At 40.5% G+C, this 72089-nt stretch overlaps 1 protein-coding gene and 2 long non-coding RNA genes across 4 annotated transcripts; 1 reads left to right on the top strand and 2 right to left on the bottom strand.

Moving 5' to 3' along the window:
• Positions 1-14514: 14514 nt before the first annotated feature.
• On the bottom strand, positions 14515-51677 carry SP3 (Sp3 transcription factor). Of its 2 annotated transcripts, XM_074873194.1 has the most exons (8): positions 51350-51677; positions 50901-51025; positions 50606-50722; positions 40198-40288; positions 38926-40092; positions 25553-25745; positions 18502-18698; positions 14515-16274 (listed from the first exon to the last, which is right to left on the bottom strand). In XM_074873194.1, the coding sequence occupies exons 1-8, from the start codon at positions 51354-51356 to the stop codon at positions 15958-15960; spliced, it is 2214 nt and encodes a 737-aa protein (XP_074729295.1). In that variant the 5' UTR covers positions 51357-51677; the 3' UTR covers positions 14515-15957. The 2 variants fall into 2 exon arrangements, with proteins under 2 accessions (XP_074729295.1, XP_074729294.1); XM_074873193.1 differs by having other exon boundaries at positions 38926-40288; positions 51350-51674.
• On the top strand, positions 51045-58028 carry LOC141945264 (uncharacterized). Its single transcript, XR_012629470.1, has 2 exons — positions 51045-51337; positions 52570-58028. It is a non-coding gene; the product is annotated as an uncharacterized LOC141945264 (long non-coding RNA).
• A 4-nt stretch (positions 58029-58032) lies between these two features.
• LOC141945265 (uncharacterized) lies at positions 58033-66645 on the bottom strand. The gene is made up of 3 exons (XR_012629471.1): positions 66271-66645; positions 59577-59676; positions 58033-58502 (listed from the first exon to the last, which is right to left on the bottom strand). It is a non-coding gene; the product is annotated as an uncharacterized LOC141945265 (long non-coding RNA).
• Positions 66646-72089: the final 5444 nt, after the last annotated feature.

The following is a 72089-nucleotide window of genomic DNA, read 5'->3' as shown; positions in this document are numbered from 1 at the left end:
CTGTTCTGTGGTCCCAGGCCTTAACCCTTGCCTCCCCTTACTAAGTTCTTACTGTCTTCCTCCGCATCTTCCCTTTTCCCAAGCAACTTCGTGTCATGCTCTTTATGCAACTATGATGAGGCCTAAGAGAAAGGTGACCCGTTTAGATTGCAGAGTAAAACAAACAAACAAGACCTAAATTGAGATCTTCCTTTGAATTCAAGCATGGGAATTCTGGAGGGATAAGATAAAAACAATTATCTGTTCTGGATCTGAGTATTTTGCAACCACTTGGTATTTCCATACTAATGAGAACATAAAAATAAACAGGTCTTCAGCATTGCCATTTCAAATTTATATCTTGGGAAACAAAATTAGTCCTTGCCACCCAAGTTTTAGGTATATTCTATATATACTTTTAATATATATGTGGATACACACTTCCTTATTTTAGTTCTATAGGAAAATTGCTGCCTTGGTATTTTTATAATATGAGATTATGGCAGATACATCCTTAGTACTGTTGCCATGTGTTACTGGTCATCGTGAGAAGAAAGTCAAGGAAAAAAGCCTCCAGTTTCTTTATGACAAGCAAAAAAAAGTCTTATTTTGATTTAACTAGACTGAACAAAAAAAGTATTATGAGAATTTCATATGTGTCTTCTTGTCATCCACTTCTGTTCCCAGACACTGTGGTTTATACTGATAATCAGATACAGCACACAGAATGACTACTTATTCTTCAGGTCCATCCATGGTTCCCACCTGTTAGGGGAATGGTAAATAAGTTCATGCTGCCATTATTTCTTCAAGAAGATTACTTTACTTTGCCACATTTCAAAATACATTTTTACATCCTCAGGCACTGTGTGTGGCCAGCCATCGTAACTGTTTCAGTTGGAAGGAACATCAAGTAGAATCTGTCAATAAGTCAAACACAGGGAAATAATTGAGGTTCTAAAATGTGAATCAGGGAGATGGTGGGGGGAGAATACTTACACTTCTGAAAGAAACCTCTCAGCAATAAGAGGTCCACAATGACTGTACAGAGATATGGCAGTATACATTTAACCCCCTCCTCACATTCACATATGCAGAGTCAACGTTCTGTCTGTTTTGCGACAGGACATACACAGTTCATGTTACAAAGTCATTAGCTGATATACCTTATTGCAGAACTAATGTACTCTGTCAAATTCCTACACGTGGAAGCACTTGGGGCTGAAAGCAAAATATCCATGAGTGATAACACTGACTTGCACCTTCTTGGAGGTATTTACATATGGCAAGCCAGCTGTTAAAAGGAGAAAGCTGATTTAATGTTCTCTGTAAAGACTTAAGGCAGTTCGAGAAACAGCCTCAGCTATTAGGGACAAGGTTTTGGTGATCATCAAACATACTAACAGGGGGCTAAAGTGCACCTGGGCCTACATCTGAACTTTCATGTAGTCGAGACTCCTTATCAATAAAGGAAAGGGGATCTATATATCTATAGAGATATAGAGCAACAAATAAAATTCATTCTAATTTTGAAATTTTTACTTGTATACAGTGATATATATCTACATGCTCAATCTTTAAAACTAGTTTTTAAATTATGTATTACTTCTAAGGGTATCAGGAACTGTACAGCATGGAAAATAATTAGACCATTGTATATCCATAGCAAGTACTTCAACAGATAGATGTAGAACAACAGAGATAGGATGGATTACCAGAATCATGCAGGAATTCATTCAGAGATGTTTCAAAAATTTGCAGTTGAATTCTGAAAGAAACAATGAGAAAATGTGGGAAATCCTATGCAAACCACAAAAAAGTCTGTGGATGAGGATTCATCTTCTCTCCTGAGCCCATATCCAGAGGCTTTACCCTGCCCTTAGGAAGATATTCAACAAGATATGGAATCTAATTTGGATATTTATTTCTAGATCAAGTATAAATTATTCCTCAGTTCCTTTCACCTTTTGTAACTTGGGGCTCTTAGATCCTGCCTCTTAAGCTTTCTAAACTCAGAGTCCATTTGAAACTTTTCACTATGATACAAGTACCTCGTGAAAGAAGCGCTAGTGTCTACCAACCTAGACTACAACTGACTTTCAAGACAGCTAAGATAGCAGTCACACGGGTTTTGGTATATGCTTCATTTGAAAATGCTAATATTGTATGTCTGAAAATGGACAATCAGGGGATCAGGCCTAGTCAGCATGGGTTTATGAAAGGCAGGTCCTGCCTGACAAAGCTGATCTCCCTCTATGACAAGATGACCCAACTATTGGATGAGGGAAAGGCTGTGGATATTGTCTACCTGGATTTTGAAATGCATTCGACACAGTTCCCCATAGGATTCTCATAGAAAAACTGGCTGCCCATGGCCTGGATGAGCGAACGGTCTGCTGGGTCAAGCACTGGCTGGAGGGACTGTCCCAGAGAGTGGTGGCCAATGGAGCTAAATCCAGCTGGTGGCCGGTCACAGGTGGTGTTCCTCAGGGCTTGGTGTTGGGACCATTTCGGTTCAACATCTTTATTGATGATCTTGATGAGGACATAGAGTGTATCATCAGTAAGTTCACAGATGACACCAAGTTAAGCGGAAGTGTCAATCTGCATGAGGATAGGGAGGCACAACAGAGGGACTTGGATAGATTGGATTGGTGGGCCAACGTTAACGGGATGAGCTTCAACAAGGCCAAGTGCCAGGTCCTGCACTTGGGCCACAACAACCCCATGCATCGCTACAGGCTTGGGGAGGTGTGGCTGGAGAGCTGTCTGGAAGAGAAGGATCTGGGGGTTCTAATTGACAAGCAGCTGAACATGAGCCAGCAGTGTGCCCAGGTGGCCAAGAAAGCCAACGGCATCCTGGCTTGTATTAGAAATAGTGTGACCAGCAGAAGTAGGGAGGTGATAGTCCCCCTGTACTCTGCACTGGTGAGGCCACACCTGAAGTATTGTGTCCAGTTTTGGGCACCTCAACACCAGAGAGATATCGAGGTGCTGGAGCGAGTGCAGAGGAGGGCAACGAAGCTGGTGAAGGACCTGGAGAATAAATGCTATGAGGAGAGATTGAAGGAGCTGGGACTGTTCAGTTTGAGGAAGAGAAGGCTGAGGGGAGACCTCATCACTCTCTACACCTACCTGAAAGGACATTGTAGAGAGGTTGGTGCTGGTCTCTTCTCACAGGTCATTAGTGACAGAACAAGAGGGAATGGCTTTAAACTGCAACAGGGGAGGTTTAGACTGGACATTATGAAAAAAATTTTCACAGAAAGAGTGGTCAGACAGTGGAATAGGCTGTCCAGGGAGGTGGTGGAGTCACCATCCCTCGATGGGTTTAAGAGTCATTTGGATGAGATGTTGGGGGATATGGTGTAGGGGAGAACTTTGTAGAGTAGGGCTGATGGTTGGACTCGATGATCCCAAGGGTCTTTTCCAACCTGAATGATTTTGTGACTCTGTGAAAAGTGGGAATTTGAGAAGTATTGATTTTCTCTCTGAGTTACAAATCTCTTCAATTTATTTTTCTATTTATCTCTTTAGGGAGATATACAGGGAAACCGAAAACATGAATTTCCTACTCAAACTTCTTCTTTTTATGGAAGTTGGTATGCTAGTAAAATAGCCTTCAATTGCCACATGCTTAAAATGGCTGCAGGAAGTCCAAGGTACATGGACACAGGGCAAGAGGCATAACTTTATCTTCTCTTTACCATTTTGAGTAACTGGTGCCCTCACTATAAGGTAGGTTTATAGTGATGATTATATCCTTCTAACATACTGTACAACAATGAAGTTTAACAGAGATGCTTTAGCAAGCTCTTGCAAAGCAATGTATCAACTTCCAAAAGCAAAAGCTGACCAGTCTTTAAAAGCATAATGATTGCTATTACAAGTTGCTAAGTAAGGTGTTAAGAAGCATTTAAAAGATCTGATCTCTGGGCTAGCTGGCGTTTTTTCTGAAGATATTTTCCAATTTTTTTCTTTCTCAGATGGCTTCAAATGGTGATTTGGGCAGCTGGAACCTGAGGGCATATTTGCTTCATTACATACATTATTTTGTCAGCTGGAGCTGATTTTTTGTTAATATACAGATGGACATAGAAAACCTTCAAAGACCTTACAAATATATTTTGTTTTAAATGTAAATACCACCCTGGTATCATTAATAGCCAAGCTAGCTTGTTTCTCTTAGCATTCTATGCCTTATATGCCAGTAATCTCAGGGCTTTACTTTGCCTGATATAAATTTTCATTAAGCCTGAGGAGGGCTCTTTCTGTCTTTCCTGACTGATTCAGGTTTAATTGGCCTCTAAGGATAGTAAGCTGCTTGAGGGTTCTTTCAGGATCTGTGTTCCTCTGCTTCTTTGCCAAATATTTTTTTTATTTCATCTAGCAATTTGTTTCTATCAGCTTCTTTTCCCCATTTTCCCTGCCAGAGACAAAAGCTGCTACATTTTTTCTCTCATTATATTTTATAAGCATTCCCCTCCAGCAGTGTTCTCAGAAGAAACACTGTTTTTCAGGTAGCTCCACCTTTTCTTTTAAAGTCGGTCTGATATGTCCTAAAAAAAGGTTTAGTCAGAATATTTTTTGTTATTTGTCTCTACTCCAGTCTAACTGAATCTCCATAATAGATGTGTGGGCTGACCATGCCATTTAACCTCTTTCCAGCAAGGCCAAACCAAGTGTAAGGAAGTCAGAGCATAATTGAACCCAAGATAGAGGCAGCATGGAAAAAAAAGAAAACCAAAAAAACCCCTCTTATATAAGGAATTCAAAATTATACAGAAAAGTACTTTCCTTTCACCTTTCTTTTTCTTTCTTAATAATAATATAGAATTCTTGGAGCTTTTTTCCCTTCTTTCTATCAGGGAAGACTAGGATTCTTATATTATTATATTTCCTTTAGACTGAATTAAGAGTTTTGCTATCATTGTGCATTTTCCTGATTTCTTCATTCTCTTCTGTGTGGGTACAGAAGCCTCCATTTCAGCAATATATTATTTCCATAAACAGTACCGAATCTATTATTTGCTTGCCGTACCTCTAATTGTGCTTTCACGGTTTCAGAAATAGTCCCATTCTGCAACAGTAATTAGCATATTTCTAAGCTGGTAGCTCACAGTTTGCTTTTTCAGGCTGCCTTTGTAGCCAGCACTCCTCTGTTCCTCTCTGCAGTTTTATTTATTTAACAAATTTCCAACCATAAAGTTTGTGGCAGCCAAAGCCATCTCTCTTTTCATAGATGATCACAACATTCAAATTAATGGCCATTTCATATGGCTGAGTACTGAGAGAGCCAAGCTTAGCCTGAGATGGATTCTGATCTTACAGATGATACTTGGGTTTTCAGTAGTGTATACTAGAAATTTTGAACCATGACATACTCAAATATGCTCTCATGTTCATGTCATATTCTGACATTCAAGAGCCTTTAAAAATGGAAGAGACCACTATTCCAGAATTTGGTGAAGTTCTGGATAGTAACTGCAGAAATTGTATCAAGAGGAGTCTAGCAAAAGTCAATAATTTACTGTACAACATTTTTTATGTCTAAGAACTAAAAATGGCACAGAAAGGCTTAAAATGTATACTTTGTACTTGCTATAACAGGAAGAGGACAGAGGAAAGACTCCAGAGAGATAAAAAGAGTGTGAGAGAAATAATAGGGAGGGGATAGAGAAATAAAATGTAAAGACAGAGAGATGACTGACAGCAGTAGTCTGCTTCTGACCAAAATGTGGCGGATGTTTCCCATTAAAGCAGCTGTCTCAAATTAACACCTTGAATGAAATTCTGCATCCACTGAACATCAAGGGGGGTAAGATTCGATCACAATCTTTGAGATAAAACCAAGTAACTGGATAGATGTTTAAGACTGCTGTTAGACTGCTTTTTGTAGTCTATCTTGAAATTAAAATAATGAGAGAAAAGAGCAGGGAAGTAAATAGTTAAACAGTCACATGCAAGTATTTATGCTTACCTGGCTGAAGAGAAGTAGGAAAGCGTGTTCTCCTAGCTCAGGTGCTTGTTTGTAACTAGTCTTGGACTCTTTCACTAGTGTTGTCTTCCTCAGAACATGCAAAATTTTCATGCTCCAAAAAATAGGAATCTAAGATAACAAGCAATAACATTCCTCTGCCTTAATAAGTTTACATATACAAATGATACATACTGAAGGATACAAGATCTCTTTTATAAACAGTGAAGCACCACATTACCTGATGAGCATCAAATATTGTACCTGTATCTCAGCCTGTTTTTGAAGTCTTGGGATTGCAGGGCTACATTTCACTTGTCTGCTATGCACAAATCTTCTGCACACACTAAATTGACAGATCACAAACTGTGCTGCCAAACATGGAAACTAAACAAGAAAAGAGTAGGAAACTTTTGGCCTCTGTGGTCTTTTCCGGTTATTGCTACTTCAAGAGTTCCTTAGATTAAGCACAAGTTAAAATATACTCAAAGAGAAATGTCAGTTTAAATTGCAGGCATCACTAATACGTACTGAACAGTGCACTTGAAAAACAAATCACATTTTGCATGCGCACACCAGTCTTTAAACATTCAGGTTGCAAACTCTTTATATTTGACATGTCAAATGTGCGGGGATTTTCATGGTGTTATTTTTTAACTTACATAACTTCATTAATTTTTAAAAAAATTTTGTTGTAATCTTTTACAGCTGTTTACATGCTCTGGTCCTGAAATCTGCAATTTTCTTACAGTATCTGGTGCTGAATTTCAAAACTAGCCTGTTTTTAGAGTATGACAAAAGTCGTGAATATTGGGAGAAAATTTATAGTCCTTACTCAAAATAATAAGTGTTTCACTTGACTCATTTTTTGTAGCGTAACACTGAACTGAGCTTTACTGTGGCAATAAAAACTTTTGTCATAAAAGTAGATAGTTGTGAGCTTTATCAAAACAAAAGCATAAAATGTGTTTGTAAGCAATAAATTATTTATGAATTGGCATATTTTTTTTTTTTTATAAAAGTGAGAATGAGGGCTTTTTTTCTAACTGTAGAGTTTATTGTATGAAATCATATAGATGGGATAATACAATCTTATACAGATTTTAAAACCTACACAATGACTGGGCAAGAGACATTCAGGAATAGCTCTTTTACCTTACTTAACATTCACAGACATAAAGGTCCCTCGAAGTGACATTAGGCCACAGTTAACTCTTTGCCCCCCTTTTACGTGTTCAACATTGAAGAGCAGGGTCCGCTGTTTTTTCACACTGTCTCTCTCATAAGCAGGACAGAGCAAAATTTTGACCATTTGTACGCTGAAGTTTTTTGCCTCCCACAAATAGACAGGAAACATCTGTTGCTCTTGTTCCAAGAGGCAGGAGGAGCAAAGGGGCTTCTAAGAAATTTGGAGAGCTGCTGAAGAGGCATGTATTAAGTGAGGCTGAAAACGAAGGCAGTGAGAGGATTAACACTGGGAGGTGACAGTTCACCTCCCTTATTCTGCTCCTGAAGTTGGAGCTCATCCACGATTGCACTGTGTTCCCATTCACTAGTGTTTGGTATTGTAAACATACCAAGTTTGGTATTGTACACCTACCAAGAGGGAAGATCCTCCAATTCTCCCGCATTTGAAATACTTCTCATAGCTATTCCTTCCTCTGAGGACTGTTAAGACTTCCAGGGAAGCTAGAAAATAGCTCCCGCTCCAAATCTCAGACGAGCAAATACATGATTTGCCATATAGAAAAGCTAATTAGGACAACTGAAAATGTTTTTTTTTTTAATTTAATTTTAATTCTTCAGGTAAAGACTGATTGGGGGAGTAATCTTTTTTTTAAGGAAATGTAAGAGAAGTCCCAAAACGACATTAAGTATTGATATAATTTTAAAAGGCATGCTATTTACAGAAAAGAATAGGTCCTTTGGAAGCATTTCAAGCTGTTAAATAATTATGTATTTAGGACACATTACATTTAGTAAAAACATCTACAAATGTACACAGAAGAATTACAACTAAATCCCGTTATCTCAGACGGCAGCTTTGGCACAAATAACCCCAGACGGAATTATGGATTTAAGCCAAGAACATAAGGCACTGGCCTGCATATGACACCTCCTCACAGCTGCAGTGACCTTCCTCACGTCTCACTGGCATGGCAGCATGCTGACCAAACATCGCTTAAAAATGAAGCTCAACACTGACCAAAGGTTGCTTAAAGACGAAGCCCAACACCAAATGGTCCCACCCTTGGCCCACACCCCTGCCAGACCCACACCACCCTCAGCACCTGCTCGCCCTGTCCCCCCTCAGCCCCACATGCCACTTGTACTGCTGGTAATGGCAAAGGGGCAGGAGGGAGCTTGGGGCTGTAATGCCCACCCTACCGCTAGGCCAGGGATCCCCCGCTGCAAGTAGGACCAGGGCCAGCCCTTTGGACTGGTCTCCAAAATAAATAATGTCACTCAAATTGTGCTCTCTCTGTGTGTGCATGCCTGTGGAGGCAGACGCAGCAGAGTCGTGGCCGGGGAGCAGCAGGGCTGTGGAGGTCTGTGGGCCCTCTGCCTGACATGAGCGTCCCCAAGGGGCCTGAACCTATGCTGCTGTCACAGGCTGCCTACGGCTTTGTTATATGGCAAGTGAGTCCTAACCACAGCAGGCAAAGCTTGCATGGCTGGGGAACTGAGAAATAACCTTTTTCTCAGACAATAAACAGCCAACATGCAAAAGAGCGATGAAAGCGAAGAGGCAAACAAGCTTGATTTTGCCACAGGACCAAGCCCCTCTCTTGTATTTAGTTTCCAATCCAGTTCCTAAACCTTGGTATCCCTGTATTTAAAATAAAAGGATGAGATTCAGCCAAGACACCACTCAAGCAGCAGTCCACAGTTCAATCTTTAATGCACATCTATTTTTCTCCATTGTAAATCACCTTCAATAGTGTATATTGCCAGATACAGGCTTTATTAAGTCTTCAAGCAATAATGTATATCTATGACAAACCTCAGTCTAGCATGTGCTGTCTTCCTCTATTTACATATCTGGTGACCTGGCACGAGAATTACAACAGGAAAAAGAGGTGCACAAAGCAGTAAAGAATCAAAAGGCAGTAAAGACTGCTATGAAAGCATCATGAATGCCAGAAAGCTTTATGCAGCACTCAAATTTTGCCTTCTGGCCCCCTTTCCTCCCTTTATTGCATCTCGTCTGATCCATCTCCAGGCCCTGAATGGCTGCATTCACACTTATCTGGAACCTGGAACCCAGAAGGTTTCAGTGAGGGAACCAGGAATTAGGATCCATAAATTACGTCAACTCTTACTGTGTGTCTCCACAGCCTCCTGCAGCCCTGCTCCGAGTCACTTGTCCAACCCATCTGTTCCTACCTCTTTCCCACCACCCTCGCTTTGTTCTCATGTTCACCAGTTTTCCTACCAGCCCATAAGCTGTGCCACAAGATCACTCTTCTATTAACTGCTTGTTCAGTGTCTGGTACTAACAAGCTGCTTGTTACCAGCTCACTTACCTCAGCTGTTCTTACCCACTCCGCAGTGCTGCTCTTGAAAAATATGGCAAAGTGCTGCCATACAGCCTTGTATCTGTTCCAACCACACTTGAACATTAAACGTTTTTTATGTAAGGCTGTACAGAGCTCACAACAGGGATCCAAGGCTTGCATGGTAAGGAATACAGCTGTGCCCAATTAGCTTGTGCTCAACACCTCCAAAACAGGCAAAGAATCATAGAGTGGTTTGGGTTGGAAGGGACCTTAAAAATCATCTATTTCCAACCCCCCTGACACAGGCAGGGACACTTTCCACTAGATCAGGTTGCTCAAAGCCTCAAGAATATGACCAGAAATAGCAGGATCTCAGAGAAGTGGAAGGGCTGGTGGAAGGTCCCAGAGCAGGCCTCAGCCAAGCTAACAATACCAGACATGGCTTCTTTCCTTTCAGGAGCCATTGGCTTCACGACTAAACCTTCCAACAGTACCTTCTGTAGTACTAGAAACAGACTTTAGTACCAGGGAAAAGAATGGTTCACAGAATACAAAAGAAGTCTCTAAAACCCCCAGTAAGCAGAAGCAGTAGGATTTGTTTGTATTCAGCTACCTTCCCTATATACTGATAATGATTCACGCAATGACCTAGACAGAGGTTAGAACTCAGGAATCTATTTAACCAGTAAACATAGATCCATCCCATCAGAAACATCATCATGATGACTCCACCATAGGGTGAACACGTACAGAATCCCAGTGATTTTTCCTGCAAACCTCTACAATGGTGTCATTTCTTAACACAGCAGCAAAGGTTGCTTGCAACATAATGGAGTAGACTGTTATTTTCCTAAGTGTTTGTCTGTCAAATCAAAACACAACCTGATGCAATAAAAAGTCCAGTTAGGAAGCATCTGTGATGAAGCAGCCATTTGTGGGTTTTGTGCATAAATTATGACTAAAATTCTGTGAATACCTTGCATAGGGAAGTAAGTTCTATAGAAACAGAAGGGAGAACTTAAGAACATGGGCAGGTGGGTGGCCCAGCGTATGAGAAAGTCAGGGACTCCTTTGGATAACATAAGATTTCAGCGTTATTTTGTCCATGCCTGGAACTCAGCTCAACCATCTCTCTGATGGTTCTTTTCTTGTCAGGGGCCAAGAGGTCCTTACTTGAAAGACCTTTCTGGAGAAAGGTGTGTTGAATTATATGATACCACTTATAAACTGATCTTCGGTGCTTGAAAATTACTTGCTACTGTGATCTAGCAGCTTATAATCCTTACAAAGGTATTGTTCTTCAAGCAGTTTTGTGAAAAATGCAAGTACGTTTTAAGATATATAGAGAAGTAAATCTTGTTCTATCTGTCGGCACGCCACTAGCATGCCCAAGATCTGAGCTTTCAGAGGGAACGGGAAAGCTGTGCACAAACAGTAAATACTTCCGAGTCTTGCTTTGGAACCTTTTCCTGGTGGTACCCATTTCATGCTGGGTTCAAAATCTGTGCAACTGGGCTTTTCAACTAAAGAAAAAGCATAGCAGGGGAGGGAAGGTTATTTCCTTGCAGATAATTTTCAGACCATTCTTCTGCCAACTCAGCAATGATAGGGCTTGAGAATGTGCACTAACTTGTCTGGACAGGGGCTCGGTCAGTGTCAAGATGTGAAAGCGAGCTCCAGAGTTACATACTCTCTAGTTTGAGTCAGAAATGACTTTTCTTACCTTCAAGATTAAAGAAGGAAACATATGTAGAACCTGTTGTATAAAATGTTTCTTTTTGTTTTAATCTTTGAGAAACTGGAACACAGAACAACCAGATGCCAACCACCGTCACTGGTATGGAAAACAGAAACAATCCCTGCCTAATAGAAACATTAAGGGTAGCACTGGGTGATCGAAAAAGATTTGTATTATTGCTTTGCAGACTTTATGTTTTCCTTAATTTCAAAATATACAAACCTTAAACTTTCTTTGTATGGGAAATTTTAGGTCCCAATGACCACTAAACTAAGGGATTTACTATACGTAGTTTGTAGTTAGCTATGACTGTCAGAGATAGTGGAGATTTACCACTGAAATGGATAGATTTTCACTGGCAGGAACATTTCTGGCTTCTGGGTGAAAATGAAGAATCTTCAAATAACATACTACCCACCCCCCCCCATATACAGAATAATGTATGTAAATCTTATATACAACACAGCACTTCATGTATTGTGTACCTAAAAATTAAATCATGTACACATTTTATAAATAGTTCTTTTCCAAGTACAAAGGCTGAGACACTGGGCAAAAAAAGGCATGCAGCACAATTCTAAGCAAAGCGACAACTTGAATCTTTGCTCTGCTGCAAAACCCCCAAATCACACTCAAGAGCTTTTGACTCTTACCTTTTGGTATTTTTTTTGCCTGTGGCCTCTTGGACATCTCAGGAATTGGGAAGGACCAACGTATCAGGACAAGAGACGTGGAAGGCTCTCACAGTCCACTGTTCACTGCTAGAAAGAGGTGTGGTCACAGGTTCTTGTGATAAATTACTGATCACATTTGGAGCAATGCTTGAGACTGCATAAAGCACCTACACATCTGACTAAGATTCTAGCAGACGTCCTACAGATACAGATATAGGAAAGATGTACCAGAATATACTGAAGTAGTAATGAACAGCAACTCTAGAGCATCAAATGGAGGTGGTCTTTTTATAGAAAATATCATCTGCCAGATATGATCTGAGTCAGCCACGTCAGCTTCTTCTGCCCTGTTCTACAGTGCACGCTCCGCACTTCTGATGGTGGCAATGGTGGTGGTAAAAAGCTGGAGGAGAGACAGCCACTTGCTCGCTAGTTCTTTACTTAAAGGAACCAAGAACCACTTGACAGATGACTATTAGCTCCATTCCCTCACTCCCCAACAGCCAGAACAATTTATCAGAGCTTTCCTGAAGCCACTGGCAAGGCTTACCTTACTCTATTCCGGCATCTCAAAACACCTCAAACCAAAGCCTGATATTTGAATCTTGTTCAGACAAGTTGAAAGAAGAGCTCTGTGGACTCCCCTCCCAAAGGAAAAATCTGAATCTTCAAACTAGAAATCCTGTTCCTCACAAGTGTTTCAGTGATTATGTCATTCTCCTTAGTCATATTACCCCTTGGCCTGGTAAGTAGCAATGATTAAAACCTCTTGTTCTCCAGAAGAATTGGTAGTAGCTTGTAACTTGCAAGGATCAAACCATTAGTTGATTCAGGAACGAGCCCAAGAATACTCAAATTATAGCAAGTGTATGTACAGGCCTTGTACTTAATAAATATTTATTCATATTAATATGAAAATAACTACCCTGACTGTTGAAACTGATAACATGGGCTGCTCTCAAGCTCATGCTCTCTGCAGAACCAGTTTTAAGGGCTTCTTAGTGATTACATCAGACTGCAAGTGATACAAACCATCCAAGCATCTACAGGCTACCATACCAAGAAACTATACAAGTGAGGAAGTCTGACATGAAAATAAATATGTAAAATGCGACAGATTTTACCAGTAAGAAACAAGAAGCACACCAAGCAACCACCATCAGGAATCCATGAAGAACTGATTCACAGATAAACCTCAAAGCCTTCTACAGAATGCACAATTTTGTCTTGGTATTATATGAGTTGCTAGAGTGACCACAAAAGAAAGCCATGAGTGACCACAAAAGAAAGCAACAATTCTAGATATACCAAAGATCTTATATTTGGGCTCATGAACCTTTGCCCTGGCGGTGAGCAGAGATCTTTCAGAAATCACTATCACACAACATGTGAACACACACGGCCACGTTCTTAATTAACACAAGCACCATGGCCCTTAGACGACAGGCTTTCCATAAGACTTTTTCCTACACATTTCTCCAGAGTTACTTTCTTCCAAAACTTCTACCTTCTGAAGTGTCTTAGCAACAAAATTTTTTTTTTTTAAGAAAGTGCCATTAATCAAAGTAACCACTTGATGTACTGAGCATTAAAGTTCTGAGAAATAAAATAATCTCATCTTCAGCAATGAGGTATCAAAACCCTTGGCACCAAAACACCTTCATCCACAGATGAACATCAGTGAAAGTGTCGTTTCAGAAATCCTTTAAAAAGCGAGCTTCATTAAGTAGCCCTTTTCACTCGCTCTTAAAATAATGCACTAATATAGCTACAAATGGCTAGAGAGATGAGAAACAGAACCATTCACCTGTCTAAAGGAAGTGGATTCAGAGTATGTTAAAATATTGACAACATCTGTGGAATGTCGCAAGTCTAAGCAGAACTGTCTTCTCTCCCAAGCTGCCACTCTTTTGACTTACCAACCAATTTCACTCTCTTATTTTAGTAAACAGAAGATTAAGCTGATGATGAATTAACTCCCTTTTCTCTATACCTGTCAATTCCTGTTGCTCTGAATCTGAAAAGATTTGCAATAAATTTTTTTTCCATTAAACTGCAAATGCAGAAAATCTTCCCTTCATGACTTTTTCCAGTTCTCTCTTTCCTAGGCTGAACTCTATCTGGTTTATCCTACGTTACCCTGGTCCATCCTCGGGCGATTGGATACTCCAAGACTTTAGACTTCACAAATAAAAGCTCTTCACTTTCATTATAGCGTAATATACAACCATTGTGCTCTTTAATCTCACAGTTCTCATTAGTCTTTCTTACTCCATCTAAAACATCCCTTTTAGCCACAGTTCCCTATCAACACTGGCTGTATTGTGACATGTAAGTGTCAGGGGACTTAAATGCAACTTCATTTTCATATTCTATAGGATAGGCCTACATTTCCTTCACGCCCTGCTCAACATAAGGTCAAAAAAGTTACCGCTACACCAACATAGTATATAGCACATGCATATCCATGCACACACAGATGGAGGGTTCTTTTGAGAGCAAGGAGGTGGTGTATTACCATACAAGGAAAGGAAACACTACTTCTACTTCCCATCATCTAGCACAAAATAATAAAACATCTCAGGCTATCAAGATGTATTATGAAATTACACTTTGTTAGTTAACAAGAAGTACAGTAAACTCAAGTCAAAAGAAAAAAAAATAGTGTTTTATTAACTACCACACTGTTATAATACACTTTAAACGTACAATAAGGTAGCCTTTAAATTTGAGGTGGTTTTAAGAATAACAAATGAACAGATTTCCAAATGTTTGTAAATAGGTGAACTGCAGTAATTATTGTTGTACATTTTTTGAAAATGGTATAGCACTTACAGACTGGCTATATAACTTCATTTTGTACATTTTTCTATAATTGAAAATATAAACAGTAATTAAAAAATAAAAAGAAAATTCAGCATAATAAAAAACATATATGTTTATCAGTTAAATGTACTGGATACATACAATTTTTAAGGGAAGAAGCAAAAAAGGAAAGATGGCTGATATTTAAATGCAGATTGACTAACCAAAAACTAAACAACAAACAAATAAAAACCTCATAAAACCCCTAGTTCACTATGACTATATCCATATGTTTGGGAGTACTGTCAATATGGAAGTGATTTTTCTGTTGTATTTGCATATGTTGTATTTTACTGGTAATTTACACGATGGCTTTTAAGGCCCTGGCAGACAGATGTTTTTTGGAAAAAGATTTGATAAAAATCACTGCTGAGACGCAATACACCTTATTTTTGGTCCTCCAATGTTCAAAAGAAGGGATATACTTCACTATAACATTTGCCTTACCACCCAAATGCCTCAACCTATACATATTTATTTTTTTTAACATTTTAAGCTTTTTAAACATTGGTTATATTGCCCACCTTGGTTACTGAAAGAATATTAACAAGACATCATTTTGGCAAATTAAATCTTAAACATGGCTTTTCAATAGGATTTAAAAGGTGACTATCCCTAGAGTTCCATGTTAAAATGTAGTTTTCAAAATCTTACAAGAGTAATGCTTAAAATATTGTACATAGTTAACCTAATTAAAATAATTAGCTTCAAAATGACAAGTTGATGAGCTAAGTAAAGCCTACACTATGTAACATTTGCTTGGAAACTTGATTTGTCAGTTATGCATAATAAAAATTCCAGTCATCAAGAAAATTACAAAATTTCTTTTATCATAACATGATTTCTTTTCACCCATCAACTTCTTTTATCTTACAATAGATAAATACCAACATGTTCTCATTTTTTTACACTAAACCACACAGGATTGATGCATTTGGTTAGACTACCATTTCCATCGTTAAATTCTTTTTTTTTTAATATAACTTGGTAAAATTTCATCTCTTCTAGATTCCAAAAGTACCTACAAAACCCATGCAATTTTACCATTTTAATATACTATGGAATATCATACAAAGTAAGGCATTTCAGTGTCATGTATAACCAAGTTACTGTCAATCCAAAAATTTTTGCACATCAATAAAAAGATATCTAAGAACTTAGGAACAATATTCTTCTCACTACTGTATAAAAATAACCACAATTAATAGGTATCTTGTGTAATATTTACTCCATTGTCTCGTTTCCCGAAACTGTGACAAGCTGTAAAGGTATTTCAGTGTTGGTAAGAATATCCTGATTGCTGGTGCCAGATGTATTTACAGTTCCTATTCCTGAAACAGAGCCTTGTTGAATATTTGCAAGAATAAGTGTTGTTCCTCCTGCAGTAATCAAAGTATCATCAGGTGTTGCTTCTACTGATGCCAGCACTGTACTGCTAGAGTGAATACCTTTTTTATTCTGATGTGTTTTAATGTGTTTGGCAAGGTGGTCACTTCTCATAAAGCGTTTTGAACATTCTGGACAGACAAATTTCTTCTCACCTGTCACAGAAGATAAGAAAAAAACATGTTTTCAAGAATATTAAAAATATCACACGTACACCAAAAACTGGGATAACTCACTGCCTTTCAGAGTCAGAATTCTAACATCTATACTGAAGAAAAAAATGATCCAACATGATAAATGTGTTAACTTTCTAGACACCCATATAAATCCTTCAAAAGAATTGATTTATTTTTCTGTGTCTCACTGAGTTTGGCGAGATCTTTCAGGAAAGCTAAAGAATATTGCCATCTCATATCCTTAGGCTGCTAAGTTGCACCGCAGTTATTACCAATAAATAACTTTTAAGAGGAGAACAAAACCTGACAAATGATGGACAGGGAAGACTGAGCTCCTGCAGAATCACACTTGAGACTGACAGACAAGATCATTAGAGTAATTCAGGTTTGCAGGGACCTCTGGAGGTCTCCAGTCTGATCTCTCTTTAAGCAGGATCAGCAATGAGGTCAGACCTGGTGGCTCAGGAATTTATCCAGTTTAGTCTTGAAAACCTTTAAGGATGAAGACTGCAGAAACTCTGTGGGCATCCTGTTCCAGTGCCTGGCTGTCCTCCCACTGAAAAAGTTTTTCTTTATATCTGGTCTGAACTTCTCTCTTTGCAACTTATGTCCGTTGTCTCTCATCCTCCCACCAATGCACCACCACGAGAAGTCTGTCTTTGCCTTCTTAATGGTGGCCTTTCAGGTATTAAAAGGTTGCTATTAAGCTCCCCCCTGCCCTTACTGTTGTCTTTGTGCAGCTGAATAAGCCCAGTTCCTACAGCCTTTCCTCATAAGGCAAACGTTCCAGCTTCCTGATCATCTTGGTCACCCTTTAGTGAACTCACTCCTGTTGAACAAGGTCTTTCTATATATTGGGGGCTAAAAACTAGATGAAATATTCTAGATGCAGTCTAACCAGTGCTAAGAAGGGGATAATCACTTCCCTAGAACTCGTGTCTCTGCTTCTGTTGATACAGCCCCAGCCATGTTTGCTGCTGGCTTCTGCTCATGCTCTGGTTGTCTATCAAGACTTCCAGGTACTTTTCAGCAGAGCTGTTTCCCAACAAGTCAGTGCTTATCCTGTGCTGTTGCACAGGTTAATTCCATCCCAGGTGCAGTACTTTGCGTTTATCTTTGCTGAATTTCATAAGGTTCCTGTCAGCCCATTCCTTCAGCCCGATTCCCTCTGAATAGCAGCCTTGTCCTCAAATACAATGATGGGTCACCCCAGTTTGGTGTCATCTGCAAACCTAAGAAGGGTGCACTCTGTCGCCTCCTCCAGGTCAGTGACTAAGATGTTTAACAGGTCAAAGGATAAATCCCTGCAGTTCTCTACTTTTTATTGGTATGCAGGTACACTAGGAGCCATTAACCATACCCCCCGAGCTAGATCATTCAAGCAGCCTCTTCTTTTTTAAACCCATCTGGCTGTCCACCCAGAGAGACCATAACATCCCAGCTTGGGTTCAAGCATCCAACATGTCTTAACAAAAGCACACCATTAGGTACAAAACATGAAGTAATTTTCATAGACATTGCAAAGACAGTTTTCTAAGCAACGTAAATGCTGATAAGCACAGAAATTATGTATCTATTGTCATTGAGTTTTTCAAATAGTCTAATGTTAAAATGTAAGCATCCTGCAGAATTCAATTATGGATTCAGCTTGTAGGAAAACAGGTAATAAAGACAACAGATTTGAAACAAACTGCTCCTTAGAAAGGTGCATGATCTACACTAATTTCTTTTCTTTGTATTAGACAAAAGGAGAAATGTGAACCTGGAGTCCCTAATGGATGGTCTAACCATGAAACTAGAAGATGTAGAATGATGCACCATCACACGCTCTTCCTTGATTTTGTGAATGACATCTAATCCTCGGACATCTAGCCCTCTATTTTTGTTGAAGTTTTACACTGGAGCAACAGTTCTAATCTGGTTCAGACAAATTAAATGCATTGCTGAATCTGAATAAAGTATTCTGATTAAACTATATTAAATATTAGCTTAAATGTCAGTTCTGAATCAAAAAAGGTAGCTGTTTTTCCTTCTCAGATGTATCAAAGAAATGAAAGTGTAGCTCTAAGTATTAGCTGATTTTAGAAGTCACACTACATTAAAATCAATCCAATACAAAGATCTGTTCTCCTCTTAAAAGTTATTTAACCAAGCTCTCTCCATGACACATCTTTAGTTAAATGCACCAGAATCAAGGACTTAAAACCTGTGTGCGTTCTTCGGTGTCGCTGAAGCTCATCGCTGCGAGTGAACCTTTTGCCACAGAACATCCAAGTACAAACAAATGGACGCTCTCCAGAATGCCAGCGGAGATGAGCCCTCAAATGTGAAGTTTTCCCATATACTTTGCCACACCCTGGTATGTGACAAATGTGTTGCTTCTTTTTTCCCAAGTTGGAGCCTCTGTTAAAAAAAAAGGAGAAGTTATTAATTCTAATACATTCCTCCTAAATACTGGTCATACATATAAGCGGGGTTACATATACTAATAGATCTGCAAACAAACCTGAGCAGCTTCCCATTTTTGTTTCAAATACAGAGTCCAGTACACTCCATAAGAAGCTGGAACTAAATTCTATAATGCTATCCCAATTCTGCAACAAACTATAAATTCAACAGCATGTGATATTTAAATGATACAAGTGTAATCTTTAGCAAGCATACATGTATATGAAGTTAGAAATACAGTCATTACAGCAGTTTGTACTATTTTGATGCTGAAGTGCCCATATTTTACATTTCTCCCAGTTTCAATTTTTACCATACCAAAGACAGTTTTGGCAAAGAAAAACACAAACTACTGCAATTGCCAAAACGAAAACTGGAGATTTTGGCAACTAGCAAGAGAGCAGATGGGACTTTTGGCAACTTGGGGAAACCTGAGAAGCAGTTTGGTGTTGGAGGACAAGCATACTAACTTGAGTATTTCCACTAAAAGGAGTGGCAGTGAAACAAGCTGATCTTGCTAACATTTAAATTAATTCCTTGGTATTTCAGAAAAAAAAAAAATCCATCAAAATGAACACATAATTCACAGGTAGTATAATCCAGACTACTGAGCTTGATGCCTATTTTAAGATGCTGCCTCACTGAAATGGTAGGTGTTTGATTCAGGGGAAACACCTAACACAAAAGCCTAACTTTTTTTTTTTTTTTTTTAAATAAAATCACCAGAGAGAGGTCAGAGTCTCTGAAGACCCAGAGAAAGAGATCAGTCTGGCAAGCACAGGGCATCATGATTGATTTTAGCCAATTTAAGTGTTTGCTGCTGCTGAAAGGGGCACTCCAGGGAAAAGATCTGGCTGACAATGCAGCTATATGCATGGTAAGTGCTGGTACAAGGGAGGAGATTGGAAAATGCAGCCAAGCCAGGCCACCTTATTCATCAGCAGTGTTAACTTAGAACAGATTAAGTGGATTCTGAAATCAGTCTTAGGCACTCCATCCTCCATGACCGATTACACAATTTTCAGCTGCCTCCCCAGGGCAATTTTTTTTTCTTAAATTGGGTGTTGAACTTCTGCTTAACCATCCAGTGGCTGAAGGATTTGCCTAGCAACTCTTAGATGTAGACTCTCATCCCTGCATTCAGAACAATTCTGGTTTACATCTAATGAGGGTTCAGGGTAAAATGTATATACACTTTAAGGAGCTAGCACTTGGAAGCAAACATTTCTCAACAGGCACAGAAACTAACTCAGTCTAAAAACTCACAGCATCTAAAGGGAATTCCAACCATAGCACATATGCATCTAAAACATTCCAGACAGTCCAGAAAAAGTAAGGAGATAAAATCCAGTTAAGTCCTAGAAAATGTTTCAAAGAAGTCCCAATATAGAGCGATCTTCATAGTGCTTCATTAGTCATTTTATCTCAGAAGAAAAAACTATCACTTTTACATACTGATTATTTGTCATGACAATGTAGGTTTTGATTTCAGAACAAATTCAATGGCAGTAGAAGTAGCATGTCAAGAAGGCTTTTAACGGTTAAGGTTGCTAACTACCGGCTATGACAATACAGTGGGAATTTCTTCACCCAACCAATCATGACGCGTCATAGTATCGGTAAAAGACCACCACCAGTTACCGACTCTGCTGATCAATTCCTGATCTGGCCACAGGTGGATGGGCCACCTTCACTTAACTGGATAAAGAGACATATACATTAATCATATGTGTTTGATAAATAGCAGGAGACTGCAGTAACCTATGGGTATGGTGACAGAACAGATTTTGCTTGTCTAATTTTTTTTGGTTTATTGCCACCCCTTAATCCTTAGCCTCACAGAAAGTCTACTTGCCTGTTTTACCCAGTTTGTTTATAAATTTCATACAAAAAATTCTGACCTGATATCTTAAGCTCTTCCATCATTACTAGTCTCGGCAAGAACACTTCTGATTTAATTTTCCTTTTTCAAATGTCCCAAAAGAAGATCACTTCTTTGGACCAGGACAAACATTGCCCTTTTTACAGAATCACAGAATCATCTGGGTTGGAAAAGACCTTGAAGATCACCTAGTCCAACCATTAACCTAACACTGACAGTTCTCAACTACACCATATCCCTCAGCGCTATGTCGACCCAACTCTTAAACATCTCCAGGGATGGGGACTCCACCACCTCCCTGGGCAGCCCATTCCAACACCTAACAACCCTACCTCACCTACCTCAGCTGAAATGTCCATTTTTGGTAGCCTTTGCTACATCTAAACTCTCAGGTTCACACTCTTCCATGGCCTTCCCTCAAGCCAAGATTAAAATACAAAATTAACTGTACTGTCAGTCATTTAACTTTGTATTATGCCACATACACAATAGCTCGATATTCACAAGTTCTGAACATTCAGCCAATCTCAAAGGCATTTAGCAAAATGTCTTTAGATTGCCCCCTTTTCTAGTTTCTCAGCCTTTGCAAACAGCTAGGTCACCAGACAAAACTCACTGTACCTGTAACAGTTCCAGTGCCATGCATCTATCAGCCCAAAACACCCAGCTACCCAGACTCCAAGGAAGAAATTTTCTGTATTCCTCCTTTCGCCTTAGTGCAACCAGTTCCACAGTTCTCAGGCTCTACATTCATCTTCATCTAATGATTCAGTTCTAGACAGCTCTTCTTCAGGTCCCCTTGTTTGGTGGCTCAAGGCATCCAGCAATTGTGGTGCAAGGCAAAGGAACACCCATGGCTCTTCTCCATTATACAGTCTTGGTAACTGAAAGAATTCTACACAGAATCCCACTATCCTGTGTCTAATTGCCTGTCCAACTCCATGTAACCCTAAGAAGTGCCCAGCTTATGCTTATTAAAATGTATTTCTGCACTTGAGAATACATTTCTGTACCTAGAATATTTTTTTGTATTTGGTATTTCATCCTCACACCTTCTCCAAATATACTACAGTCTTGTCCTCCACAATATTATCAGTACAAATATTTCGTAACTTTGCCTCATACTGTACACAGATATGACACAAATGACATGAAATCACATCAGATTCCCCTAGAATAATTTTAAAATTCCTAAATCAATTGTTTGAAGTTGCTTAATTCCACCTTTAGCCTAGACTGAAGGAAACCACGGTTCAACTCATGGTCAGCTTACTGTGCATAGGTGGTGTAGCACATGTAATTCTAAGCATCTCACCTAACTTGTGACAGAATTCCATAGCAGACTCTGACGTTCAAAGTGAGGGGCAAGTTAGGGATTCACAGAATGAAATCCGCAAGACTGCTGTGAACAGGTAACTAAGTGTATTTATTCTACACAGCTTCATATAGGCATCTGCACGTTTGCTTCATGTGTGCTCTAAACTAACTGGATAGGAGCCAAATTCTATCTGGACGCTTTGCAGCTGTGACAGTCTGGCACTATGCCCTAACACATCATGCTAAGAGGCCTTTCTTGTTGCACTGGCCAATAACCATCATCACTGAGTAAAAGGATGTGACTCAGGTCTACTTCTTGACTGGAGTCTTCAAATCAATTAATATTTATTTTCATAGTACATTTTAGCTTTATAAAGATTGGAAACCACATTTCTCAGTAACCACACAGAATGCAACGGTTTCAGCAGGAGACACCTTCATCCACTGAGAAACTGGACTTTCAGTCCAGCAGTCCTTCCAGGAGGAACATCAAGTATTTCAAGGATAAAACATACACTTGTTAGTTATTTTACAAATGTGTATTTTAGAGTTACGTACCTGAAGTGGTACTCAGAAGCACTGTTCCTCTATAGATCCAGACAGTAGTAGCTACATCTCAATGTAATTCCAGATGTAATTGAGAGGAGGGTGAAATCTCCAGATGTAACTGAGAGGAGGATGAACTTTCCACCTAACTTCAGACATCCTAACTAGAAGCCTAATACAGTCTGTTTGGGATCAGAGTCATCCTTTGAGATGTATCTCTCTCTCTCTCCACTTGTTTATCCCTCATTTTACTATATAAAGCTTGAGGCTATAAGGTTTTAATTTACATATCTAATACGTCATCCTCTTCCTTTCCTACCCTCCACCCCTGCCAAGTAAAGCAAAGATAATAGTGGCTTCCTACTTCACAGGACTGATACAAACAGAAATCCTTTGAAGACTGCAATGTAGTCTAATTCTGTATCGAGTCAAAAAAACCCAACAAAAGCCAACAACAAAAAATGGAAAGAACTGCTCAACTCCCCTTTGCACCCAGAAAACAGAAGAGACAAGAAATGCCAAAACTAGGGCTACACGAAAGATGAAATTACGATGAAGTCTGCATATGTGAAGCCATGTACTACATTTTCCTACCCCATCCAGTGCATAGAGGGGTAGTATTCATTGAATGAAATGCTATTCAGCTTTTTCATACTGATTTAACATGCTTTTCTTGTCTTACTAGTTACATATTATTTAAGTACTATCTTAAATACAGAATTATTCATTTCCCCAGGGTTTTTTCTCCTCATCATGGGCACTCACAACACTCACTGTGTCTAAGCAATTCACAAACAATGATTTCATCATCTTGCAACACTCCTGTGTAGTGAACTGAACTAGTACAATCATTTCATACATCCAAATATGAGGTAGAAAGAGATTAAGGCCAAAATTGTCAAACACCCACCAGCTTGAGGTGTCAAGTTCAATATAGCAGAAGCATATTTTCTTAGAGTACTGTAGATGTTCACAATTCAGCTCAATCGACTTCTTTACAGGAATGAACTCAGTACTTCTGCAGTGGAAAAGGTGGGGTGGATACACAAACACCTCCAAAACTTCAGAGCCCTGTTGCTGCAGTCCCGTATCTCATTCCCTAAATGCCTTCCAATTTCTGCAATAAGTGAAGCAGGTGCCAATCATTGCACAGCCCTGATTCATTCCCTGTGCATCATCCATCCCATCCACTGAACAGCACTGGGGTCATTTGAAAAAGAATAGTATGTAGCCATGTAATTAGAAACCAAATGATAATGCATATGTACAAGGGATTACATTAAAGTTGCTCAGGATGTCTTAACTTTGGCATTTGTGAACTTTCAAGTTTTCAATTTTGGACCCTTAATGTCATTTTAAGATTTGTGAATGCTATCTGAAGAAACTTAGAAAAACAAATGTCCTATTATCTAAAACTCCATGAGACATCCACAGAGTTGAAAACCAAATCAAAACTCAGAATTGCAGCACTAAACAAGCAACTCTGTCGTAGCTCTTATCTCAACTCCTTCCCAAATTCCTGTATCCGAGTTTCAGTCAGACTATACCCTTCTCCAGACTTCATCAAAACCATCTCTCAAAGATTCTTTCCTGGGCTTCAACTTTAAAGTCTGGTGTTATACCAACTCCATTTAGGAGGAAGAGGATTTTAGAGTAAATATGTCTCTAAATTAAAGCCACTGTAGTTTGGAATAGAGCACAAGGAAGATGAAAAATGTGAAATCTCTATGTTTCCTAAGAGTACTGCCAGTGCAAATCACATTTTCAGAGTTTTCTCCCAGACTGAAGCAAACCTCAACCCAGGATGTACTTTGGACAGATCTTCATGGCAGAGCCAAGGTTCACCAAGAACTTAGAAATGTCTGTGCCAGGTTTCAGTGAACTACACATAGGAACTTAACAAAAGGAAGCTGATGGACAAAGATGCTATATAACCTTAACTGCAGTTATCGCTAGCTTCATTTGTGATGTAAATACATGAAAGTGGCTTTGTCTTAAACACTTAATATTTACTCAGCATGGCTGCCTAAGCTATTACCTCTCCATGCTTGCAAAGAAAGTATCTAGAATATACAGCAAAAACCCACAAGAGACTTGAGAATAGACATACTCAGTCGGTACTATTAGAACTCTTAGAGCCATAGGACACTGAGAGGTTCTTTAAAAAGAGAACTCAGTAATTTACATTATAGTTCTCACATAAATAAAGAGTTCCATTTTACAGAAGAAGCTATTATCAAAATGGACAAGTTTTAGTGCACTGGAAAGAAGCCCCTGCACAATTATGTCAAGCACAAACACAACTAAATATTTTCACTTGTAAAAGCTGGCCCATTATCCCCACTTCCGCTCTTATATTCATAATCGAGATGTTTAAAATGAGTGTTTTGGAATAGAATAAAATCTTTATAATAACAAAAAGCTGAAGAATACTTTCATGAGATGTAGAATAATAAAACATGGCTTCCTGTGCAGCCCTGAAGTTTTATATGAATTGGAACTTAGTACCATTTTGTTAGCCAAATCTCCACTAACTTTGACTGAAAACAATCAGTCAATTCAAATTTTGAATTTAGAGTTATTACTTGTTTTTCTTAGGAAAACAGTGAATAAGAAAACCAGGATAACTGTATTTTTATAACGCTCTAAAGCAATCAACTGTGGAAAAAAAATGCTCAATCAGTGAGGAAATGTAGGAACACAGGATTTAATCAAGTCCTTGACATATGATAGGAAGCAAATCACAGATGTGCATATTCCAAAATATTTCATTTTCATATTATTTAGGGCAATGTTCTATCCCACTCACTTGTACTAGGTGGCATCTTACTCCAGATTTTTCCAATTAATCTCAGTGGAGTAACTCAGAGCGGATGGAATAATCTGCCCATCCATCTGCAAATCCAGAAATAAAGGTGGCAGTCCTTTATTGCATAAGCTCTTTTGCATAAGCCTCTAGTTTTCTCTCACTGAAGACAACTGCTGTTAACTAAGGCTCATTTTTTCCTCACTCATTATTTGTTTTCATCATTACATGCACTGTAAGACACTGAACATTACATACCTTCCACCACCTTCTTTGCAGTTGGGACATGTGCAAGCTACTCGTCGCAGTCTTTTTCCCTCTTGATGCGGTTGGTCCCCTTCCTCATCTACTACCTGTACTCTCAGATGTGTTAGATCATTGGTATTCAGCGTAGAATCACCACTGAGCTGCCACTCTTCTGGATCAGGCTCCTCTTCTTTAATCCTAATATCTGAGGAAAAGAACAAACACAGATCCATAAGTAGCCCATTAAATAGAGAGAAGGAAACCATAATGATCAAATCTTTTTACTGTTGAGAGCACTATGTCAGTCAAAAGTCAACATCCTTTAGTGCATACTGACATTGCTTCTGTGCCCTTGTAACCTGTAATGTATTTTAAAAGTTTATCTTACTATACATTTCAAAGTTGAAGACAAGCTATAACAAAGTATTAAAGTTTCAGTTTGAACTGTTCTTGGTAGGGAATGCAGTCACCAGGATATTGCTTGCTTGAAACTTGGGAAAAACTGAGGAACGAGAGGTTGGAGAGAGGTTGAAAAAAAAATGTAAACGCATGTTTCAAGTGATCCTGAGTAGCCATTTACGTTTCCACAGGATTTCTCAATTAGTGTGACATGTAATAGAAACAGCCTTTCTCAATGATCTTCAGAAGTTTTCAGTATGCACAGTGATATATAAAGTCATATAAGAAATCAATTAAATAAAAGGTTTTGACCTAAGAAAGACCAAGATATCTAAGGAAAACAAAAAAATTCATGCTTTTGTTCTATTTTCCACTTCTCACCTCAAATATATGCCTTTCCCATATACATAGAGAAGAAAACATTTAGGGAAAAAGGTTACTCAGCATGAGACAGCGGTAAGCAACACACAAACCACTTTAACATTTTGATGAGGTACTAGTCAAAATAGGTCTTTGCAGTTTCATGGATGCAAAAAAGCCTCTTAAATTATCCTCACATTTGCAAGTATGTGTACCCTCTCCCTACAGAGCATTCATTTAATCTAATCCAGGAACTAATTACAGCATCACAGTACACTGCAGAACAACAACTATTTTAACAAAGTTACATTTTAATAGGAACATTTTTCCCCTCAGACACTATTCTGGATTCCCAATGAGCTGAAAGTCTGTAAATCTGGATTTCAAAAAGACAGTTTCTACAGATCATTTTAGAAAGCTGAATCCCAGCCCCTTCTTTGGTTCAGCAGAGTAGTTTACTTTGTATTTTTTTCAGTGAAAATGATTAGCCACTAGCACAAACTAATAAATAAACTATCAATGGTTTAATTTTCTTCTGATGAAGCTTCAAATTAAAAGGTATGTGTCTTTCTGGATGTATTTAAGAGACTGCTTTCTCTGCAAAACAAACTCAGTTATCATGTAGATTTTTATCCTCAACTCAAACCCCACTCAAACACTGAAACCTTGTGGCCACTCTAAATCCTTTCTGGGAGCCAGTGCATCACCCATCACCTGTATAATGAAGACAAAGCTGCCAGATTGCATGATAAAACATAAGAAAAACTTTGCTGGGACAGATCATAAACAGTATCCCGTCCCAGTAGAGATCAGGAAAGAAATTAATGATAAAACATGTAAAGCATAATAGCTACCTGGTCGACCTTTCAATCAACTCCAGCATTCATCTATTTAGAGACAAAGGCTGTAGCTACACACAAAAATTTGCTTGGTGCTAATAAAGTCTCAGTCCAGCCTTTCCCAACACCACAGTTTGCCTTCCTTTTACTTGCACATGTATAACCATTTGCAGGACTGTGCCGTCAACTACATCACTGATGTAATTAAAGTTAAAATAATTCTCCAGGAAACCACTGCATTGCAAAGAGAATTCCAGGTCAGAAACAGGGAAGTCTAGAATATTTATCTGGTTTGGCTGCAAAAGTCAATGCCAGAAATTAAGTTTGCTTGAATATGACAGGCTCTGAGCTGTGTGAATCCAGGAGCTAGCACACTCACTTTTGCTGACTCTTTACACATGTGGTAACATCCAGCAGAACTACCGTGGCAAATCTGTCCAAAGTCACCTACATACTCAGCTTCACTAAGTTGTTCACAATTTTGGACAGCAACATAACAAGTATCTCTCACAGGAAGACCTAGAAAACCTCTGAGGTGACTTTTAGTCTTCTGCATTAGCCACCAAACTATCTTTCCTACCAAATTAAGTCATCTTCTGATAGTCACCTACGAAATAATTTTATTATCCATAATAATTTGTACATACATATTATACATAAAACTAATTTTACATAAGCAAGGATTAAAACACTATAGAACATACAAAGAGTTTATAGAATTATCTTTCAAATTGGATACTATTAAGTATACTAATACGTTCACTTACAGCAACTTTGGAAAAAGGCAAAAGCTTAATTTACTCTTACGCAACAGGGCACATAATAGGAATTTAAATACAGCAAATGGCAAGGTTGCCAGCGCAGGCCAATTCAAGCCTCCGAGCAGTTCTTTCGGGCAGGATATGTTATGCAGCACACTCAAAATTCTTTTGCCAATCAAATGCTCAACAAAATGTACACTGTTTAAATTCTGGTTTTATTTAAAAGAAGAATTGAAGTAATGTCAATAAAACACTCTATTAAGAAGATAATTTCATTATAATCTTACTAACATTAGACACTGGCATACAGTGAGTTTGTAAAGTCAGTAGCTGAATCCAGTTAGCACTGCATACACATCATACTTCAAAAGAGGTATCAACATGTCCTAGCAAAAGTGAATGGATCAAATTAGGGTATGGATCTGTGCTCCCAAGATCCAACTCCACTACTGAAGTCAAACACTCCATATAACATCTTATTTCTTCTGTTACACTGACAACCCAAAGTCACACTCTAATAACAGATACACACCTAACAAAAGAAACATGTCCAGAATGTCTATACAGCACACCAGTATCCAAGACTTTCCACCTTCAGCTCATGCAATGTTTGTTCCACTTTGCAAACTTTCATCATGAGTTCCTTCCACTTTTTCATCAGTACCTCTCTATTCCCAGTTCCTCCCAGTCACCACCATTATTGCAGCAGCACAAAGGCTCATAACAGTTTTATAATGGTGAAGACATAAATGAAAAATTATTTGGACAAAAAAAGAGGGACAGACAAAACAATCCTAAGAGTTGAGGATACTGGAGAAAATAAGAATTTGCATAGACATACAATAGTTTATAGTATTATTTTTTAAAAGTGCAAGACTGAAGTGAAGTCAAAGTAGTTCTCTAATTTTGTACTATGCTTCCTGGTTATCCTGATAAGGCAGAAAGTATACCTATTGCTTTACCTATTCCTCAGAAGGATGGACCATATTCTACTCCAGGCACACAGAAAAGTACAGTGTAAACTGACAATTTACAAACAGAACTTTTTAATACGTAGATCAGCGGTTCTCAACCTATGGTCTGCAGACCCCTGGTGGGCCGTGATGTCATCACAGAGGGTCCGTGAAGGCTTAAAGCAGGGACAGGGAATGTCCAGCCTGAAAACATTTGATCTGGCCCACGGCAAGCACTGTGCCTCCTTTTCCCACGGCCCCTCCCCTCAAAGCTCCTCTCATACTCAAGTCCGTCCCATTCCCACTGCCCCCCGCCTGCCCTGACATGCTAGTATATTCAGTGCTAGTATGGCTGGTGGGACCCACTTTAACTAGGCGGATTTTCTCTTAAAGACATTTTCTTAACCCAACAGCCCTCTTTATGGCCACAATGGGGCTGAAGTCTGTTCCTCCAAGTGGTGATCCTGGACCCGTAAACAAAAATATATGGTGACTGAACAGAGACAAACAAGGGGGGAGGTGAGAAGAATTATAAAAACTTTTCATCAAATCTTAATGTAAAAATTGGCATCGAATTCAGAATTAGCATGTTAAAATACCATAAAATGGGCCATTTGATCAAGAAGAGTGTTTAAATTCATATGGAATCATTGCAATAAAGATATAATAGGAGTCTGTGCATTAACAGATTAACTTATTTCCCTTCTCCAAATCTGAAGACCCTTCACGAGAAAACTGAAATAAATATTTGATGAAGTCTAGTGCTTTAAATCTTGAATTAAATCTTGGTGGTCCGCAGCCACAAAAGGTATTTAAAGGGGGTCCATGCTGAAGGAAAGGTTGAGAACCCCAGATGTAAATTATACTTTCAATAAAAATTAAAAGAAATATCAAAAGATGAAGTGTTTATCTAGCCTTTCCAGGATGCAGAATAGCAGAGTGGATTGTACAAAATCCTGTAGTGAATCTGATTGCACTAATAAGGTCCTTAGAACCACTGAGTCTGTTGCCTTCCAAGTAGGTTTTACATTATTGCAAGAGATGAGGGGAAATTCCATCACTATTTCCGGAGGGAGGAGGAGGTGCCACTGTAATTTAGACAACAGTAAGAAAATGAAGGAGTAGAAGGGATAAACCATGGAGAAGAGCAAAAGATAAGTCTTCTCCAATACAGTCGAACTGGAGATAATGCAAATTCATGTAGATAGCAACAACTCTGCATTTCTTCCTTGGTGTTCTTCTGGACATGCTCCGTTCCAATTCAGTCTCAACTGACAGAATACTAGGTTTTACACATACTCTGCAAAAAATTGGGCCTAAAAGAAATTTACATAATCCCTGAAGTCATGACAAGCTGAGGCAAACACTGGTAAATTTGAGGCAACTTTTGTTTTCTACCAATTAAACACAGGCTAAATGAAGGTTACATTTTCTTTACTACTATTTTGTTTCCATGCTTTCAAATTTCTATATGCCCTTACTTCTTAATTAAGTTCAAGACCTAGTACTAGGTAAGTATGAAGGGGAAATTCAGGCAAAGATACTGTTTCAAACCGCTTACAGATTCTGAAAACCATATATTCTGTTCCAAGTTCTTCTTGGTATCTAGTGAGCTAGATTTGGTTTAGACTTGGCTTTCCTCTAAAGAATGGAAATGGATCTTGGTGTACAATTTTGTTCCAAAGGCAGTATTTCAGAGTCACAGAAAGCCCAGAGCTGGCTACAATACGGAACAAGTTTATTTAGCAAATAAAAACAATAACTAAGAGATTTGTTTAAAGCGCTTCAGAGAAGAGTAACTAAACTGTCAGGATGAAACTATGCAGATGTAAATCCAGCTTGAACTACTCTTGAGTACATTTCAACTATAATCTAGTGCACAGAGAATTATTGCTGCCCATTGATACAGCCAGGTCATTCACCTACTTCACCATGTATGAGATGAATGCATCAGTTAAGCTTCACATTCTATCTTGGTCTGTTTCAACCAGAACTTTGAGAAAAGGCTGAATTCTTCATCTATGAAAAATGTTCTTAGTTTACCCAACAGCCACAGAAACAGGGATAAACTCAGAAGGGAGGAGGATGCAGTGCAAAAATGCTTCATTTTAGGACTATGCCACCACTTCCATTTTTTTATGTATCTGCCTCCGCAGAATGTCACTTAAAGGCACTCTCAGCATTACCTGTAACTGTCTCCAAATCACAGGCTTCTAGTTTAGCTGCTTTTCCTAGATGCTGAAAGCCACCCTGCCTTTTTTACTCAGCTAAGCTTTACTAGTTCCTCATCTGAAAAGCAGAAATACGGTCTTTTCAAGTGAAAACAGATTTGCAGCAGCACTGCACATACCTTCACACCAATTTCCTCACAGCATCACAAATTGACTGTCTGCAGTTTTAGTGTCTTGTAATCAGTCATGCTTATTAATTTATTTTTCCAAATAGATGCTTCTCTTCCCAGGCCATCCCAGAAAACAGATGTGAATTCCCATCTCTTTTCCATCTTCTCTTGCTAATTTTGTTTTCAGTTTTCTATACAGTGCAACCCACATTCCCTCAGCATCTTGATTCATCTTGCCTTGATCTCGGGATGTGAGGAAGCTTTAATAAAGATGTTCAAATTTCTTAGACACTTTGTTCATTCCCATCTAAACTAAGCTTCCTAAACTAATCTATCTAAATTAAACTCTCCTTACTAGTTGGCCAGCTGTGCAAATCTTGCAGACTGGAAACTCAACAAGGTTAATGATTTCTACTCTGATTTGCCCCCCAAAACTTAAGAGTGAATTTAAGCATTTTTATTTTGTAATAAATTACAAGGCAACTGAAGATACACTAGAGAATGTCATCCTGAAATACCTGTGAACCTCAACTCAGAAGAAAGACTGTCATCTCGTTCCAGTAGCTTTAAATCAGATTTTAAGTTTCTAAAGAAAACTGTTATGTACAAGACTAAGAGCAGGACCTCACAATACTGAACATTTAAGCAGTACCAGCAAAACGATTAAAAATAGAGCTATAAATTTTTTCTGACAAGAAATGACACATACTGTATTTCCAAGTGATCCTATGCATTATTCTAAGCCGATTATTTAAAGATTTGAATCACAAAAGTACTTAAGCCAGTGCTAGCACAACACATATTATGCATCAAAGAACAGTTACTTACCCTAAAATAACTGCAGTTCTTCAAGATGTGTTGTCTACAGATTCTCAAGATTTTGGATTCTTATGGACAGTAATGCCTGCCGCAGCATGCCCTTATTTTTTCCTTTTTTCCCATAGTTGAAAATATAAGAGGGGATAACTAGAAAGGGGGAAGACGAGTTGATCATGCTCAATATAAAAGAAGCCAGGAACTGCAGAAATAGGTAAGGAAAGCAGGAGGACACAGAGAATTCTGTGACCAGCAGGGTTAAGTATTCCTACATGAAAGAGTATTAGACTGCTGCTAGGGTCAAACAACAGAATTGTCAGCAGTAATTCAGGAAGGCAGAGCTGTTCAATAAGTGTTTCTGTTCTGTATTTTGGTAAAAGCCAAATAATGGTCCTATCACTAGATGAGAATGAAAAGCTTCCCACTGACAGTAAGTCAGGAAGATGTAGAAACAGCTACTGAAATAAACACTTAATAAATCAACAGAGTAGGATAATTTTCATTCAATAACTTTAAGAGATGGCTGAAGAGCTCTCTGCAGTTTTAATGCTGCAAGCCTTTGACCATGTGAATGCTCTAGTGGGTTAGAAAAAAGCGAGCACTGTGATAATACTGATAAAGGGTAAACAAAGACTCAAAGAAATAGGGAAAGAATTAATGCCAGTCAAAATGGGATTATGGGAACAATTAGATTCAAAAGTTTGGGTTTTTCTAAAATCAGCGATGACACCATTGTTGATATAATATACTTGAGAGTTCTGCACAGCAAGTGACTTATTAGGATACACTAAACAATTTTGATTAAGAAAAATAAAGTACAAAACATGTGGAATACACAGAATAAAAATTGGCATGAAATTTATATATCATCTCTGTATGACAAATAATGAGGACATGCCACTGACAATGTGTATTCTTCCCCCCTTTTGTCCTTAAAAAAATTAGTACCTTTTGAAAAAACGTGTCTTCTACAAGCAGTGAAAGACAACCCATCTACAACAGAGCCTTATCTTCAAGAGAGCAATCACAACTAGGATCCTGGTGAGCATTCCTGGCATTACGAAAAGACTGGCGTTGTCCTTGGTAAAAACTTCAGATGCTTTTTATGAGCCAGATGCACTGACAAGTTAGCTTGAGAGATCAGAACCAAAGAACCTGCCAGAAGGTTCAAAAGGCAAGACAATTGCACAGAACCTGAAACAATGGACCTAAAGTGCTGAGGCTGCAAAAAGACAGAAGATGAGTTTCCAGCCTTCTTTTTAAGTTGAAGCAGTACTGGAAATAAAATCCCTTGCTTCTTTCACTTCATGGATACTTGCCATACATCCCCACAGGTGTAAGAGTTCTTTTGCTTCAGGAGTATCTTGTAAGAAGGATATTTGAAAAATGAAAAAAGGAATGAGTACCTGAAACTGGGTAATACATTCTTTTGTGAACATCCTGAGGATATCTGAGCCTAAGATAACTCAGGCTAACCTCCTTAACCTTGAGAATCTAAGTTGCATCACCAGACACTCAGCATACATGACAGAATATTCACTTACAAGTAACATACATACAACAAAGCTTCACCTCACCACCATGGGCTGTAAGAAAATGAATTAGACTGAGCTTTTTTCAAAGAAAAGCACATGAAGTACAGACACAGAGGAATCATGCAACAATTCAATCTTTTCAAGAATTTGAAGAAAAAATGCAATTCTATTCCACAGCAGTAGATACTGCATTAAAAAAAATAATCAGACTAAAGTTATGCAAACTTTCTTACACTTGAAGTGAGATCATCTACTAATACTGTCATAATCAAGATTGTGAAATACATACAAGCTCGATAGTCTAATTCTTCCACAATTTATTAATTTCCTTTGAAAATGATGAGAAAATAAGGAATGTAATTTAAGCATGCTGAAAGCAAACTATTTACACAAGATTGGTACATAAATAGCTCTAATTCCTGCACTGACTGAAATTTGTCAGTTTCCAATTCAATTTTTCATATCAAAAATAAAACAGTGAGGGAGTTGGTTTTAACTATTTTGATTTTACAACATGCAAACTAAATGCCTCAAATGTAAATGGGATAGCCCAAAACAGATGTTGTCAGATGAAAATATTTACTTAACATCATTGCTTCAGTTTACTTCATGCATTTCATAAGACTTGTTTAATAATCAGATTCAATTTCATAACAACTTTGTGCCCTCCTCTCAAAAGCTTGGTATAAAGAATGCCTTAGAAGGAGAAACTGCATAACTGTAAGTAAAATTAATAAGGTTAAAAACTGGAACTTAAAAAGAGAGAAAAAACTAAGTTGTGTAATACTGAAAACCAGCCAAAACTTTTTATAAAGTTCTAGATGCCAGAAGAAAGCTATGCTTTAAGTAGCATTCTACACTACTTCACCAGAAGGATTAAAACACTGAAACAACCATCCCTGCAAGTAAAACTGTAAATACTCCATTTTTAATTTTGTTTGTTTGGGGGTTTAGACTGTTTTACTTAATAGATGTTAGACCAAAGCCTCACAAGTTACCAGCAGATGAAAGATGAATTGTCACTTGGGCAACTATTTACCTTGAAAATTGTCAGCCAATTTTTGGCCAAATTTAGAATAGCTAAATTACTTCAGCATGACAGAGACTTCAGGTTCTGGCAGGAATGGAATGAAGTCCCCACCACAAATAGCCAACCACCCCCACTCTATCAACTGGTGTAAGTTGATCAACAGGCATGACTGTAAGCTTCAGTGGCAGCAGGCAGATGAGTCCATGAAGTAGCTGTGTATACTCCCGCAGAGGAGGAGCTGGGAAGAAAGATGTAGAAATGAAGACCTCAGTTTTGCAGTGACACTTTGAGTGAACTCTTGAAAGGAATCCCTTTTGACTTCTTTCTAGCTGTAGAACAACCTGGAAAACTGTTTGCAGGTTTTTTTTATTTTTAAATAAATGAATCTTCCAGCTGAGTGTGTTTGGGTTGATAAGCAGCAAAGTCCCCTCTCAAGCCAATAATACTTTCTTTCAGGTCACTCGCTAGTTTCTTCAGATGCTACTGGAACAGTCAAGACAGGTATCAAAAAAAATGCATCCAGCATCTTATAAAGAGTTAAGCAACCTAGATAAGACCTGGTAAAATTGCCTTTTTTCAGGAAATGGCCACTCCAAAACATTGATTCAGTACATTAATAAATTAGTTGAGACACTATTACAGTTAGATATTGAGTGACACTGTTAAGCCTCCTTTCTCTGGACAATGGCTTTAGGGAAAAAAATATTTAAATCCAGTAACTTAAAAATTCTTTCAAACTGACAAAACTTACAGGATTAGAAACATGAAAATCAAGTTGGCACATTTCAGTACCCTGCGTTTTTCCAAAAGGAATGCTACTTTATATGAAGTGTTTGAAGAAGAAATCTATAAACATGCTAATAAAAATAAAATACCTTTCTTGAACACATGGGTTGCTAAAGAGTAATGTGAAATGTGCACATAATGTCTCTTTTTGTTACACACAACGCAGTATTTTATTACAAACTGCCAACAAAAGGAGTAGACTACTAGAGAGCTTTCTCAGCTTTAACTTCTTCTCAAGACCAGAAGACTGAAGCCAGAACACAGGTGAGAAAGATCTCTCTTTGCCAGTGTTTAACACATAGATACTATTTGATGCACCTTTTTGTTTTGAAAAGCAATGCTGAAGAAAGTTTCAGCTTTGACTAAACAATACCCTTCCCTTCTCCAATGCAAGACAACATCAAGCACAATGAGGAGGAATATGAGTTCTAATAAACATTCAAAGATAAAACAGACTCAGCCAAGACTTTTTAGAACAAATTCAGTGCAATGGAAGCCTCTGTGTATGTACACCTGGTAAAGTGGACATTTTGGTAGAAGCAACATTTACTGGACAAGAGCTATTAGCTTTGTATTAGCGTTGTGATGACTTTCCATTATGTAAAGAAAATGTAGGACCTAGGTAGAGACATTTGTTCCTCTTACACACTCATAAGAACAGTAAAGACGTCCTCTGTTGCTTACCTGGGAAGAGAGGCTTAGAAGGACACCTCTCACACAATGGGTTGTAGCTACCAAAATCTAAAACCTAACCCAGAGTTTTCCACAGCTACACCAATAACAGGAGCAATCTATGTTATCTGGACTTCAGATAATTACCAACCACCTGTGACCCAAGACTAGGAATATGTTCTTTTTATTTTTGCCTCAGGTAGAAAAAAACTTTTCCTAAATGAGAACAGAAAATACAGTCCAACTGTATTTGTTATGCAAGGAAGTGCATTATCCAGGCTGGGGGAAGAAAATAAAAGGAAACGCTTCTTATCTTGCTTCAAAGCTTGTTGGTAGTTTGCAGAAAAGAGAAATCAAGTAGCCTCTCACCCTTTAGCTTTAACTTCTCTCATTCTGCTATCCCTTCTACATACCTTGCTCTTTCAGTTTAAAACTGAAACATTTTTTCTCATTTGCAGATCAGAAGAGCAATATATTTTTGACTGCAAATTTTTTTTTGTAATTTCATTATCTGCTTCTAATTGCATATTTATTCTCCAACCTGAAGAAAGGGTGCCATAACATATTGTAAGGGGTTATAAATAAGAAGGGGAGGAACATCACTGAAAAAGATGATCTCATACAACTTCAATATAGACAAAATACCAGATGCATATGGAAAAGACACTGAAGGTCAATCAAGGTAATTCAGTCTGATTCTGTTAGTTAGAAGCAGTTTCACATTGATCATTACTTTGGAAAAGTGAGTTTCTTGTAACATAAAGGAGGGACCAATTAAATTCCCCCCAAATTTAGGGGATGGCAGTTTTAATACCTTCCAGTCCATTTACTATTCCTAGACAAGTAGGAAAAATGTCACTATAAATCTCCACCCTATCTCCCATATAACCAGGTGTTTATAGCTATTCATTTCAGGCAATAGTTTCTGCTATTCATCTACTGCTTCTGCCTATTTAATCACATTTCATATATCCCATTTACTCCCTTCCCATGTGAAATTTCTCACAGGAAAATACAGTTAAGGAATGCTTGATGGAACTCCCTTGCATTTTATTATGAACCACCATTAAAACACTCTCAAGGACTGTCAATAGACAAACTAATACACGCAGCAGGCTCAACTTCTTTTTCATGCATCTTTTCTTTTGGTTCCTCTCTCCTTTTCATCTTTCTTCTCAAGTTTCTGCTATGTTACTCCACAAGCAGTAACATTAGCAACATCATCCTATACCAAATATAAATCTCAGAAATAAAGAAGTTCTTATCCTCTTTATATTTCATATTAGCCACAGGGCCCTTTTCCAAGAGTTAGATTCTGACATCTCAGTTTAGCTGTACTATCGTGCACAGTACATGCTTTTTGTGACTGATATCTATACCCCATGTCCTCATAGGTAACCAGGTGTGATGGAGACAAGCCAAGACTTTCGGCGGTCACTGGAAATAGAAAATTTAAGAATCAAGATTATTCAACATAGCAAATGCTGTGACCAGCACACTCATCTGTTTGGTGCTGTTGTTACAAGCCAATGAAGAGCAGGCTTATCTAGGTCTGGGTAACTTTGCTCTGATCAGTCCATAATATAGAAGTCACTTCCAAAACAAAATGAACTAAAAAAAAAAATAAAATCCCAGCTTATTATTTTTAATTGAGATTTTAGATTCCGAAGGGAAAGCAAGCTTCCTGACTAGAATATACCAGTCATATCAATATCTATATAGGTATTATGATCAGTAGGCTTTTGAAACAATCCCAATTCAGCAGCTTCTCCAGGCATTTTTCACTTAACATTGCAGTCTTCTCACATGCTTAAATAGGCATACAATACAAAACATTTATGTTTTACTTAAACATTTATGCTTCAGTATCTTAATGAACCAAAGCCTTGGATCACATGATTATACTAAAACAGTGATTCCCAAGCTACTTAGCGCAACAGTTCCCTCCCAGATTACATCTACTGCTTACTCTGCCCCTCGTAACTAGCCAGGGCACAACCCCGCAAAGATGAGATTAAATGGCTTCTGGTACAGCAAAATACATTGAACCTCAATCATCTCTTTCTTTTAGGTAGCTATGCCTGAAATTCAGAATGCACTGTATCAAATTTACCAAAAATAAGCAGGCATGTTTACTTTATCTCACATTAAGAAACACCTATTTTAAGAAAACAACCTCTTTTCTCTGCTTACAGGGATAAAACACACTGTGAAGTTTATCATTAACAATTGTACATTCCGAAACATAATGCAAACAAGTAGTACTGGAAATTCACATACGTTCTTATGCACAACCTCCATTTTGATATTTACATGCTTGTTTCACTTCTGCTTACATGAGTTTTGTACATTGTAGTTACACTGATATTAAATCAGCAGGAAACTAATTTAACAAAACAGCGGATGAATAACAGCACCTCAGGGGGTCTGAAAATTCTTAGGGGGAAAAAAAAAAAGTATCAACAGAAATACTTGGATTTTCCATGAAAACGTCATCTATTCAGGACTGGGAAGAATGGGGTATGCTAATGATATTGCTGCCTTAGAAGAGTGGTAGCTGACAGTCAGATTTCCCCCCTCTCAATTTAGTATGCAGATCTTCTGTGTGGTAAAACATACAAGCACCGATAAACATTGTAGTAGAAGTGCTTTTAACTAATATGACCAGTTGCGAGTTACAAGAGCTTATACCAAAAGAAGTGTGGGACTATGTTCCACCATTACTACAGTTTCCAATGGAGAGTAGTTTCAAATAAAATCTATCATCACTATGTTTAATCCACTGTATTTTGTAGGCTTCCACAGCAAGACAATAATGTTATGATTATCACCATTTAAACCAACCACATGCAATAATAAAAACAATTTTCTGCAAAAAGAGTAAAATAAATACCTGCAGGACTGCCAGCATTTTCTCCTTGATGCAGCTGAATACCAGCAGAATCTATAGAGTTTACTGTAACTGTCTGTAGATTTGGCAATTGAGCAGTGCTTAGACTAACTGGAGTTGACGTCAACGCCCCACCTGCTGCAACTTGACCAAGAGTGAGAGTCTGCACAGGGGTTAGAGTTATTTGTTGACCAGGTGCATTCTGAATTTGCAAGTTCTGCAAGTTCTGAACTCCTTGCACTTGAAATGTCTGCCAGGTTATCTGCCCAGAAGGGGTCACTGTTTGTGCCTGAATTAAAAAAGTTCCAGGATTCAGCTGCAGTTGAAGATTTTGAAGAGCCTGTTGAGATATACTTTGACTTGCCTGCACACCGTGGATTGTCTGTTGCGCAATACCTTGTACAATCTGGGCTTGACTGGTTGGCTGCTGAGAATCTTGAAGCTGTATGTGTTGTACAATTGGCTGTGCTGTGGAGACCTGAATATTCTGAGCCTGCGTGTCATCAGAGACTGATGTCTGGATGTAATTTCCCTGAAGATCAGAACTATGAACTTGACCACTAGTTGTGGTCAAGTTGTTTGCATTTTGTTCCAATATACTTGAACTGTCTATGGTAACGGGCAATTGTGATGAAGATGATGTTGGCACAAATAAGTCATTATCAGTGGCGGTTTCTGTAATTTCAGGAGAAACTTGCTCACCAGTCCTTTCAGAAGTATCTGAACTATCCATGGCCTGTCCAGTATTTATCAAGTGCCCATCTGCATTAATGCCGGCTGTCATGGTTTGAGAACCACTGCCAAGTCCCAGAGAATCTAGATCAACACTATTGATGGGTACAAAAGTAATATTCCCTGGCAGTCCAAGAGGGACGTTAGCAACTACTTGTGCTTGGCCAGGGAAAGACGAACCACCGATTGCAACTCCCTGAACCTGGACTTGACCAGACTGCGATAAGATATTCTGAATATTAGCTGAAGGTGTTCCAGAGGCAATGATGGTTTGATTAGAGCCAGGAATGATCTGAATTTGACCAGTTTCTTGATTTATACTGCTATTATCAGAAGAGGCTGCAAAGCCAAGTTGAACCTGCTGACCATCCGCTGTCTGGATCTGGGGTATTACTTGGTATTGTACGTTAGACACTGTACCATTCGACGAATCTGATCCTGGTGCAACAGAAAAGATTTGTTGATTTTGCAAACTCTGAATAGGAAGGACATACTGCCCACTTGAAGTTACTGTGGCAGCACCTGGAATCTGTACTATATTACCAGCTTCATCCTTTATAGTGGCAGGAGCTGCAGACAAGACCTCCCATCTATTTGGAGTTCCTGTTAATTGCACAGAAGCCAAATCCCCTGTCTGAATAAAAAGAAGAAAGAAAAGACAAAATTAAAACAAGAGACGTACAGGCTATATGCTAGAATAGTCATGCAATTTAACACTAGATATCGATACACTACTGGAAAACATGCAGTGCAGCCCATATGAACAACAGCAACTGGATTAGAACTATGAAATACAGATTTTGTACTGAGCTAACACCTAAGTCAGGGTAACCAACCTGTGGGTGGTGAGCTGCATGTTGCTCACAAGCAGGTCAAATGCAGCTCCTGTGTCATGGCTACATCAGGTGACCAGCAGCAGGGTTATTCTGGTGTGGGGGCTGCTGGGTAATCCAAATCCCTGGCTGTGGGAAGAAGGGAGCTGGCAGGGGCTGCTGGAGCTGTCATCACCAGGTTACCCTGGGACTCAGCCACACTCTTTATCTAGCCTGGCACCTATCACACAGAAGTGGAGGAATTGCCGTGAAGCCAGCGTCACCTGTATCTCCTGGAGCTCCACTGCCTTTTGACTCTGAATTATATATGGTATAGATGTGCATGTTGTGACTCTCAGCAGTACAGAGAGTATTAGGGTGACAACTAATGGGCCAATGGAAAAATTGGATAGCCTCAGTTTAAGTTACACATAATACAAGGCCCTAGTATTTATAAGTTTACATGAGTTACTGTTTCACTACGGAATAAGGCCTCTAAACTAAGGACTTTTACACTGAAATCACAGTTGGATTAGTCATACACATCCGTTAGGGGGGAAAAAAATAAGTCTATCTTCATTAAGTTGGAATGATAGAAAAGGTCAATGTTTCAGAACAGACCCCCGGATGGTTAAAGATTAAAGAACCTAAGGACTGATGTAGTATGCTTTTGTTTCTTATTCAGTAAAGAAAAGGTAAATTGCACTTACCTTTCTTTACCAAAGCAAGCTTTTTCAGAATAGAGTATTAAGAATTAGATTTAACAACCTTCAACGCTTAGCACAGATTTGTGTAGTCAACCAACTTGGTATCGTAAATAACCATCAAACTAAAAAGATGTAGTTAAGTTTCTCCTTATTTTACAGCACTACAGTAAACCAATGGAATAACTTAATATTTAGCAACAAGTAACTTGTCTTACAACTCATTCAGCTGTGGAACAAATTTTGTCTCTTTGGCAGACTCCACAGGACATAGAAAGAAAAGCTCTAGTTTGTCATTCTGCACTGATCCTGTGACTGCTCCTGGTAGGGAAGTTACCGAAGCATATCACACAGCTTCCTTCTGACGCTGCGTTCTGATTTCCTTTAGAATAAAACCTGGATATGCAAAATACAGCACACAGCTTACTCTAACATGGCATTGAGACTTAGCCAGCCTGAATGAATCCTGTGACATGCATCCGAGTGAATTTAGTCCACAGTGTAGGCTGGGACTTTGCTAGTTTCACTTTCTTATCCTATTCCAAGCTGCAACACTAAAATGTTTACATGTACAAGAAAAATATTCTATTTAAGTCTGAGTACTTATGAAAAAAATAGTTTTACTGTGCTTGGCAAGCTTCATTTCCAATAAGAAAACACACATCTTGGTTCTAAATTCATCTCAAGAGTTGCACAGATAATAATTGCGAACAAAAAAAGAGTGCTAGCCTTCTTTTGCCCTCAAAGATATATAATCTTTCAGGTAGTCTATTAGTAAATAGATACAGCATCACCAGAACAAAACTAATTTTATGGCCTTAATGCTTCAAGGATCAGAAAGAGAAAAATGGAGTAATGGTAATTCCATTATATTATTTTCTTTTCCTCTTATACTGATTAGCCTTTCACTTAAAGAACATATAAGCTTGAAAGACTAAAGGATTTAAATGATTGATGACATTAGAAAAAATTATGCAATATTCCATATCACACCCTCTTATCTAGAAAAAGGCAAAAATTCCATTTTCCTCTGCTATCACATTAGCTTTACAGTCTTGTGTTTAATATTGTTTACATATAGGTACTGTTTGCTGAAATGCTGCTAAGAAAGTTCATAACTACTCAATTTACTAGTATATAAATACTTGTTTATAAAGTATCAAAAGACCCATAAAAGTCATAGGTAAACATCATTCAGAAAATACCAAAAGCAAAAATATGGTTGCTATATGTTTAATGTGTGTCATTATAAAATAAATGTATAATAAAATGTGCTGATAGTATCTGTTAGAACAAGAGGGAAAGAAAAAGTAATGAGAACCATTACCAGTCTGATATAATTTCTCACTGATTTAAGACTATATACAAGCAGATGTTGAATGTTTAGGCTATAACTCGACTGACCTAATACACAATAGTATGTCTGTGTCTACTCATAAGTAATACATGAGTTAACTCCACAGAAATCGTTCAGAGGAAACCTGTCTCCTTCATGATATGGAAATGACCTCCATTATTATTCTCCTCCCCAAACATATGTTGATTTCTGTATCGCCATTCAATGGCCTTTGCCCTTTTCATGCTGGGCACACATCTTTCCTCACCTTTTCATATCTAGCGAAATCTCCCCTCAAATCCTGCTCTGTAGGGGTTTTAGCTCCATAGAGACAGACTTTTAGTAGATGCACTTGTCAGTCCATGGAGAAGTTCATGCACATGGATATGAAGCTATTGCTGCACATAGTACATGAAATGCCTGTTCACATGTTGCTGTCGCAGCTGGCTGTATCAGACACTACCAGATGAATCATGAGGAGGGAGGGGCAAAAAGAGGGTGAGGCTTTCAAGAAGCTATCTGGCAGCTATCAAAATTACTCGTATTAAAGCATGAAAAAAGCCTATATAGTAAAGAGAATTTGAGGATGATCTCTAACCTCAACTGGTCACCACCAACCTGTCATAACAAGCATGACTGTTACACCCTTTCTCAAAGTCTGCTGAGCTAGTAAGACATTTCTTGGACTTCTTTTCCTACTAAAAAGAGTAGTAACCTTTCACCGCATCCTCAAGCAATTAAGCATTGTTGTAGTAACGCAAAGTTCTACCACTGATGTATGCGCAGCAACATCTACAGCTCACTCACTCACTGATCTTTACAGAGCAGCCCTAACAGACCAAAGTTTGTTTGCTGTCTCTCAGCCATCCATGAAAAATACTTAGAGGGTACAGATAAAGCAACAGTTCTTTTCCTTATCAACTTATACTCAGACAGCAGTTATTTGGAAGCTGCTCCTTTAAGAGAAGGCTGGACAGTTGCAATCCAAAGGCTCTGTGTCAAGAGAAAGGGACAAAGATCTGAGGAAAGTTCAGCATTAGCAGTACTCAGCCAAGGAGGAGAGAACAGGAAGCAACGGGGAATTCACTGGAAGCAGGATCAGGAAACAAGAGAGACAGGAACAGAGCAAAAAGTAGCTGGCACAAGGCATGGGAAGAATTAAAATCAAATGATAACATCCACCTGAAGGGTTAAGTACCACCAAGGAGTGGAAGCAACAACTGCTGTTCAGCCTATCTTTTGATTCTTTAAGAAGCCTCATATAATTTCCAGCAGGTAAAATAAAGAGATCTGAGTCAATATTCTCATCCCTGAAGAATAAGGGGTCATGATAAATAAAAATCTAGTCATTGTCTTGTTCAATTTGTTTAGAGAAAATTAAAGCAACATTGAGTCAAATGTGGAAGGAGATAAGAAAACACATACAGAAGGTAAAATACCTTTAAAAAGTGATCTAAACCATGTTGAGGGATGGGACTTCGGTTTTAAAGAAAACCCACATCGTTCACCAAAGTAAAATTGGAAAGGAGAGAAACATCCCTGTAAGAGCTGGTGTATGTTGTAGGCACCTGCATTTCAACATGTCAAATGTGATCAACCGGACACATGTCATTAGCCATCTGTATTTTGCTGCTAAAGAACTACCAAACGTTTATCTGTGCCGGTCTATTGTGGACTGCTTTTTGCTGCACTTTTCAGAAAGTCACTTTTGCCCCATTTAGTCCTGGAGCAAAAGCATCAGCAAAACAAGCAGAGGTGGACAGATAATGAGTCACGAGCTCCTAAACATTTAAAAATCACATACCTAATGAAGAAGATTGGCCACTGCCTCATCCAAATTGTTGTTTTATGAAAGAGTTAGGGCTCTAATGCATGAGTTTAATACCATGTGTTTACCAAGCTACAGTAAACTATCTGTGCATTCTTAGGTCATTACAAATACAAGATAAAATGCACTTGCTTCAACTCTTTCATTAAGGTATGAGCTAATACATTATATCTTGTATTTGCCATAGGTTAAAAACACATTCAACATCAGTCACTGTGGTTCAGCTGACACAAAGCTGCTTGTTAAGTCAAATTAATTCTGTTGCATGTTTCAGCCCTCTGCCAATGAAGCCACTCAATTCAGAGAAATACATTTGCCCAAATCAAACATTTAGAGAATCAAAGAATGTTTCAGGGAAAACATATTATCTGGGGCTGCTTATAATGTTACTTTAAAAGACAATTCCAATCTGGTGAAACATATCTAACATTTAATTGTAAGGAACATCTAAATCTTCTTGCTTGAGATGAACAACTGGATCCAGAACTTTAACAGATTGTTTTTAATCAGCAGAAATTCAGAACTTGTCTAAATTAAGACAATAAAATGTCCCTGACATTAGTAGAAACAAAAAGGCTCCTGTATTAACAAATGAGATATGGCAACAAGGAGGCATTTTTAACTAGATTGTATGTAACTTCATTTTTTAATTAATTATTAATCTATAGATGTGTATTAATCTCCATATAACTGCATGCCAAACTAGAATTTTGCATAGAAGTTTGGGTGAAATGGTTCATTTCCCTAATGCCTTCACCAACTTGGGTGCTGAAGGCTCTACCAAATCATGAAGAGCAGCAAGACAGAGGACCTGGGACTAGTCAGCCTCAACCTGATTTTTGGGAAGGCAATGCAGCAAATAACCTTGAAAAAAAAAAAAACCAAACAAACAAACTAAAATAACCTTCAAATAACCTTGGGGGGGTGGGAAGAGAAGGTGATCAGAAGTAGTCAGTCAGGGGAAATGACGCTTAATTAAGTAACCTGACAACCTTCTGTGATGAGACAACTGATTGTTAGATGGGGTTAGGCAGGGGATATTATTTATCACTACTTCAGCCAGGCTTTTGACTCTGTTCCCCATAACATAAGAAAAAAAACTTCTTTTTTTTTTTTTTTTTAAACCATAAGGGCGATCAAACCCTGGAACAGGCTGTGGTGTCCATCCTTGGAGATAATCAAAACCCACAGAACACAGTCCTGAACAACCTGCTCTCATTGATTGTGCTTTGAGCAAGGAGGTTGGACCAGAGAATCTCCAGAGATCCTTACCCGCCTCAACTGTTTATAAATTATTACACACTTCTTACTAACGTTTAAATATCAGAGAAAACTTTTTGTTTTATGCTGTCTTTAAATATGGAAATGTTTTAAAACATGTATTTTCTTACTTTCTCTAAAACTGTAAAGAGAAATAAAACAACATTTTTAAGAACATACTTAAAGCACCTGTAAAAGAACATCTACACTTGGTTCTGATTCAACACTAGGAAGACATAATTGGAATGTGAAAATCAAAGAACATTTTAAAACATGAGCTTCTGGACAGCATCAGGGGAAACATACTGTTAGGCACTATATTCTACCTGAAACTTCTCTGTTTTGTAAAATTATGTAACAGAGAGAAGCAAGACAACCCCAGGCAGACTTTTCTATGGTGGCTAAACACTTTCTGGTACCTCTGTTCACGTCCAGAAACTTAGCATCAGGAACCTATAGTATCACCCATAAAGGAGAAAATGGGTGTCAGAATCACTTTGAGCTTCCTCAAAACCATCATATAGGCCAGAGAACTGAGAAGTATGGGTAACTGACACATGGGATTTACCCATATTTTTGCCTAGTGGAAAACATGAAATTTAAAACACCTTCATATTTCTCTATCCTATCAGCACTATTTCCACCTAAGATGATCTTAAGCTAGTTGCATCTCAGATGGTTAATGTTCTGAGGCATAAACTGGAATTCCAGATTTTCATTAAGTTCTGTGAAGCATTGATACTCAATTCTAAAGCTCAAGATATGCCAAAGCAGTCTTAAAACACTCCAACCTTTATTTGTAAAAGATACAAGTAAATGCTTTGAGTACAGCAGAGAAATGATATTCATCTTCCCCACATTGCTAATCATTAATCTCTCCAAACGTTTTCCACATATTGTTGGTAAGCAACAACACAAATAAATCATACCCCCCTGCTTTTTTTTAAGACTAAAGAATCAGTGCAGCCTGCAGCACACTAGATGCAGCAGCTACATACCACAACGGGGGCATTCACCTCTGACAGCTCCCATTCTTTGGTGGCTGTCAGAACCAACAGTTTTCTCAGCCAGCCTGCCACTTTTCTCAATTCACCCACCTTCCTTCCAGTCCTCCAACCCCGTGCTCCCATCAGTCTTGCACTGTATCCTCACCTGTCCCAGTCATGCCCAGCACAACCATAAGAACGGCCCTTGGGAGCATGACAGTTCAACAGAGTGTCCTTAGCTTTGCATTGCAATAAAGTAAGAGAACATAAACAACTGGTTATCATTTCAACTTCATAGCTTCTTAAACAATCATCTCACCATGGGACAACCATACAACTGATCATCAACAGTTTGTTGGACCTAAATTTTAGAATCTGTTTCCTCTTTTGTTTTCTCCATGCAGGGCTCTGCCACCTCTGCTTTGCTTCTCCTTTTCACCTAATGCCAAAATCTTTCCAGATATTTAAACTGGAATGAAACTAGAGCATTTATAACTAAATGAAAAAGAATCCTAAATATGAAAGTTTAAGGTAGAATTATTAGCCAACGATAAACAGTGAAAAAGCAAGACCCAAACTAAAACTTCTCAGACTTAACATTCCCAAGAGAGGGAAAGACATCCACAGAGGTCAAAAGATATAAGCTGTCACTCTAGGTCAGGCAGCAGTGCATACCATCCCAGCAAGGCTTTCACACATACCAGCAGGCAGCTATATTCGAGGGGAAGTTTCTATGGCAAGCATTTGAACCAACCATGGATGCAGTAGTGTGGCAACTGAGGAAAAGATTCTCAGGTAAGCAAGCCACAAACTCAAGGCCATCTACATTAAAACCAAACACCAGCAGGCAAAACACTAAGCACTGGTGTTGGACGACTGTAGGCAGAATAAATCACGGTGTCAATGCCTAAACTGAAAGACTGCAGTCTCCATCAACGCACAAAGACAAAATCAGCAGTAATGCCTGCTAGTATTCTGTCATCCAAAAATAAATATAGCTCTAACCAGAATCCTGGGCCAAGCTTGTGGACTAGAGACAGCCTGCCCAGTTCATTGACAGGATGGAAGGGAGAAGAGGGTTGAGTTTAGTTCTGTCAGCTGTTGTCTTCACTTGCTTTCCATACAAAGCAGTTGCCACTTTCATTACTCTCTTTATTTCCACACTAATCCTTTCAGTAGCATAAAAGTGGGGTCCACTCAAACAGCAGGCTTGGATTAGATACCAACATAGAATCAGTGAATAAGTTCAGTTGGAAAGGACCTCTGAAGGTCATCTGGTCCAACCCCTGGGCTCAAAGCAAGGCCAACTAGATGACAGCAAATACAATCACATTTGCTCCAGCTCTTCCCCAAATCCCAGACACTCAATATTCCCTGCATTCCTACGGGAGTTTTGTTGTTACTGTTGCTTTTAAATCATACTGCTGGTCTCTTGGGGAGCAGCTGCAGCATACCATTTCAGCCAGGAAAGCAGTGTGCAGTAACTGGCTAGCCTAGTATACTGGCTCCAGCCCTGCCAGCTCCTACCAAGCTAATGTCAGTAAAGCATTAACAAAATAACCCCCAAAACACAGCACTGCTATCCTTATACATGCAAGCTCTTCAAATGCTTCTAAAGGAAACGACTAGTTTAACTTTTACTATCCGTTTATATGGCCTGAGAGTTCTAACAGACATTCAGCAGACAGAACTGCAGTCCGGGTACAGAAGATACCAGGAAGGGGCTGCCTCCCCATTGCTACATTAGGCACCATCACCCACACGCAGGTATCAAACCGATTCATCTATATTCCTGGGAAAGGGATGAGCATCACAAGCCCCAGGAAGACAATATGTCTGTGTCCATGCATATAGACTTCATTTTCCATAAGTTATGAGGTACCTACAATCTAAGCCTTTTTAGCTCCTCCTGACTTCTTCCACCCCCCAGTAAGATACACTCAGGGGACCACAAAAAAAAAATCTTTATTGCACTTTATTGCACCCTTTCGGCATTCTGGTTTTCACCAAAAATGTATTTCGGGGACCTTAGTCCCTCCCCTCCCTTTATTAAGGTCATCTTAATTAACTCCAATGTCTAGTTCAGCTACTGTAGGTATCTCTTCCAATTTATATTTAGTTTCCACCCAAAATATTCTGAATCATTCAAGAGCTATGTTGTAGGAGTGTAAAAATTACCAGAATGCTATAACCTAACTCACAGCAGATATGTAGGAGGGGCCTATCTGCATGTATGAAAAGTAGTGCGTGAGTTTATATTCATATTTAGTTTTAACTAAGATTTTGGCTTCTCTTGAATTGCTTCTGCCTTGCCCTGAAAAGCCCCTTATACATAAACATAACAACAGATGAGTTTAACAGGAATAAAGAAGTACTATTTCAAAACCGCTTTGCCCGTTTTGAACTGTCAGGAACCATTTGTCCTGTACTAGCACTCTGGTACCCTGTCAGGCCTAGCATTGCTCATGCTAAGCGATCAACCCATCTGCAAGATGCACAATTCCAGCTTTAAAATGAGAACAACCTGAAGGTAGATATAAGAAAGCAAGCTATCATTTAAGCATCATTCATTTTTCAATATGTATGTTTATGCAAGAAACAGATCCAACATTCCACTTTTCAGCACTGTATGCATCTGGTCTATGAAACAAATCTTAGAGGTATTAGGCACTTAACAACATCTAGAAAGATTTTTTAAAAACATACTGCCTAAGAAATAAACAGGTTCAGTAGAAAGGACACTTGAAAAGGGGTCAGAATTTTAATATATTTTCAAGCTCTGTCAATAGTCTACAACCTGCTGTGTGACCTCAGACAACTATTTTGCTTCGGCTTCCCTCTATGTAAAATAAGCTGAAATGTACAAAGGAAAAGCATTTTAAAGTTTAGTGCTTTAGTATTTAGTAAACTTAACATTTTGACATCTGTTAAAGCTTGCCAAAGCCACTTCACCCACCAGTACAATGCTTTGCAGTTTTTCTTCCTATTTGCAGAATCCTAAAAGCACAGAAAGCTGTTCTACAGCAAGTTTAGAAACAAGATTTGTTTTAAAAGTGGAAAAAAAAAAGAGGTTTTTCTGCTTTTTTTAAACTTTTTTGTAATTTTTTTTTTTAATTTAGAGGTAATATATGTGATTTCCCAAGCACAAAGGCCAAAAGAGACATCACCATGTCATTTTAAAAGATAATTTGAAACTCCCTTCTAATACACTGGTATTTTTAGGTATTGGTTATTTAGAAATGCACCATCTCTTAACTTCACCAGCATATATCAACAAGAGAGTTTAGCTAGACCAATTAAGGAACATACGAGTTTCCATTAGGCTTTTGTTATGGATATTGTTGAACTAGCTTCAAGAAGAATGCATTTCTAGTCTGCAAGATCTATCTCATCACACAAGGTCCCAAGGTCATCAAGGCTCCTTTCAGAGCCGAGCTCGCATGAGAGATAAGGCCAGAAATTCGGTTTGCAATACGAGGGACTGCATGATAACTGCACCTAGAAAAAACAGCGTCGATACAGGAAGCAGCTTTCCACCACCGCGTTCGCTTCTAAACAGCCATTTTACTTCTAACTACATCCTTCCCTACAGCCAGCCTTCATTTTGTGTTCCTGCCTGGGTGCGCGGCTCCGGGCAGACGGCTGAGGAGCGCATACCGGGGGTGCGCTCAGGTGGAGGTGAGATGCCTCCCAGCCTCGCCGGGTGCCGAGCGAGCCGCTCCGGTGCCAGGGCCGGGGGAGGGAGGTTTCCCGCCTCCCCCCGTTTTTGAAAGTAAATGAAGGCGCCGCTCCCAATGGCGGGGGAGGGGGGAGCTTGGCTCCCTCCTCCTCCCGGGAGCCCGGCTCCTCCTGGAGAGGCAGGGGAGCCCGGGGACCCCTCTCCTGGCAGGTCGGCCCTGCTATCGTCCCTCCCCCCGGGCGGGCAGTGCCGTGTGTCCCGTCCCTCCCCCCGGGCGGGCGGGCTGGCTGGCTGTGCTGTCTCTCCCCCCGGCAGGCCGTGCGAGAGCGGCGGGGCGGGCACTCACCGCTCCGGCAGAGTGAGAGGCAGCGGCGGCGGCGGCGGCCTCATCCTCCTCCGGCGACGGCGGGCCGATCTTGCTGCAGGTGGCCGCCAGCAGAGCGAGCGGTGACGGCTGAGCGTCCTACCCACAATGGGCGGGTTCAGGGAGAGAAAGTGGGTGGCGGTTAGTGCGGGACAGCGACCGGGCTCCTCGCAGACGCGCACACAGGAAGCGGCGGCGGCGGCACCGGCTCCCGCACCCGCTCACAACGTGTCACCCGGGGGAGGGGGGGAAGGGGCCCGGCCGGGCCTGCGCTTACCTGGGGGGCGGCCGCCCCGGCGGAGGCCGAGGCGGCGCCGTTGCCGTGCTGGAGATACTCGCTGTGGCTGCTGCTGTCCACGTCTAAGGCAGCCATTTCCTCTTGTTTCACGGGCTTCTCGGGAGCTGCGGGCACAGCGGGGAGGGGGGAGGGGAGAGTCACTGACGGGAGCGATCACCCCCCTCCCTCTCCCTCCCTCCCTCTCCCCCCCCCTAACCCCAGCGCTCCCCCCGCCCTCCCGCACGGAGCCCTCCTCCTCCTCCTCCTCCTCCTCCCCGTGCTGCTGCCCCTGCCCCTCTTCTCCCTCCTCCCCCTGCTCCTCCTGCTGCTGCTCTCAGTGCCGCTCTCGCCTCGCTCGCACACGGACGCTCCGGGGCCGGAGCGGGGAAGCGCAGGGCCGGAGCAGGAGCAGGGAGCCCCGCGGGGCGGCTCGGTCGGTGCGTACGTACCGGTCATGGTGTGAGTGCGAGCGGCCGGCTGGCTGGCTGGCTGGGCGGGAGGCAGGCAGGCAGGCTGGCTGGCTCGCACACAGGCCCTGCTGGCTGGGGCTAGGCGGCTGCCGCCGGGGACATGCTTATTGTGCTCACGGGCTGAAGCGGCGGCGGCGGCCCGAGCCTACTCCGGGGTTTTTTTTCCTATTTTGATTGACGGTGCGGGAAAGCCGAAAGGTGGGGCTTGCAGCGGGAGAGGGGGCCCGGCCGACACCGCCGCCCGCCCGCCCGCCTGCCAGCCCGGAACTCCCGCCTACGCCCGCGCGCGCGCGCTCATTGGCTGCGCTCCGCCGCCGCCGCTGCTCGTACTGGCCGTCCGGCCTGCCAGTCACCCGCCAGGGGCGGGGGGGGCGCCCCATGCCGAGGCGGCTTCCTGTTTGCCAGGGCTTGTGCGAGGAACAATGAGCGGGACCCGCCGAGAGCCCGCGGCCTGCTCCGGCCCGGGCCCGCGCGGCCCCCGCGCCGCGGGGAGGCGGCCCTGCCGCCGCGCTCCCCCGCCGCCGCGCCGAGGCGACGCGGCCCGCGGGGCCTGGCCGTCCGCCCGCGCCGCAGGGGTCAGCGCAGAGGCACAGCTGCGCGGCGGCGCTCTCCCCCGTGCCCGTCCCCCGTCCCCCCCCCCCCCGCCCGACCCGCTCCCGTCCCCCCCGCCGCGCCGGGGGCGCGGTGCGGTGCGCGTGTGCCCGGGAGGCGCCGGGCTGGAGCCGCGCTCGTTTGAAATCTCCCTGGCGGGGGTGTCAGTCACGGCTGGCGGCAGCCGTGGCTCCGGGGCGGCGGCCGAGCTGCGCCCTGCCAGCAGCCAGCGCCGCCGCCGCTGCGCTTTGTCCCCGCCGGCGCTAAGATGTCGGCGCGCCGTCCCCAGGGGAGCCGGCCCGCCCGGGCAGGCCCTGGCTTGGCGGCGGCCCCGCGCCGCCGCCGGGAGCCGGAGCCCGCAGGGCAGGCCGCCCCCTCCCGCGGGACGGCGGAGCCAGGTCAGCGCCGGCCTCTGGCCGCCGGCGGCGCGGCCCCGGGAGCCACACCTCAATGGCCGGCCCCGCGGGCCGTTGCGTAAGCTTTCTGGCCGTGGCGGGCTCGCACCTGGCTGACCAAATCTAAAAAGCTCCTTTGCCTCTTCCGTAAAATAAAACCCATCGAGGATAAGGCCGCCACTAAGAGTTTAACGCGACACGTCCTTCCCGCAGGAGTGTCGACGGTAGCAGCGCGCTCTGCTCGGAGCTGGGGAGCCAAGCCTTCGCACAAGCAGAGCGTTTATGCCAGCAGATTTCGTTTTAGTCGCGGTAAGGGGAATTAGTAAGATTCCCCTCAGCACCAGTTTGCTGCTCTGTCCCTCGTGTTACGCAATACAAAGGAAACCGGGAGCTCTCGGATTGCTAAACTAAGGCAGGAAATATGTTTAAAGCATTATGTAAGTATGTGATGATACAGAAATGATTATTAGTGGGGCCTGTTTCTCTGTTACACCGTGTAGCTTGTGCAGGGTTCCTGTGAACGGGAACAACTTCAGCTTGGCCTTTCCTCACGTCCAAATGCACGTGCATGGTGATAGGACAGTGCGTAGGCTGAGGCAGTGATTTTGACCCTTAGCTTGTAAACTCCCCTGATGAATTATTTTTTCTTGGTTACTGTTCATGTGGTGTTCTAGGGAGTCCATGAATGAGGCTCAAACACATTGGACTGAAGAACTCAAACCTGCTTTCCTGTTACAGTGTTTAATGCAATTATCACTGAGAATTACCTAGGACATACAGTGAGCATAGTTTCATATGTCTGTAGTTGTGCCGAGTGTTTCAAGTCACAGGCTAACAGATAAACCTATGGAGAAGTTAGTAACTAGGAAACCCAGAAATATGGTCAGGATTTTCAACAGCCTCTCTGAGCAGAGAATAAACGGTACTTTTTAATCAGTCTAGCACAATGACCTTGCGGTAACTGCCCAGGCTTAGCCTAGAAGCTATTACAGAACAGGAAAAAATGCACTGAGAAAATGAATTTAATATCAGGAAGTTATGATGGAGGAAGGCTGCAGTATCTTCCCTGTCAGTGGAAGATCACTTACTGTGTGCTGTGTAGTCTTATTTTAAGCCCATGTACTTTTACCGGTATGTTGAGAGTGCCTTCAGGTGACTTAATAGTAAATGGTAAATTAATCTCAAAGCTGTTTGTCACAATTCATTTTTTTCAGGGTAGTTTAAAAAAAAAACAAACCCCACGTCTGTTTTTAAAATGTCTATATTTGCTTACATAGTCTCTTATGATTCTACTTTAGAATCAGTTCTTGGCAAGTTAAATAACAAAGCCATAAAGGAGAGGAAGCTCTTCTTGTAATTCATATTTTTTATTTTAATAATAGAACACTCTGAGAAGCAAAAGTTGTCACTAGGAACAGAAGTCCTTTATTTTGACATAATGTAATAATGTCAGAAATAATTTTTCACCAGCAAAAGTTAAAATACACAACCTTTAAAAATTAGTATATATACATAAGGAAATTTTAGGAGAAAATGAAAATGCAAGATTACATGATCCACCAGACTACTGTAGTATCTAAAACAAAATCTTCTACAGCTGGTATACAATCTGCAATTTGTTTTGCAATGTCAGAAGTTGTTAGTGAAATGTATCATGGCTGTCATCCTGGAACCGGAACTATTACAATGACTTTGGACCTTGATAACCTAGGAAGTGGTTCATTTAAAGATTGATGTGTAAGAGAAATAATTCCTGTTCATATGCTGGGAAGGTGGGGATGACATTAAAAACTGGCCCTTACTAATTAGCAGGGTATTGCCAAACATTATCAATGACATTTTGCTTTAGGAAGATAATGTTGTCTAGGACGTAAACTAAATGTGAAAGTTGGTCTTCTACAGCTGGATGTATGTTGAGAGCTCTGTGACTTCAGTGAGATGTTGTCAGTTACCTATATGGAGCTGATTGCAGACTTGGGACGTAACTGCATTGCTTTAGGAGAGAAGGATATGAAATATCAATGGGATTGGTTTTATGTATTAAAGAGGTTTTCAGTGCCATAAAACTTGAATGTAAATGATCCTCAACTAGTGTCGTGAAGCCTATCTCTTTATAGTCAAGTTCCTAAAATTAGGGGGATACTGAGATGGTAACGTTAAATTCAGATAAAAAAGAAGCAAAACAATATTAGTTAATAGACTATTAAAAATAAGATAAATTTCAAGCAAGTTGCAGAAAAGGTATGCTGTTATGAAAAAGAGGTGTAAAGAAGAGACTCAGTCAGAAATGTTAAATAGAAACTGGTAATAAAATAGAGTGTAGTTTTTTTACCATTTCCCATTGGAGATTAAGAACTCATGAGAAGCAAAAAAAATTCAAGAAAAAAAGGAAATTAGAAAAACCATTATTTGTAGCTTTTTGCTTATCAATATACTAGCATCAAGACATATGTCTGTAGTTGTGCCGAGTGTTTCAAGTCACAGGCTAACAGATAAACCTATGGAGAAGTTAGTAACTAGGAAACCCAGAAATATGGTCAGGATTCTCAACAGCCTCTCTGAGCAGAGAATAAACGGTACTTTTTAATCAGTCTAGCACAATGACCTTGCGGTCCTGAGAATCCTGGATGTATCATGGAGATCATTGTATCCATGCTGGAGAGAAGTTCTGTTAGGTGGTGGTCTTCCTGCTGAGTTAGCACGATGCCGATAACCCTACAGAGATTGAGCTCCATGCCCAATTAGAGGAGCCATTGTTTCCTCTTTCTTGAGATTACCCACCAGATGTACTGTATCAGTATGTGATCTGAATAAACTAACCATGACCAGTTTATTATCAAAGAGCCTTGTCTCTTTAAGCCCTTGCCTCCTGCTTCTAGGCTGCTTGTGGTAAACTGCAGGTCCTGGGATGAATTCTCAGTCCATTTGCTGAAGATGTTGTGTTGTCATTTGAGCTGTGTAGATACAGAGAAAGCAACACTGGTCTATACGTAATGAGAATACCTCCACCAGGTACCAAAATGTAGGTATTTCAGAACTGAGATGCAGCCTTTGTGGTAAGTAGCAGTAACATTCAGGACAGGAAGTGTTACCTACCAGCTTCTGATGAAATTTCAGGGAAGGTTTTGAAAGATCACATAAGATGCAAATTGGAAAGAACGCTAAAACTTAACACCTACCCTGTATTTCTTTTGTAAGCTCAATGCTGCATTTGGCCACTGTAACTTACATCTCATTGGTTTAAGTCTTGGAGCCCAGTCTCTGTGAGGATATCAGTTCAATACAAATTCAGAAGGAAATGCACCAGCTAACACAACTTCCGTCCAGTACAGTGCCTGCTATACTTGGAAATGTCTTTTCTGTCTGTATATTCCTTTGAAACTTCTCTGAGTTACGATACATTATTTCTCTCTTCAGTGCTCCCTTTTATGGGTGACCCTGCATTTATTTAAAGAAACATATTATTTAAGGGTTGTTGGTATGTGGTCCAGTTCAGTTCTCATATCCGTGTTACTCCATTCCTCTGTAAAGTGGTGTTTTTGCCATGCTGAAGTCTAGAATGTAACTGGACAAGACTGGCAGGAATGCGTACTGCTGTGGTGTGTTCTGTACCACTGGGAAAACTCAGTCTCGGGTCACTTTAGTTTGAAAGGCTGGGTTTAAAATGGCATTGAAGAATCAGTAGGGATTCAGTTCAACAAGCTACCTTAAAAAACGTGGCCTTTACTGAAAGGACAACAAGCAAAATTATCTGTAAATCTTATGCCTGCAAAAGTAACTGGAACACAAAAACCAACAATTCAGAGGAGGTATCCTTTTCAGTTTGAGGTACCTTCTTTCACTTTAGTCATCTGTTTAAAATTCCAGTAGAATCTGGAGGGCCATATGTTTTGGTTCCTAAATGCCAAACATTTACTTGGTACTACCAAAACCAAGATAATTACAATGTTCTGAATCAGACCTATTAAACTTACTAGAATTCAACTTCATTCTGAATTTTGGCCTTCCTTTTCAATTTATCTAAGTCTTGGCAAACAGGTAAAAGAATCTAGCTACTAGTCCTAGACATCGCGCCCTTAATTTCTGCATCACATATGGGCCCGTTTGCTGAAGAATATTGAAAGATCTTTACATAGGGCCCCACAGGCAGGACTGACAGGAGGTTGACTTGTGAGGCTTCTTGAGTCAGCACGTAGTAGTTGGAGTTGCATGACTTGAGTTCGTCCTTTTAGAAATAAACAGAGAAATGAGTCTTTGGCTGGTGTAAAATGAGCAAGGAGGCAGCCAGTGGTCAGAGAAAGGTGTTGGCTGGCATCATGCCGTCATCCCCCAGAAAGCACCTCCCAATTCTGAGATGAGTGGCTATGTGAGCGCAAATTTTGTAAGGCGGGAGCAGGCTTGAGCAGTAGGTGTGGTTTGACCAGAAGAAGCTGAGCCAACCTAATAGCTCATTGACCTCGCCATAATTTAATCAACTTACACAACTGCCAGAAAACAAACCCAGCAAAAATACTTCTCCCCACATTGCAGGCTAAATGGAGTCAAACTAGACATGGTGAGGGACAGGGCTCCATAGGTGGTAGCAGATGAGGAGAGGTAAGACTCCCTTCAGCAGCAGCAAATAGATTAATTCAGGGTGTCAAGCTTGCTAGACTGCACAGGAACTTGCTTTTGGCTGTTAGTATAGAGTGCCTGTCAGTAGCCTGGGATTTCTAGCCTCTAGAGGAGCACAAACAGTACTTGAGAGCATCTGAAATATCAAGGCATTTGTATAGTCCGCTGCACAAGTCTGATGGTATCTAAGTGCAACCATATAAAAGACAGTATTTATTAAAAGTGAAACTGGATTTTAGAAGAGCAATTTTTCTGCTTTAAATGGGAAGGCAATTCTAAAAATAGTAGTTTCTGCCTGAAACAATTCCATTAAAGGGAGATCAGAGAGAAATATGTGGTACCTGGATCCAGCTGTTAGCAGGGGAGACATTTGATTCCACTGATCTACTCCCATGCAGTGGAAGCTGTTGATGGGATAAAGAAAGGCATAGCAAACTAATGGACAGCACAGCATTCACAGCAGGAACATGGCAGCTCCAGGCACTTTGTGCACTTGACTGGAGGTCTGAGACACACAACCTAGCCACAGTAAGAGGAAGAACCTGTGAATAAGTACCTAACAATCTGGTCTGCACCCAAATCTAAAGTCTTACTCTTCACCCTCACAGGTGACAGATCTTCAAAGAATGGGGCCAACAGAAAGTCTGTCATCTCTACACATGCCAATGTGTGAGGACAGCCCTCTGGAACATTGTTTCTAGCCTAGTCATTGTATTTATGAATTTTTTTAAGCAATTAGGACAAAATAAGTCATGTTCCCTTTTAGTCAGAAATTCTTCCTCATTTGTTACAGCTGCAACTCTCCCTGGGTGTATATTTTTGTGTATTTTGCAAATTGTCACATTCCACTGGGACATCTATTATTTGACTGGTAAACAGGCTCTGTCCTTAATAACATGTTTGAGAAAACTAATTCTGCTGGGTTTTTTTCTTATGTTAACCTGTGTGACTAAGACAGGAGAAGAATTTCAGTGTACTTGCACAAGGTTTTTTTCCCCATTAATTGTATTGTCTTGTTTTTAGTTGTGTATACAAATAAATAAAGAGTATATTAGTTACATCTTCTCTGTAAAATTTGGGTGGTTTTTATTCAATTGGCAGCTTATTCCATCTAAGAACTTTTTTCATTAACAAAATTTGGTTCTCACAAAGGAAACATTCATCTAAACTGTCTTCCATTTGGAGAGAGGTGACACAAAAAAGCAGATTGGTATATAGCTGAAAACTTGCCCTTTAACAGGTAAATCACTGTAGACAGCTCGGTCATTTCACCTTGCTTAAACGAGAAATACATACCTCTTTTTTTTCAAGCTTCCTAAAAGTTACTGCCTTTGGGCCCCATCATTGTCCTGTTTATGCTTAATTCCTAACCCTTCAAGGTCATCACAACAGATACAATTTAATTATAGAAATAATTTTTTAAAACATCACAGATCTTTTAGGTAAGGTTAGAAAAACTGTTCAGAGGAAGAAGTCCAGAACCATGACTTGCAGAGTAGGTAATACGGCATCTAAGGATCCTTCTCCATAGCCTGTCACAAAATTGGAATGGAAATAAATAGATACATAGATAAATTCACCTGAAAGATAAAAAATGTGTCTTGTTATGTACTTCTTGTCTAGCATAATTCTGTCTTTCTCCCACTTTGGCATTTTACTTTTAATAGTACTGACAGAAAAGTAGGCCATTGTGGAAATGAAAGAGACTGGCAAATTATATACATGCACATATGTTTACTGAAAAATTGAAAAGTTAATAGCAGGAGTTAGGTATTCTGAAAGAAAATATTTTTAGAGGGATGAAGTGACTTATTTTTAGGAATCTCAGTCTGAATTCCCATTCCCAGAGCAAGAGCAAGCAGGACTCTGTGGCTCCCTCTAGGAGAAGGAGGTCTGGGGCTACAGTCCAAACCACTTCCCGTGTCTCTCTGGCCAGTCTCGGTTCCAGCAGCCTGAAGGCCACAGGGTTAAGATGGTCTGAACAGTAAGGGATCACATGAATATGCATTTAAGGAGATTTGTCAACCTGGATGACAGCTCTAGACTCTTACATATCTTTAGGTGAGGGAGGCTTTTTTGTTTCTCAAAAAAAAAAGCTTGACAGGATCTTTGAAAGAGGAGTTGGGGGCAGCAGCAACTTCCAGAAGAGGGCTGGGGGCCATGTATGGCAGAAGAACCTTTCCCAGGAGGTGTCTGATGCAGGAACGGCCTGACCTCACAGCAGTTCTCAGCATTTTGTTTTAGCTGACACGAGGGGACCACACACAGCCCATACCTTCTCTACACTGGCTGGCTAGGATGCCCCCGAGCTGCCTGGTCAGCTCTCGCTCCCCTGTGAGGAAGCCCAGTTGTTGAACCAGAGTTCTGGCATGTCCACAGTGGCATATAAAGCCTTTGTGGTTTTTCCTACAAGCATAATTTCATTAAAGTAGACAAAATAATTAAGAGCAACAGAACAAATTAGGTTTTTGCCTTTCTACTCACTAACTTTGAAAGAGGAGGTGGAAAGTTCTAGGGTTCATTTCAGGTTTTTCGTTGTCTACATTGCAGAGAACTCAAAGTTTAAAATTTGGACAAGACCAAGGTAACAAATGCATTCACCTTACCTTCCTGTAACACCTTAGACAAGTGGAAACGCATCACAAATACCAAGGAGGAGAAAGCTGAATGAGATTTGAAATTCCAGTTCTGGTCATAGAAAAAAACCTGTTTTCAGGGGGGGGGGAAAAAGATACTAATTAGAATTTAGCTAAGAAATGTCTCAGTAAAAAGAATCAATCTATTTCAGCTTAAGTCTGAAAGAGGCACATTTGAGGCTTGAAAATGGCAATAATTAACACACTGATGGTGCTGACAAAACACCAATAGACATCTTTTAACTGCTAATTAACCTCTGGCTTCTATAGACATCTTTTAAAAAATGCATGTCTTCATCACCTTTTTTGCAGCTCACTAGCAATCACATAGTTCATGCTACTTCTCAGACCATGCTGCAGATCACTCTTGGTCCTTTTGACCTGTTTTCATTTCAGAATTACTGCACAGCCTTCCCAATCTAATGACAGTTGCAAACGTCTGCACTTGCTGCAGGTGTCCTTCCTATTTCTAAAAATTAATTAACGAAAGTTAATTATTTTTTAATGTATTGTTTCTCTCTCCTGTGTCAATTAATATCTGAATTATTGAAGTGGATCATTGCTATTAGTTTGTTTTCACGAAGTTGGAAAACTCAGAAACCCCACTATCATCTTAATTACTTAGAAATGAAGGGCAAAATGCCTTCCTTTCCATGGCAAAACTCTGAAAGATGTAATGGAGACAGAATCTCATGGCAAGTCTACATTCCCTACGCATTCCTCCGGTCTCAGCAGGACCACTCAGGCACTGGAGGTGAAGCATGAGTGCTGTGCATAAACATGAGTATGCAGTTCCAGGACAAGGATCCCACTACATCTTTTATTTCACAATAGTAGTGCCAGATTTTCAGCAACACATGTTATGTTTAAACAGAGTGGTAATTGAATATTCTGTCTGCTGCATAGAAAAAAAAAAAATTTCATCCTTCTTTTCGTCTCCCAAAGAAAAAGCATTACAATACTTTTTTTCCCTAGCCTGGATTCCTACAGAAATTAAAAGGGTTTTGAGATCATTATCTCTTAATATGTATAATATAGCTCTGTGTGTGTGCGCATATGTGCACACATACGTGCATGTACATACTTGCACGTTGTGCAGGAGAAAGAGAGGGAACAAGAACAAACAGTAGCCAATTTTAACCACATCTGACAGAGCAATAAAAGGCTAAAAATGTTACATTCCTATACATTTCATAAAAACAGGCTGCTAAGTAAAAGAAGAGAGACCCACTGCAGCTTGAGTTAAACCCTTATTAAACACCAAGAAAGCTGCAAAGATGAAAGATGTTATGAATACCCACCCACAGAAAAAGCTGCAGTTGGAGCTTCCAGCTATGTAGACCTAGGAGAATCCAAACAAGACATCACCCAAAGGAAACCAAGCCCCATCAGATTTGTAGCTCATGGGACTACGAGTTTATGCTGGATTTCTAATCCATCGCTGTCCAACTCTGAAGATTACATACTCAACTTTTGCCCTTTGACTTTGGGGAAGAAAAGATACCTTTTTTTTTTCATACAGATTTCTCAAACCTGATGAGCTGAAACCCAAGATGAAAGGCAAGACCAGAATTTGTTCTTAAAGACCCCATGGGATATTCTCACCAGAGTCTCCACATGCAGCACACTAGACAAAACAGTGTCTTCAGGTTCTCAGACCTTGGAGAAAAACTTCATGCCCTGTCAGCCTGGACTTTGGTCTTGTCTAAGTTAGCAAGAGCCGGTGCTGTTAAAAAGCCTTTCATCCCACTTTCTAACCTGTCACGTCAGTGATGTCTAAGGGTTTAACCATTCTCAAAAGTTTGGTGAGGAACACACATCTTAGGTCTATCAACTTTCCTGGTTTTTCTGTAATACAGGTGTGGAATCCATGCAGAAGACACAGATGGAGGCAGGATTAAGTCAGGCTTCTTGGCACTGTTGTCCCTTGCCGATGCAGTGCAGGGTCCCCGGCTCTGCTGGTCTGCTGGAGACACACATGCCAGTGCCATGTGTCTTTGGCATCTCGCTTGGATGTCAAAGGAAAAGAGAGAGGGTCCAAACCAGGTTCTGCATAATGTACCAGTAAACACACCGTCTTCAAGACACTTACCCACTATAGTGCTTGCCTCAGTCATGTTTCCTCCCTGTTCATAGCTGGGGTACATTTGACAAGGTTTGTTTAACTCACCCCAGGACTGCATGTTCATCACCTATCAGTCACACATCCAGGGAGAAACTGGTACTCCAGCATTCACAATCCCCTCTGGATGACTGCCTGTCTCTTTATGTCCTAGTCACAGTAACTCATCTTTCATCTATACCTCTCTTCTGCACTGTACACTTCAGACCTTCCTTTGCTAGGCACGTTCACGTCTCTAAAAATATAATCCAGGAACTTTTTATTCTTCTTCATGTTGTGTAGCAAGGAAACTTGGCTCTCAAGCTCAGCAATCTTGTAGGTGCTGAGGCAATCAATGCACCCAGGCTGCCTTGGATGTCTGTAGCCATATCTAGCAGTGCTCTGATTCACAGTCCTTCATACCCCACACAAAGGAAGGAGAGATAATTAAAGAATTCAGCAGCCAAATCCTACTATTCCCCTCTTCTTCCCAAAAAGGTTAACTCCAAGAAAAACAGAAGTGCCCATTCTTGTCACAGGGTGACAAAGGGATGTGTGTGGCATTGTTATTATTCTTGCTGCTGCACGTGTATGAGGTTAGCCTGAGATATTTTTAATGAACTTTTTTTAAATCTTTTGTTGCTAAGAGAATAATAATGACCAGGCATGGTAATAAGAATCTCTAAGGCTTGGAGCAATATAGTCAAGTTACAGTCTTCTAAACTAGCTACATTTTGCAATTTTATGGGAAAATACCCATTCCCTTCAGTACGTTATACCTGTCAGTCCCTGTTTTTCCTACACTAGTCTAAAATAAGTTAGACAAGTAATCTTTTTTTTATGCTCTGTCATTCATTACTTAAGGATATAGAGAGGAAGTCAGAACAGCATGTTTGTCAAATAAGTAAATATTTAACAAATTGACTTTCATTTTAACAGTCTAAGGGAATAGTATCATAAAACTTTAGATATTTGGCAGTACTCTTATCTTTCATGTGACACTCAAGTTAGTCATTGGAGCCATTTTATTTCCTGGATGAATGATAATTCCTATAGTAGGACAGTTCAACATAAACATCTGCAATAAAACCAGTCAATTATATCTGCAAGTTAATTCTAGGCCTTATTCTTACTTACCGTTCCCTCAGGAGTTAAAGCCCCAGGGCAGTAGGACTCTGCATGGACTAGAAGTTAAACACAAGTGTGATTTCTGAGTTTCTGGGACCCAGACCCTCACAGTTCTGTAATTCATGATAATGCTCCTAGTTGGAAGTGCTGTAGTCAGAAAGCATTTCCTTATTCCCGTGATTTTCAGGCAATGAAGGAGGCAGGCTGTGAGACAGATTTCTAAAGGCCACAGGAAAAAAGTACAAAAATTTTAGGGGTTTCCAGATGATCCGTGAAACTTTGTAATCTGCCTCTGGGCTTTCTATGGGGAGAAGAAACTTATTGGTCAAAGTCAGCGTAAAGAGCCCCAATTTGGCTTCTGTAAAAAGCGTGAGTTAGCTATTACTTTTGTCAAATAATAATCAACAGGAATTAAAGTATGTTAATGATTTCCCACATGGGCAGAGGGACAGCCACTTGCACATCAAAAACGAGTGGCAGCCAGCACGACAGTGAGCTAATGCTTTCTCCCTCATCGGTTCATCTACTGTTTGTCCACTTGATACACAGGTCATCAGTATGATGGTTATAAGCAGAGAAGAGACTTCACAGAGAACATAACCTGCTGTATCCCGAGCAAAAAGGCCTCAACCTGCTCAGTATCTCATGTTTAATTCAACTCCCCCTTCCAGGCTGTACCAGACAGTTTAGGATGTATTAACAGTCTGAGAACTCCCAACTAGTGACTGTGCAAAGCATTTTCATTGCTGCAGCTAATCTACAAAGACAAATATTTTCATGTTTACACTGTGAGGAAAAAAAATATCCTTATCTCCCAATAGAAAACATTTGCTCTTTGTTGGATACCAACACTGTTCAACTCCCAAACTGTTTGAAATCCTGGCTTGTCACTTATCTAATTCAGTGGTGCCCATTATAGAGGGAAATTAGAGAATTCCTTCTGATACTGCTCTACCTCCGAGGACTCAGTCCATTGAGGATATGCTCATAAAATCTCTGTTGATCATGGAAGAGATTATCCCCATTTTACAGACATGAGTGAGATGTGCAGGAGTATTGAAAGCTTTGCCAGAGGTCACACATGAAGTCTCATGGCAGAACCAGGAAATAAACCCATTTTTTGAACCCAAATCCATCTTCCCTTTCACCATCTTTCCACCTCAAAGAAGAAAAATGGAGCAATGTTCTTCCTTGTCCTCGGTTTTGAATAAGAGCCTAATTATTTGACTACTGCTCCATTTTGTTATTTGGAAAATGTTTTTCATTTCCTGTTGTAGATTTTTTCATATACACATTCCTTGACAATTTGCAAATTGCTGCCACACAGCATCAGTTAATGTTCCTGGGAAGCAGCAGGCCAGCTATGGATGCAGCTCCCAAGCAGCACCAGCCCCAGTTCTGCCTGTACCATGCATCATCTGTAGTTACACAGGAGGAAAATGACTCAAGGCGTTAATGGTGGGAGTGACTTAGAATTCAGCAGCAACTCTGTGTCCTCTTGGGTGCTTCAACGTCCAAGTGGGGAATCCTGCAGCACCCACACAGATCCTGCCGCCGCCTGGCCCGGGCTCTCCACTTTGGACCATTTCACACATGCTTCTGCATAGGAAGCGTCTCATTACAGCCCCTGGACATTACAGCCAACTCAAACTTTTCAGCCTGGATGTTAATAGAAGCCATTCCCAACATTTTATCAATTAGTGCTATTGTCAAGATACCGGCTGGAGAAGAGTTAAATCGGGTTTTTCAATTTTAATTTTTTTTTTAAGGTTGTGCTGAACTTAAAAAAAAAACCCAAACAAAACAATTTTTCCAAGTCCACCTGTGCAGTATTAGTAACTGTTTCCTTGTGGGACAGTGATCCTCTCTCAATAATCTCTGTACGGTTTTCAAGTCTTGCCACCCGCCCATTTAAGTTGTTAATTCTCTCTGACATTTCCCTGTATCTTTCTTCCAGAGAAGAAAGGAGCCATTGAAGAATATCGTGCAGAGTCTCAAGCAGTTCCCGAATTGATCCCTCAAGGCTCAGGCTGGTGAGAGGGCAGCATGGCTCAGAGGCAGAGCCCGGCAGAATTTGTTGAGGAACCTTTGAGCCAGCAGCGTGCCGCTTGAAAAGCCTTTCTCCTTCAGACACATTCGTGCCTCGAATCATTACCAAATATAGAATGCATTCTTTAAAAGATACTACTTTCCCCACATGAGGTATCTAAAACTGTAGGAAAAAGAAAAGCTGAAAAATAGAATGATACCCCTTGCCATATATGTGACGTGATTAAATCAAAATGCCCCCATAGCCTGACCTGGTGGCCATACAAACTTTCACTTTGTTCGCCCGGGTAGGCATACGAGATACAACCAGACTCCTCAGGGGCATGGAGGTATTCACACACACACACACACAGCCACAGGCTGGGCTCCTTGCACATCGCCGGCGATGTCACGGACTACGCTGGCATGCCAGCAGGTGAAGCAGCCTGTTTGCACATAGGAAGGGGCATTCAGCAGGATCATTGTTAATAACAGGAAGATATTAAAAGTAACCAAAACAAAGACATAACATTCCCTTGTCCAGACGCACTGTGGGTCTCGCAGTTGCTGCTCTCGCTGTTGTCATATCTGGCTGTCCAGAAATGGTCTGTCCCAATATTTTGCCTTAGTTGCATAGAAAATACCATTACCAGCTGCCCTCCCAGCAAGGTTCCAGACCCAGGCACCCAGTGCCCCCTCGGCCCCTTGCCTTTCTGCCCTGTCACTCTCTGGCTGCTCTTGCAATGCTAGCATTGCCGGGCAGTGTGTAAGGCAGTGTGCATGCCTTAGACATACGCACTGACGCAAGAAGCTGAGAAAGAGCCCAGAGTGGCACATTTGTTTTTATGTTTGAAGCGAAATCATGATATGGAAAAGCACTTTTCATGATTTACATGACATGTCCTTCCATCAGGAAAGGTAGTTCCCAGGAAAAGGTTATGGATAAGTAGGAGAAGGATAAAGTCCTTCCTCCTGCTACTTTTTAACTCCCTTCTTGGTATGAAAGTTTCCTTTTTCCATTCCAGGAAGCAGGCTCACATTTTAGTGGCGGTTCTTGACCTAAAAAACATTCTGGTTTATTTCACACAAAGAAAAAATATTTCTGATTCAGTGCTTACACTGGATAGTTGTTTTAGTCCCCAAAACTGTCAAAAAAGGAGGGATAACTCTCCCTTCCCTTTGTTTCTTTTCCACTTCTACCCAATCTCTGGTCTACTTCCCCTGTGTCTGATCTCATCTCCGTGTTTTTCTCACATATCTTGTGAGATTACTCACTCCATCCATCACCTGTGCACTTGACACACGTTTATTTTCCACAAGCATTTGCTTCCATGCCAAAGTCCCGAGTGAGCTGTTACGCAGCACAAACCAGCTGTGTATCAGGTGCCCAGAGCTGCAGTCACCTACCTTGTATACTGGCCCTGCTTAGCCTTCTCTCTTTTCAGGTGTGTCCTTGATGTCCTTCCCCACTCTTCAGGTGGGGATACAGCTTCTACTTCTTCTAGGTCTTCTTCCAGTCATAGAGAGTCTCCTCCAGGAGAGGAGCCAGGTGTTTTGGACTGATTCAGCCTTCACCATAGGGGCCCAAACCCTTCAGAGGTGGTGGTCCCAGCTGGCGTCCTTTGCTTCTTCCCACCAGTGCTGCCCTGAATCATATTAAGGCACAAGATTCACCAGGAAACAGCAACACTTGAGCAAATATCCTCTGCTGTTGCAACACAAGGTGTGAAAAGCAAGATTGCAAATACAGCTGCGATAAGGTATTCTGTATTTTGACGCACATTTGCTTGAACATTCAGAGGTCCCATCTCATTTCAACAGCTCTCTGACTTGCAGACAACATTTGCCTTGGTGTTTCTTTCCCTTGCATGTAATGTTTCGCTTGTGTGTAATCTGCTGTGTAATGTTTAACTGTGGTATGAACTGAGCCCTAGGAAAATGGCAGCCATTCACTGGGAGTAGCACACTTAGAAATAGAGAGTCTTAATAACAAGATGCAGCGTATATACCAGAAAAGCCCATGCTCTGGGTTGTGTGCATCTGTTGCAAAATAGCACTTAAATGCTGCAGCACTAGGTGGTTATGCTGCTTGGCTGAATGAAGGAAAAAAATGGAGGGGAGGAAGGAAAGCAAACTGTCACATGGCTCCTCGGGTCGGAGCCCTGACAGCCTGCCCACCCTGTTGCTCTGCCTGAGCTTGCACTTCTGAGACACGAATACAAATACATCCCTTAGATGCTGGCCAGCTGATCATTTCTGCCTTGCAACACTTCGCATATTCATTTTGGTATCCTTTTATTATAAGGCTGATAAATACAATCTGGACATTGAGGAAGTGGGAAGACCCAGCATTCTTCGACACTGACACTGCATTCCTAGAAGGCAAGTCTAGTTAAGACAAGTCTTACCCCCCTGCAGAAACTGAAAAAAAAAAAAAAACATATTCCTAGTTTACATCTCGGATCCACCAGCTTTACACATGGAGCACAGCATGTCTCCCATGGAATTTCACTGATGGCTATTTTCCCCTCGTGCTGCCAGTGCAACCCCAGGAGGTGCAGTGTGTGTCTGTTACAGCTGCAGGACAACAGCTGGGGGTCAAGAAAATCAGAGGCAGAAGGGGCATCAAAACTATTTTCTGACTCATCACAAAAAACAACAGAGGAAAAAAGAAAATCTTTAAAATCCTCTCAAGATATTTTAATATTAAAAATTAAAAGTTATACAGATGTGATACTTACAAGTTGCTCCCAAATAAACAAGAACTTTGCAAGCAACTATTAGAATACTACACAGTTTGTAGTACACTATTAAAACCCCTAAAATATTTACAGTTTTCCCTTCTAACCCAGAGGTGTGCTAAAATGCAAAAATATAATTCTGGTAACAAGATGACATACAGACAAAATGGTCTTACAACATTTCTCAAGCTGTGAATAGGGGAAACACATTGAGATCCTGCTTGTTCACATACACCATTTGAGCAGAAAACATCAGGTTTAAATATCAGGTCTTGCCATAGGAGAGACGCTTTGCAGTTCCTGCTGGCCATCCGGCAGCAGGTATCTCCCAACTTGATCTCAAGAAACTTAAAAGAAGCAAGTGAAACAACATATCACACTATCTAGACTCCTATTAACTGTTTCTAGCTGATGACTGTTCCTAGCTGCTGTAAGCTGGAAGTCTCAGAGCATGAACTGATACTAGTCTTCTCAACTACAGTGGTGCAAAGACAACCAGTACGTGCTCAAAGGTCAGAGAGAATTTAATGCTGAACGCAGTGCTAACAGATGAGCAGAAGGTATAATAAATCTATTTCACTGTTACAGTCAGACTAAGTTTAGGATTCCGGGGGAAGCCTACACAGGTCTTTCCTTTTCAACGCAAGGCAAGGATCCAAGTATCTCTTAAGTGAACTGTGTTTTCTGGTGTTGCTTTCTTAACTCCTATACTGGGTTAGCCACTAGGGACTGCAAAAGAAAGTGTCCCATTCTGCTAAGGCCCAGTGGAACAGGCAATGGCAGGACTACCAGAGTCATACCCAACTGGCCTTGAGGGAAGGGCACCTCAACAGGGCTGTGCCATAGCCATCATCTCAGTAAGCTCGACCAACAGTGGATCATCCTGTCATGTCTCATGGTTTCTTATATCTCACCCCAAAGTTCTTGCTTCATTTTCCTGACCTACAATATCTTCTTTCTGTTCCCTTCATTCCTAGCAATGCTTGATATTTATAGAAGCTTTACTTCTCTTCAGTTGTTTATTTTGTTTTCTTGTTGTTCTGAATATTTCCACCTGAAGCTACATGCTTTGTTCTCTCCTTTCAACATGCACATTTGGAACAGGCAGCACAGCTGTGTGAGCTCTGTACTCGTCCCTGCGCAACCAAGGAGAAGAGGGGCACTGAGCAGAAATGAGAAAAAGAAATAGGGAGAGAAGTTGACTTCCTTGCAGCCGCTGTGCTGCCTCTGAGCAAGGCGAGTCCTCCCACATAAGCCTAGAACCACCAACCCTCTTCATACCAAAAGCAATGACTTTAGCAACCCAAATGTCACAAGGCTTTGCCTCCTCCTGCCTGACATTCAGATAGTGGAGGGCATGTGAGAAAGAACTCATCCGTTAAAATGACACCTTCAGCAGATCTTTCCTGGACCCACTGAAAAGCCAAGCAGCTGCAGCCTTTCCCAACAGTTCAGCATAGAAAATACACAGCTCCCTGGGATAAATCACCTTTGTTCCCAGCTCTTCTTTTTCTAAGGTCCAGTGACTCCCGGTGGCCTCAGCATTGCACCCAGCCAAAGGGCAGTTTCACTGGCGCTCTCCTGCAGGGAAAGCTCCCAGGTAAGGTCCCAGTTCCTCCACCGTGCTGGTGGGGGGAAAGTGGGTTGCTGCCTTTGGCTGGTGGCCTCCATGTTCTCCTCAAAAACCCCAGGATGATGAACGGGCCTCATGAGCTCTTGCATACACCTACCTTGATATGATTATGGTGTCATGGACTTCAGGGGAAAAACAGACCAGTTCCTTCCTTCTACCCCTTCAGTCAAAGTAGTCTTAGAAATTCCTTTTAATAACAGCAAGCAATTTTTAAGTAGCTGGCGTCTTTCAAATACTGAGCGATATCATGTATTCAGAGAGTCGCAGCAAGGTTTTTGTCTTGAAAAAGCTTAATTTCCTGAAGCACATATCAAAATCCCACCCTATGAATCCCTTCTGTGCAACAGAGCTCTCCTTGTTAAAATTCTGCACAAGCATATTTCCTCCCCGCTCCCTCAGGTACCATTCTCTCTATGTACACTACAATAACAACTGCGCCTTTACTAAGATTGAACACAATAACCAGGTCTTTGTAGAGGATAATTAACAGCCAGCAGTGAATCTTAGCGTTTATTCAATGGGGTATGAATGAGTTATGAAAATTCTTTTTTACTGGAGAGGTAATGGGATATTGTTACGTTTGCATGTGCTTTGCCTCTTGCATGATAGCATATTTATGGTGTTCATAGTTTAAAGTCAGAAATACGTACACAGATATTATGGGCTTGTATTCAGACAGTTATGCCTCAACATGTTTGCTTCTCTTTGTCATTAACGAAATCCCCACTCCATCTGCATCTAATCTAAATTCCTCGTGTCCATTCTGAGCAGGATGAGAAGACCTGAGCCTCTCCAGCTGTTCCTAGAGATGCGAAGGTTCATTTCTGGAATTGAATTTCCACAGTCTTACATAAACTATCTAGATTAGTGCCCTCACAAGGGATACTTCACAGAGTACTTGGAGGTAAATACAATGACATTACACAGTTCTGAAATGGACTGAGTGGAGCCCCTAAATTTCTGTGTGCTTTTCATTTCATGATAGAAAACTGTCGTGTTGTTCTTTACTATCGAATAGCTAAGTATGCATGAAAAGCAGCAACTCCCATTTGCAGTAGTGTAGATATATCTATAGAGTGCATTTGTATATACATTATATATATAAAATACGTCTCAACAATATAAAATATGTCTCAACTCTAAGACTAAAACCCAATTGTGGCATAACTGAGATGAGAACATGGTCTTTTTAAAGTAGAAATATTAACGACCATTGGTAAAAAGGTAAAAGGAAGAAAAAATGTCCAGATACATTAAAAAAACACCCAACCAAACCACAGTTTTATTGGGACTGTTCCCAAAGCCCACAGTTTCAGTTCTCATCCAAGCTACCAGGAAATGACTAAGAGGGGACTTGGGCTGAGGCAACACACACTTTTGCTGCTGCCTCACCTTTTCCCCACTTTTTTGCAACCTAAGAAATGTTGATGTTCCAGAAGCTACTGCAGAAACTGCCCAACTCTTACCTGGCTACGCATTGCAGGTGCCCTCCTGCATCACCAGGGCACATCAAGATGTGACTGCTTAGGTGCAATAGCCAGATCAGGATGTGGTGAGCTTTGCCGCTGCTGTTACTTGGTTTTGCATTGCTAAGCACACATGAAAACTTGGGAACACTGCCAGAAAAGGAGCTTTTTGTTCTGACCTTGGGCCTGTGAAATGACTGGAAAAGCAGTAACATGATTGCTGGTATGCCAACGAGAGTGCCAGGCAGCCCAGGCTGGTGTAGGAGTCCCACGACGGGGAGTTTCCCATTGCCGATCAGGGTTTGCTGAAGCTGGAAACATGGCCATACACGGGCACGCCACACCAGTGCTCTTTACAACAGGCTTCACACCGTTCCTGTAATTGTTATGGAATAGGTGGGTTTTTTTCTTCTCCCCTGCAACCTAAAAATCCCCATTGAGTCCAGCAAGTTGTTCACACTGAAGGTGCATTTCCAAAGCAGCAATCTTAAGAGAGGACAGGGAATAAAAACATTGCAGCCATTGGCTGCAGCGCAGCAGCCCTCAAAGGTGACCTCCAAAGGCAGCCCACAAGCTTCTGACCTCTCCTGCCCTTTTATCATATTTTAAAGGAGTCTTGAATTTTTTTTTCTTTGAAAACTAGCAGGGATAGATGAGAGGTTCTGCACAATGGTTTGTTTATTTATTTGTTTTCCTTTCAAAATGTAAGTCCTGTCTCTCCCAGAAGGGGTTCTGGCTAACTGGGCAACTAATGAAACAATAATATTGCATGAGACAAGGGAGTGAAAGTCTAGAGGGGAAAATGCATTTTTTATTTATTTTTTGTTTTTAATCTGACTGCTTAGCATTCCTTCTTCTTAGTTAACGTCTACTGGAGTTCAGTCATCAACTGACATTTTGGAGAAACAAGGTTTTTGTAAAACATCCAAGAGCTTCACTCCTCCTAGCAAAGCCTCTGTACTAAACACACAGCTGCCAGCCCACAGAATGGCGTTTCCAGCAAGACCAACATTTAGTACTGTGCACATTTTAGGGGTTAAACCAAGCAAAAAAAAAAAGGGATTTGTCTTTTAAGTATCTGTCCACTGCCTTTTTAACCATCATGCAAAAGAAAACAATAAAAAGAAAATAAGAATTGCTCTGCAAATCACCTGTGGACAGGAGACTGAGGAGCTGGAGATATTTAGTTCATTTGCAGGGATTTCTTCTATGCATCATAAAATACATGCTCTGTAGTCCTTAGCTAACATATCCTGCACTGTGGTAATAAATGGATGTGTAACATTTTGAACTGCTAGCCAAAAGGCCACTTGACAAGTACTGCACTTGAAGTTATTCATTGCAAAGACGAGTTAAAAAATGAGTCTGCTTCTGCACAGGTGCAAA

The sequence above is a fragment of the Strix uralensis genome, chromosome 6 (assembly GCF_047716275.1).
Source record: "Strix uralensis isolate ZFMK-TIS-50842 chromosome 6, bStrUra1, whole genome shotgun sequence".
Lineage (NCBI taxonomy): Eukaryota > Metazoa > Chordata > Aves > Strigiformes > Strigidae > Strix > Strix uralensis.
Note: the sequence above shows the minus strand (reverse complement) of the source record. Positions and strands in the feature narration are given on the sequence as shown.

What these genes read in the sequence shown, in the direction of transcription:
- SP3 (XM_074873193.1), bottom strand. An exon ending in AAATGCTGGCAGTCCTGCAG is followed by an intron (nt 25,746 to 38,925) that starts GTATTTATTTTA and finishes TCTTTTCCTCAG; the next exon opens with ATATTAGGATTAAAGAAGAG. An exon ending in TGCAAAGAAGGTGGTGGAAG is followed by an intron (nt 18,699 to 25,552) that starts GTATGTAATGTT and finishes TTTTTTTAACAG; the next exon opens with AGGCTCCAACTTGGGAAAAA.